The sequence below is a fragment of the Bombina bombina genome, chromosome 5, assembly GCF_027579735.1.
Source record: "Bombina bombina isolate aBomBom1 chromosome 5, aBomBom1.pri, whole genome shotgun sequence".
Classification (NCBI taxonomy): Eukaryota; Metazoa; Chordata; class Amphibia; order Anura; family Bombinatoridae; genus Bombina; species Bombina bombina.
The window spans coordinates 304,275,373-304,347,461 of record NC_069503.1 but is presented as its reverse complement, the minus strand read 5'-3'; the positions used below and the strand labels follow the sequence as shown (position 1 = coordinate 304,347,461).

At 37.7% G+C, this 72,089-nt stretch overlaps 1 pseudogene; it reads right to left on the bottom strand.

The window, feature by feature from the left end:
- Positions 1 to 13,370: 13,370 nt before the first annotated feature.
- On the bottom strand, positions 13,371 to 41,688 carry LOC128661463 (transcription factor ETV6-like; annotated as a pseudogene).
- Between the last annotated feature and the right edge of the window lie 30,401 nt (positions 41,689 to 72,089).

Genomic DNA, 72,089 nt, shown 5'->3' with positions numbered 1-72,089 from the left:
TTTTCACCAAACCTAGTATATATAACCACTATACTCTTGACTGTTACTTTATCCCTCATTTTAATCATTAATAATGATACCTATACAATAAGTATACTTGGCCAGCCGTCAAATTAAAATGGAATCCCTTGTTGCTTAAAATATTCTTTCACTTCTTTCAATTCCCTCAACACCATCTGACCATTTTCTAGAAAAATTTTAAGTGTTGCCGGGTATATAATTGTAGCCTTCATACCTAGATTAATTAATTTAGTGCAATAGGGTACCATTTCTTTTCGCTTTATGGACGTTTCACTAGAGAAATCTTGGAATATTAAAATTTTATTGTCGCCCATAGAAAACGGGATTCTCTGTTTATAATACTGTAGGAGTCTGGCCTTGTCCTGAAAATTCAAGAATTTGGCTATCACTGGCCTGTTTTTAGTACTGCCATTGGGTAAGGTTTTTGCTGGGCCTATACGATGTACCCTCTCCACTACCAATGGTAGTAAGCTCCCTTCAACCCCTAGGGACTGCGGAAGTAGGACTGAAACATAATTAGATAATTCTAGCTGTGTAACAGATTCAGGTACGCCTAACAATCTTAAATTATTCCTCCTTGCTCGGTCTTCAATCTCATTTATTTTCTGTTGCATATCAGTGATATCTTTTGTGTGTTGCGTGATAATTTCCTTCTGAAAAGAGTTTGCATCCTCTATATCAGAGACTCTTTGCTCTACTTCATTCAATCTATGTGTAAATTGCATAACCTCAGCAGAAAGATTCATTATATCAGTTTTTATCAATTCAAATTGTGGCATCATACACTCTGTAATTTGCTTAACTATTTCATGTTGTTCTGGTATCGCTATCTCTAATTGTTTACTATTGGAAGAAAAGCCAGTAAGACTATCTGTACTCAGTCTACTTTTCTTATCTCTGCTTTTAGGCGGCATAATTGGTGTAGCTTTGTGACAGGTAATGAATTTATCCATAAAGTGGATTATGTGTAACACTGTGAACCGTGTATATTTATGTATATATATACATATGTGTAAATATAGGTATTTTTAGGGAAGAGAGAAAAAAAAAAAAACCGTGCAAAAAACAGGGAGTGGGTACGGGCGGGTGAAAGGAAAAAAAAAAGCAAAAAAGAAAATACAGTGATTCTGAGTAGAAAAAAAGAGAGAGAGAAAAAAAAAAAAAAGTTTTTAGACCCACACAGGGTCTGTGATTGCTTAATTTGTGAATAAGTGTTATATATCTGACTTACAGTTCGACTGAGTAGCTAAAAGCAGGAGAACATTACATCCCAAAAAAAGAAAAAGAATTTTGTTTACTCCCTTTTCTCTTTTTCTTCCTTTATAACAATAGCATTAACATTTAAGCTAAGATTCTACAGAGGGACCCTCTTAACCTTCTATTTTCTCTTCCTCCTCTTTGAGTACACACTTGTATTTTTTTGCAGGCAATATTTGTAATAATTTTTGAAATCACTTATATTTATACACTTATATCTATGCACCTATACTATTAGACAATTCTAAGCCCAACCAATGGCTAATTGCTTATAGTAACTAGCTCAGAGAAAAGAAAAGCCATAAGTCAAGGAGAAATACAAGAAGAGTCCTTCCATATTAGGTTGATAAGTCTGTGTTAAGTGTGCTTAAAGCAGCCTGTAAAGACAAATGTTAACTTGGTATTAAATGTCCCCAGTGCGTTGATACCATGTAGCAGTTGTTATAATCCTTTAGCCCAATCTTTGCTCCAACACTAACAGACTTTCTTTAGTACCACTTTAGTGATCCTACCCACAGAGGGTTATGGGAACTGTTGTGCTTTGCTCCAACACTAGCAGACTTTCTTTAGCACCACTTTGGTGTTCCTTCCCACAGGGGGTTATGGGAACTGTTGTGCTTTGCTCCAACACTTAACAGGCTTTCTTTAGTACCACTTTGGTGTTCCTACCCACAGAGGGTTATGGGAACTGTTGTGCTTTGCTCCAACACTAACAGGCTTTCTTTTAGTACCACTTTGATGTTCCTACCCACAGAGGGTTATGGGAACTGTTGTGCTTTGCTCCAAAACAAACAGACTTTCTTTAGTATCACTTTGGTAATAATGGTGTAGTTCAAGCGTAGCCTTTGGAGTATGAGACAGCCCCCCACTTTCTTTTTTTTTTTCCCTTAATTGTCGCATACAGGCAAGATAGGACAGGGTAGCCCAGAAAGCTCTATGTAAACGTGTGAATTTATTTTATATATTTCTTTTTGGACTCCTACCCTTTACTGAACACAAATAACAGGGTTATGGGAATCACATAGAGGGTGAAGCAGGCGTTTTGTAGCTTTGTTCCCAGTTGTCCTATTTAGTATGGCTCAGCATAGGACAGTATAGGACATAAAGAGCTCAGTAAAGCTCAAGCCTCACATTTAAGACTTAACGTGGTATACATCAGTCAGTTTTGCTTTCAAGGATCATGTAATACCCCATGGACAAATAAAGTTCACCGGTAAAAGGAAACAGCACACCTAGCTCTTTCTGTAATTCTACAATCTATGGTACGTTACCAGTCTGTTGTCTCCATGCAGTCCTTATGGTATTGCGCCCTTTGTTTCACCGTTATTCAGGGGGCTGCCTCTAGATCTCAAAGCCTCCGTGTTAGGCTGTCACCTTTATTCAATACCGGGCCAGCCACCTGGTATCCTTTAATCCAGACCTGCTTGGTGAAGTAAACCCTTATTATTAATGGTATAGCACAGAACTACACAAATAACTTCACTACTTGTCATCTTAGCACACCATCAGCTTATTGCTCCACTGATATCCAAGATTTTACTGCACATCCCATAGATGTTTATTGTGTGAGGGATTTTGCACATCCACATCAAATAACATGCAGATGTAAGCTTAACTATTGCTCAAGTGATAAAAGAATAGCTTTGCGCTTGTAACATGAGTACAAAAATAAAATTGCCGTTTATTTTACTCGAGTGATGTTAATGCACAGTAGTGTTAATTTTATGCACCACTTGTAATCTAGGCCTTAAAGGGACACTGTACCCAAAAAATTTGTTTTGTAATTCAGAAAGAGCATGCAATTTTAAGCAAGTTTCTAATTTACTCCTATTATCAATTTTTCTTCGTTCTCTTGCTATCATTATTTGAAAAAGAAGGCATCTAAGCTTTTTTGGTTTCAGTACTCTGGACAGCACTTTTTTATTGGTGGATAAATTTATCCACCAATCAGCAAGGACAACCCAGGTTCTTCACCAAAAATGGGCCGGCATCTAAACTTACATTCTTGCATTTCAAATAAAGATACCAAGAAAAAGAAGATAATTCGATAATAGGAGTAAATTAGAAAGTTGCTTAAAATTGCATGCTTAATCTGAATCACAAAAGAAAATTTTTGGGTACAGTGTCCCTTTAATGGGCGATTTTTGAGTTTAAAGAGACATTAAACCTAAAATGTTTCTTTCATGATTAAGGTAGAACATACCATTTTAAACAACTCTCCAGTTTACTTCTATTACCAAATTTATTTCATTCTCTTGGTATCATTTGTTAAATGAGCAGCAATGCACTACTGGTGAACTGAACACATGGGTGAGCCAATGACATTCAGTATATATATATATATATATATATATATATATATATATATATATATATATACAGTTACCTATCAGCAGCTAGAACCTTGGTTCTTTGCAGCTCCTGAGGTTACCTAGATAAACATTTCAGCAAAGTATAATTGGAAAGTTGCTTAAAATTGTATTCACTGTCTAAATTATGAATGTGTAATTATGACTTTAGTGTCCCTTTAATTTCCCTTAAATATTACTTTATATGTTCTTTATACAATTTTTTTTTCTCTTAGGGTCCCATGATCTAAAGCAAGTGAGATAAGTCAATAAGACTTGTCAGTACTGTAAGGTCACTTAACTCATTTTAGCCTCTATACAAGGTTCTGGATGTGACGGATAGACACCTAAATGTTCCATAAAAGCCCCAGAAGATTTTGTGTGATTTAATCTGGCCCTTAGTGAGTTATAGAACATAAGCAGTGGTGGTTCTAGGGCACCCCTATTTATTATTATAGTACCCCAAACCTAAAAGTGCCACCTGCGCTAAATATGCAAGGCAATACTCTTATGTGTCCAGTGTTCTATCCACGTCAAGAGCAGGGCTCAAGGAGGGAGAAGGAAGCTTTTAAAAAACAAAACCGAAATAACTAGTGCAGTTTTCCACCATTAGTACCTGCTTCTACCTATTATATGTATTGTGAAGGCACCACCAGTTTTTATGATCTAGAACCCCTTGTGAAGATAGTCAACTGACAACTGACAATATCATTCTGAAACTACTAAATGACAAAATAATAGGACAATAGAAAACTATATGGGCATTGCAGTAAAGTCCTTATATGGAAAGTGTCTGTAATTTAATAGAAATCTATTATGGTGAAAAGGGATGTGAATAATGTGAAATTTAATTTAAAACTAACAGAAAAAAAATCAGCATATTTCAAGTATCTTTATACTTACAATTTACTATTTTACAATAATTTTGCATAATTATGAATTTAAAGCATTGTATCACTACCATTGTTTGGGTTCAAAAATACATCCATCAATGCAGAATATGGCTGCAAGCCACAGGTATGCGCATCAGGATAGCACGTGCACAGTAGGTCTCCAGTAATGTCACTCTCATTGTTAACAAGTGGCTAGCTGAACACAGAACACATGGTAAGTGCTACCCTAGACTTGGCAATGCAAATGTCTGCCCACCTGTGTTCATAAGGCTGGTCTCCTGTGTAATTAAACATACATGTATGGAATTTTACAGTATAGGGAACACATTCCTCTCACAGTTGTCCGTGCATACTCCTGCTGCAAACTCTATCGCCTAGATTACGAGTTTTTGTCGGTAAGGCTTGCGTTGCTAATGAGACTTTTTTTCCCACCACTCCCTTAAGACAACGCTGGTATTACAGGTTTTTTTAAACCTGGCGTTGGCCGCAAAAAGGTGAGCGTAGAGCAGAATTTAGCTCCACATCTCACCTCAATACCAACGCTGCTTACGTCAGCGGTGAGCTGGCTAAACGTGTTCGTGCACGATTTCCCCATAGGAAACAATGGGGCTGAGCTGGCTGAAAAAAAACCTAACACCTGCAAAAAAGCAGTGATCAGCTCCTAACGCAGCCCCATTGTTTCCTATGGTACATAATATATGTATAATACATTTTATGTCTACACCTAACACCCTAACACGAACCCCGAGTCTAAACACCCCTAATATTACACTTATTAACCCCTAATCTGCCCCCCCAATGTCGCAGCAACTATATTAAATTTATTAACCCCTAATCTGCCGCCGCCAACGTCGCCGCCACTATTATAAATTTATTAACCCCTGAACCTAAGTCTAACCCTAACACCCCCTAACTTTAATATAATTTAAAATAATCTAAATAAAATTACTACAATTAAATAAATTAATCCTATTTAAAATGAAATACTTACCTATAAAATAAACCCTAAGCTAGCTACAATATAACTAATAGTTACATTGTATCTAGCTTAGGGTTTATATTTATTTTACAGGCAACTTTGTATTTATTTTAACTAGGTACAATAGTTATGAAATAGTTATTAACTATTTATTAACTATTGTACCTAATTAAAATAAATACAAAGTTGCCTGTAAAATAAATAGAAACCCTAAGATAGTTACAATGTAACTATTAGTTATATTGTAGCTAGTTTAGGGTTTATTTTATAGGTAAGTATTTCATTTTAAATAGGATTAATTTATTTAATTGTAGTAATTTTATTTAGATTATTTTAAATTATATTTAAGTTAGGGGGTTTAGGGTTAGGTTTAGACTTAGGTTTAGAGGTTAATACCTTTAATATAGTAGCAGCGACGTTGGGGGTAGCAGATTAGGGGTTAATAAATGCAAGTAGGTGTCGGCGATGTTAGGGAGGGCAAATTAGGGGTTAATAAAATTTAACTAGTGTTTGCCAGGCGGGAGTGTGGCGGTTTAGGGGTTAATATATTTATTAAAGTGGCGGCGATGTCTGGTCGGCAGATTAGGGGTTAGTATATTTATTAAAGTGTTTCTGATGTGGGGGGGGGTCAGTTTAGGGGTTAATAGGTAGTTTATGTGTGTTAGTGTACTTTTTAGCACTTTAGTTAAGAGTTGTATGCTACGCGTTAGCCCATAAAACTCTTAACTACTGACTTTTAAATGCGTTAGAAGTCTTGACAGGAGAGGGTCTACCGCTCACTTCTTCCAAGACTCTTAATACCAGCGTTAGGCAAATCCCATTGAAAAGATAGGATACGCAATTGATGAAGGGGATTTGCGGTATGCTCGAGTCGCAGAATAAAAGTGAGCGGTACACCTGTACCTGCCAGACTCGTAATACCAGCGGGCGTTAAAAAGCAGCGTTGGGACCACTCAACGCTGCTTTTTAACCCTAACGCAAGACTCATAATCTAGCAGTATAGCTTTCCTTTAAATAGAAGGGATTCAAACCGTGGGTCAGTGTGTCCTGGCTGCTCACAGTGCTTTTAGTTTACACTAGTGATCCTTTCACCAGCAGTTAGTGATTTGTTCCCGGTGCACTAGCAACTGTGTGTGCCCATATGACTGTAATAAAAAGTCATGAATCCTTCAGACTGCTTCTGCTAGACTACTTTTTACACTAACACATGATTAGCGGCACATATATACATTTTTAAAAGGAGGAATAAAATGTGTTCCTTTAATTATACCCTTGAATTACAAAGTATGCTTTATTATGAACTATCCTGTAAAATTGCTTGAGCTATCTAACTGTATATAGGAGTTAAAGATTATTTATTAAAATGTAATTGTATAAATTGTAAAATATTAAATATCAGTATTTTCAAATTGTTAGTAGGTATTTGAAGAATTGATTAATGTTTGATCTGACTACCAAACAAATAATATTCATATTGACAAACTAATAAGATATTATTTATAGTTGTTAAGGCTAGTATAGCATTATTAGTCATTGGACAGTCTAGTCATCTAAAATAGTGCATTTCTACATATATCATAGTTTTTTTGTTTTCAAAATTCCTCAGCATGTCCTGCATAACCCCTCCCAGGTGGGTCACACCCAATAAACTGAAACACAAACACCATTATTGGTAGAAAGTCTGGCCACAGCATTTTATTTATTAAACATAAATAACCATAAAATTCTGAAATTACCAAAAGCAGTGATGCTAGTCTGACTTCATCCACCCATCAACCACTTGACAAAGCCATACTTTATAATTAGCATGAGCATAGCAACGAATTAAGTCCTCTCACATCTCTCTTCACCACCACTCCCTGGAACTCTATGACCGAAGAGAAATTTCAATGCTCTCCCACCCCATGAGGAGGCTAACTCAACACAACAGCTGGCTATGAACAAAATATTTGATCAGGAGGACTAGCACCAATGCCCCAAAAGCTGTGGCAACAACCACAACCTCCAGGAAAATATGGTAGGGAACTTCAGGCTACGTCATCTAAAATGGTATGTAGCCACTTCTTCCTCCCCTGGGTCAAATGTACACTCCCCCTACCTGTCTTTCCGTGTACAGGTGCTCACTTTTTCTTGTAAGACTTAGAGACATGTACTTCTCAACTAACAGAGCCAATGGGTATTAGCAGGAAGTATACAACTAATACTACCATATTAGTTTAAGTTTAAACAGTTTTTACGTCACTTTTTTTTAGACAAAAAAAAATTACACCTCCACCATTTTTTAATGCTGCTTTTTCGTATGCATGATAAAACCATTTTGAGTATAATATTCCTTTAAATGAGAACAGTCAATTCTTTTATCATAGTAACTAAATTAATAATAAAAAGCAAGGTCTTGTGGGTGGATGGATAGAACACTGTAACACCTTTGCAGCAATTTATTATTCAAAATAAATGAAAAATATAATCAGGACTTTTATATGGCAGCTATTTAGTTTGACACCTGAATTCCTAATCACGCCATTAGTTCTATCGGTTTCACCTGAAGGAATACATCCAATTCATCTCTCTAAACTGCAAACTCTAATGTTAATTGACAGCAGAAAGAAAGACAAAAAATCCCACTTTGTAGAAAGGCCAAGCGTACAGTCACAGTGCTAGTGATGTGTACACATTCATACCTACAGAGACTGCCTTCCCTGGGATTGACAAGATAACGAGTCTGTATGCTCAATTAAATCTGCTTTTTTCTAAAGTACTTCAGACCGTGCCAAATTATGCAATCATATTCTGATGCACTTTGCCTAGATTTTAAGTACAGCATTGAGTGCTTGGTAAAACCAACTTTGGAAGCAATACTCTTTAAAATATAAATAAGAAAAATACTCTTTGCACTTTCCAAACGTAATAAAGTCAACAGAAACATTTTCTAAGAAAGTACTTGAAAAAAGGGCTTTTAAAGCTCTCTTAGCTGAAATAATTATTGAAGATAATTTAACTAGGCTGTTTCAGTTCTAAAATAATGTAATCAACATTTCTGTGCATTTTGTTCAGAAACACAATTGTAAAATGGGATGCAAATCTTCAATTTGCGAATAAATGTTTTATTTTTTTAAAGGAATACTGCCAGATAAAAAGTTAATCTATCATACAAATTAATTATGATTTGGGACTAATAAAACTCACCTTGTATGTTGTTAAATGGATAATAATGTAATGTATACATACACATAGCATATATCACAAAGCAAGCACTTCATATTACAAGGTTATGCAAATCAAAAGCAGTTCATGGATAAACCCTTTGAACAGCTTTTGGAAATAGTTTTCCTGGACTCTTTTACTATGGCCAATTAGCTACAAAGGTAAATACGCTTGTGTTCTGAGCTATTAAATCATTCTGTATAGAATGTTGCAAGCATTGGGCAAATGTTACCATAGTTAAAGGGATAGTCTGCTCAATTTTTTTTAATTGTTTAAAAAGATATGTAACAGCTTTATCTACCTTATTCCCCAGCTTTGCACAATCAACATTGTTATCGTAATATACTTTATAACCTCTGCTTGTTTCTAAGCCCCTGCAGGCTGCCTCTTATCTCAGTGCTTTTTATTAGATTTTTACAGCCAGGCAGTGCTAGTTCATGTGTGCCATATAGATAACATTGTGCTCACTACCATGGAGAATGATAATGGTTATGCAGGAATCAGCATTGATTGGCTAAATGCAAGATTCTAACAGCACTGAGATAAGGGGCAGTCTGCAGAGGCTTAGATGTAGGTATTCATAGAGGTAAAAAGTATATTAATATAGCAGTGTTATCTATCTTTTTAAACCATACAAATTTTCAAGTAGACTGTCTCTTTAAAAGTACATTAAACAGCTCCTGCTTTTGTAAATAAAAATTAAAAAATAAAAGGGCTTGTCCTATGCTTTCTATAGAAGCCAAAAAGCAAATTCTTTAACCTGCAAATCAAGTGCAGAACGCTGTTATAGTCCCTGCAGCCATTGGCTGCACACTTTAGTGACCTATTTATAACTGTCTCAAATTGGCCACAGCAGGTACAACATGGCAGCTCCCATTGTTTTATAGACACTAAAACTTTACACTTATTTTGTCAATATGTAAACAGCTAATTAAACTTTAAAAAATACATCCTTTAATGCCCCTGGCCCTTTAATGCCCCTTCAAGTATGACACTCCGGTAGAGTAAGTGGGACAAGCAGAATGTTAGAGGTAGTTTACAGTAAAAGCAGGCAAAATAAATAATTAACTTATACTGAGGTTTTTTTTGTTTTTTGTCAGGAAAGAGACAATTCCCATTTTTCCGGTACTATCTGAAAGGTAACTTTCACAATATACTGTAGGAAAGAGCTTGCTTTTTGCTGTATTGCATAAAGCAATTTTTATGCAGGAGTTGTCTACATCAGCCAGTGAGTAGTGGGACTCAGTTATACATAATCATTCACGTCCTGTTTGCTTCACCTTAAAGGGATATTCCAGCAAAAATTAGAAACCAGATGGGTGCATTTCGGTATTGAACAGAAGCATTTTTGTAATATACATGTATTAGCAAAAATGCTTCTAATAAAAAATATAGCTGTTTCAAAAGTGTATTTAAAGGGCCACTAAACCCAAAATCTTTCTTTCATGATTAAGATAGGGAATAAAAATTTAAACATTACAATTTACTTCCATTATTTATTTTGCTTCATTTTTTAAATATCCTTAGTTGAAGAAAAAGCAATGCACATGGTGAGCCAATCACATGAAGCTTCTATGTGCACCAACCAATCAGCAGCTAGTGAGCATATCTAGATATGCTTTTCATCAAAGAATATCAAGAGAATAAAACAAATTAGATAATATAAGTAAATTAGAAAGATGTTTAAAATTGCATTCTCTTTCTAAATCAAAAAAGAAAAAAATGTGGGTGGCATGTCCCTTTAAGTATGCACCGTGCACCAGCATTTTAAACACAACACTTGTTCGGAGAGCCTAAGGTGCTTGTACCATCTGGTAATGACTCAATTTGTTAATTGCTGACATGATACAAGCCCCACTGATGATCTGAGCAGCTGTATTATTTAAAATGTGGGTGCACTGAGAATATCTAGCTATGCTTCACATGCACGTGCAGAGAAAAATGTTAACACTAAAACAGTGATAACTCTTAATAGAAGCATTTTTCCAATACATGTATATTACAAATATGTTTCTATTCAAAGATGCAATCAATCTATGTGCATTTATATTTTGACTGGAATGTCCCTTTAAACTTACACAGTTTTTACATAACACATTTACCTGTTGCTCTTTCATATACATGATAGAAAACTTGTTCCTTGAATTAATCATTTTATGATTCACTTAGATAATATAATTTACTTCTATTATCAAATTTGCTTCATTCTCTTGTTATTCTTTGTTGAAGAGATACCTAGGTAGGTAGCATGAACATGCCTGAAGCAATACATGACAGGAAATAGTGCTGCCATCTAGTGCTCTTGCTAATGTATAACATTGTTGCAAAACTGCTGCCATATAGTGCTGCAGGCTTGTGCACACTCCTGAACTTACATCCTTGCTTTTACACCAAGGATAACAAGAAAATAAAGAAAAAGTTGTTTATAATTGAATGCTCTGGGGCCTATTTATCATTGCATAAATCTCGACGCATTTGATGGAGTCAATACACTCGCTAGACATCACTGCCACAAATCTACATACGACGACCTTATTTATGAAAAAATACTTAGAAGATCCCAGAAGATAGCCAGAAATGAAGGAATCTGAAATGAATAGTGTAGTTAAGGAGCGCTAATGAAAGCTAAGATATCTATATATTGTCCCCCAAGATATCTTAGCTTTCATTAGCTATAAGTCACAAAAAAGAAGCAGCACCAACAAGTAATCTTCAACAGATTTATTAGTGCAAACTGCCCAGTATCAAAGCCAGACCAACAAACAGCAACGTTTCGGACTTAGTCCTTAATCATGCATAGTTACACCTGCAGATCATGCAGCTTAAATACACCTAAACACCACACCCACCACACATCATACCTGTAGCACATCTACTATGATGCCCTCTAGTGGTCATTAACAGAAAGTACAGTAAAGGCTATCAATGTCAGTTTAAACACATATAGCTCTTGATAAAACAGCAAATTTAAACATAATTTTCAAAGAGCACAGAATAATTATATGGTACAGAGCCCCAAAATTCCCCACTAATAATATGGCATCACTCCTTAAAGGCATAGAGACAAATCCAGCTCCCTATTCACCCCCTTAGGGTACATTGTGTCATCTACTAATCCAAAAGACTTCCCTTATTTTTAGCCTCTTGGTTCTATCACCACCCCGCCTGAGGTGTCCTACCTGTTCTAATATTTGAAACCTTAACTGAGTTAAATTATGACCTGCAGATAAAAAATGATTGGCAACTGGGGCATCTAATTTTTTTGTTCTTATACTGCTTTTATGTTGAGTTATCCGTTCACGGACTGCGCGGGTGGTCTCCCCAACATACCCCAAACCACATGGGCATTTGGTGTAATAGACAGCAAAATCAGTGTTGCAAGTGTAGTGTCCCCTAATTTCAATTTTTTTACCTGTACTAGAATAGCTAAATGTAGGGCCCTTAATAATGTTATTGCAATTGGAGCAACCCAGGCATGGAAAACTGCCAGAGTTCTTATTGCCAATATAGCCCTGCACTAATGCCTTCGACTGGCCAATATCTGCATGTACCAATAAAGCTTTCATTAGCGCTACTTAACTACACTATTCATTTCAGATTATTTATTAAAAAGTCTGTCAAAAACATAAGCGTCAAGTACAGAGCGATGAGCATCAGACTGTTGATAAAAAAAGAGTTATCAATGTCGCGGATATTCAGTTTTTTCCAACTTTATTTATACCATTTCATTTCTGTCCATGAACAAGCACATTTCTCTAAATCTTATCTTTTATTTTTCATCTGTTAATGTCCAAGAAATAGCTAGATTTATACCTGAACAAACAATAATATCTCATAGAAAGTTATTTTCTATGTATTTATTATGCAAAAAACTGATATATATTTCACATAAATTAATGAATATTTGTATTTCTAGAATTTTTTTTATTTTTTTTTATTTTTTTTTACAGAATAAATCTGCAGAGACTCATCCTTTAGTGGCACAGTGAATTAAAGATATTATTGTTTACAGAAGATCAACTGTTAAAAACAAAAAAACTTGTGACTAAAATAAATTAATGAAACAAGTGTCCCTTCGTTGTCAGATAGTTCACTCCACCAAAACATCTAAGTTATTTTATTAAAAGTTCTCTTTGAGAAAATAAAAAGTTTTTTTTTTGTTTGTTTAATAATGGCAATTTAGGATGAGCCAAAGATCAAAAAATTTCATTGAGTATAACAGTTCCCGCTGAACTACATGACAGTAGATTTGGTATGACAATGTGAGCTCACAAGAGATATAGAAACCAATGATTTAGATGATAAAACAGGAAATGGCATCAAAGGCTGAAGATGTGTCAAAAGGCTAAACGTGATGTCTCAAGGTGAAGATTTAACGTCTCTAGTGCAAATACAGCATCTTGATGAGGTGACGAAAAATAATAATATTAAAAAAAAAAAAAAACAATGTCTAGCCCTGGAATAGATAACATGGAACAAATAAGGGTTGTCCAACTGTAAATTGTTATCAGTTGCTGAAGGGACACATTTCCAATTTCCAATTATTGATATATGTCGTCTTATTGCTCAACCAGTACATTCCACACAGCCCAAATCATGTCCCCAATATCCTAGTGCAAGGCAGACTTCCAGTGTGGAGGACAATATTCACCCACAAGATAGGTCCTCTCTTTGCCTCTTCTTGTACAGCACAGCATCTGTACCCTCCTGTAGTTAATGCACAGTGGGAGATTACTATCAGCACTCATCCTCTTGATATATCTGTTCATCCAGCTCCTGAGATTCCAGGTGTTCCAAACGGTCTGTCCTCCCACTCATAATCTCATCTGGCATCTTCATGAACCTGAATAGCAGCCTCTGACCAGGTTCTTTGCAAATTATGTTAAATTTGTAGTAGTGGCGAAGGGCACGGGACATCTTTTTGTACATCATGTTTGTTCTGTTCTTGTGTTAGCCCGTTGGGGTCAATGATTCTAAAAACCATCAATTCTTTATCCTCCCAGCGGATGAAGTTCTAAAATCGGCTATCGGACAATAGCTGGTACACATAATCCCATAGCAGCTGGCAGTCAGCTATCCTGCCTATTGGCATGGCTTGTTCTTCGGGAGATGACACAGACACCATAATATGATTTATATATTCTATATCCTCACGGTGAGATAGATTCATAGGCTTTCCCTCCCTTAGTTGTCCTTCTTCTGCTGTCAGCCGTGGTTGCTTGAACTCCACAGGATGTCTTGTATTGAGTAATAACGGGTGCATGATGGGACTAGGAATTAGCTGGATGACCCTTGGAGTCTCCTGTCTTGGGCTGTCTGGTTTGGGAAGGGGCTCAGCTGGGCAGTGATTAGCTTCAGCAGGAGAAACAGACAATGGGTAAGGATCTTGAGTATGATGGTTGTTGTCAATTTGCAGGCGATGTAAGCGTTCAGCGGGGAAGGGTCGTCTGAGGTTGTTGTCCAAAGAGGAACGCAGTGGTCGAGGTTCTGGGTCAGGGGAAGCATGATGGTTAGAAGAGATGGGTGACCAGGAGCAGTGCAGCAATTCTATGGTAGGGGTATTCTGTAGTGGGACATCAGAAGGTGTTCTTGGAGGTCTGTGTAGAAGGTGATCTACATGTTGATTGTGGGATATTAAGGCCTCAGACTGACTATGGAGCGAGTTTCCAGTGTGATAAAATGATGAGTGGATAAGACAGGATTTCCTTTTCTTCAGTGCATGCTGCAGTACATACAATACATCACCTGAGTGATATTTCTAGAAATTATGATATTCCTCTAATGTTTTTTAATTTTTTAAATTGCTAGAATTACTTACATACTTGTGTGTATGTATATATATATATATATATATATATATATATATATATATATATATACAGTATATGTGTGTGTTATGTCAGAAAGTTTTTGCAAGCATATTTTCATGTCCCTAAATTCCCTTTTTTGTTCTAAACAATGTTTTCTTTCATATTTCTGTGTTTATTTATACCACTATATGTATATAGTGTAAATATAATTATTCTGAGCAGTAATAATTGTGAATATAGCATGTAATCAAGGTATCATATGTATTTATTTGCAATCAAAGAATATTTTTAGAGCTGGGCCAGTTTTCTCTCTGCACCTTTGTAACCCCTCCTGATTGCAGTCTAGTTTTAAACACCACCCCTACACAGGTGTAAAAAAATGGTCTGGCATATAAGATAATATTTCTTAATGAAAATGAAATTAAAGAGAAGAAAGAAAAACACTGAAAATAGCATGACAGTAAAGAGGTGATTTTAATTTCTGTTGTATCTGATCCATGACAGTTTAATCTTAGGTAGATTATCCCTTTGATCTATCATTTTAAGATTATATTGAATCAAACTTTATTCAAATTTTAAAATCATTGTCTAAAATATTACCCTGTGTGTCCTAATGTCATTATCAATTTTTAACTTTAATACTAATTTCACATATACATACTTTCAAAGTATAATACACAATGTAACAAATTGTACTTACAAGTTCTGATGAGTGATCAATTACACAAGTATAGAGCAATTTGATTCGTTAGTGATAGCAGAAAATGTATATTTAAATCAGATTGGCTGATGTCATAAATCATGTGATTATGCATTTCCCAATGAAAGTGGTGGAAAATTTCACTAGTTTGTGGATTGTTTTAGAGTATTGCATCAAATTTGGTGTGAAAAGTGTTTCGTCAAATTTGGTGCGAAGTGGAGAGTGTGACTTGTATTACATGCCTTTAACATGGTGCAAATAGATTTAGCAAAAAAAATAAAAATGAAGTTAGCTATATTATGTTATATATTTATTTAATTTTGATATCTATATCTACTAGTGCACCAAATTTGGAGCAATAATATTGTCCCCTTGCTTTGTAATGAGAGCCAAAGATGTAGCATAATCCATAAGTAGTAATGTATTTATTTAATTTTTATCCCTATATCTACTAGTGCACCAAATTTGGAGCAATAATATTGTTTGATTTAGAAAGAGTAAACAATTTTAATAAAGTTTCTAATTTACTTTTATTATCTAATATGCTTCATTCTCTTGCAGTATCGAACATAAGCTTTCTGTGTTTTCAGACTCTCATTGATTTCTATGGCATTTGCGACCTCAAGGGTGGCGGTTTGAACGATCGGTACACTGCGTCGGAATTGACACGAGCCTACCTGTTGAATGTTTGATGAATTGGCAAGAGGGTCAAATGGAGTCGAATGTGACGGCGAATGATCAATTTTCCCTCTCGAATAACACAAGCATTGATCTGCGTCGGATTGATATCACGGGAGCGTATATTACATCACACATTTCAACATTTGATGATCTTGACACTTGTTAACTATAGCGGATCAAATTTGCGTCAAATTTGACACGTACTTCCAGCGCATTATCAGTTGAAGCTTTGATAAATCGGCCCCTCTGTCTCAATATTGAAAGACATTTTTTGGATTTTATGTCCCATTAAATGCCAGTCCATCTAAATACTTTTTAAACTATGACACATTTTTTAAAATGTATCCATAGCTGAGTAGGTTAATGTTTTAAAGATTTTAATCTGCTGCAATATACTCTACACTTTTTTAAAATATTGCCTTTTAATATTATTTTTCTGCTTTTATATACAAAGGTACAGATACATTTACATATGGGAGATTTTTAGTCGTTAATCAAGCAATAGAGTTAGACAAAACTAATGTAGCCTTGTTATGATGGTAATCTACTGTAATTTGTGAAAGTTGTAGTTTAAGGGTTGGACCAGGTGCAGTTAGTGTATATTGAGTTGGTGTTGTGTTGTGTGAATGAATGATTTATTGTAGTGGGGTTTTACTAGCAGTGGAGTATCATTTATGGTTATTTTCTTTGCATTGAGTTGAAGCTCCCTAGTGGCTTGTGTAAGATTTACAGCTCTTTACAGTTGTAGAGAAAATGTTACTAAGTAACCAATTGCAAATTGCGGTAACAGACAGAAGACAACATCACTACTCTGGTGCAGTGACGCCTGTAGAAAAACAATAAACGTGACTCTGTTGTGAAGTAACACATTGCTTCTGCAATCTCAGTATGACTTTCAAATTAAAAAAAATAATAATTTGACACTAAATAATCATCTCTTCAAGAGACATGAAACCCACATTTTTCGTTCATAATTTAAAAAGACCATGCAATTTTAAACAACATTATAATTTACTTTCATTATCTAATTTACTTAATTCTCCTGATATCCTTTGCTGAAAAGCTTATCTAAATAGGCTCAGTATCTACTGCTTGGTGGCTGCACATAGATGCCTCGTGTGATTGGCTCACCCATGTGCATTGCTTTTTGTTCGACAAAGGATATCTAAAGAATGAGGCAAATTTGGCAATAGAAGTAAATTGGAATGTTGCTTAAAATTGTATTCTCTATCTGAATCATGAAAGAAGTATTTTGGGTTTCATATCCCTTTAATTGGCTTTTATAAGGACTTGGAGTAAGTGCTAATGTTATGCTAAAAATCTATTTAATTAAATTTACTGTATTGAGAAACCATTTATTGTGAAAAACTTACTATATTCCTTAATCATCTTGGAGAATTTCAAAATGTGTTTCCTGCATTCCTTTAAATTATGATTTGAGAAAAAGAGTTTTATTTTTTTAAAAAAGCTTCTGTAAAGCAATAGTGACATTATAAAATAAGAATCCAAAAGAAATTTTACATTTTGTGACATTTTCCTTTGACCTTTAATGCTGGGCTTAAGAGTGAAGTGAAATTGAATGTTTACAAATAAAAAGTTGACATATTCTGAGTTCTGACTATAAATATAAAAAAATCAGTGGAAACCCAAACTTTCATGTAGCATTTTACAAGACAGGTAAGGTAAATTACAGAGTGTTATTTATTTCTCCATTGTTAGCACTATGTGAAATGACTAAGGCCTAGATTTGGAGATTGGCGTTAGCCGTGAAATCCAGCGTTAGAGGCTCCTAACGCTGGTTTTAGGCTACCTCCGGTATTTGGAGTCACTCAAAAAAGGGTCTAACGCTCACTTTTCAGCCGCAACTTTTCCATACCGCAGATCCCCTTACGTCAATTGCGTATCCTATCTTTTCAATGGGATCTTTCTAATTCCGGTATTTAGAGTCGTGTCTGAAGTGAGCGTTAGAAATCTAACGACAAAACTCCAGCCGCAGGAAAAAAGTCAGTAGTTAAGAGCTTTCTGGGCTAACGCCGGTTTATAAAGCTCTTAACTACTGTACTCTAAAGTACACTAACACCCATAAACTACCTATGTACCCCTAAACCGAGGTCCCCCCACATCGCCGCAACTCGATTAATTTTTTTTAACCCCTAATCTGCCGACCGCCAACTACGTTATCCTTATGTACCCCTAATCTGCTGCCCCTAGCACCACCGACCCCTATATTATATTTATTAACCCCTAATCTGCCCCCCACAACGTCGCCGCCAGCTACCTACACTTATTAACCCCTAATCTGCCGACCGCAAAGCACCGCCACCTACGTTATCCTTATGTACCCCTAATCTGCTGCCCCTAACACCGCCGACCCCTATATTATATTTATTAACCCCTAATCTGCCCCCCTCAACGTCGCCTCCACCTGCCTACACTTATTAACCCCTAATCTGCCGAGCGGACCGCACCGCTACTATAATAAAGTTATTAACCCCTAATCCGCCTCACTAACCCTATAATAAATAGTATTAACCCCTAATCTGCCCTCCCTAACATCGCCGACACCTAACTTCAATTATTAACCCCTAATCTGCCGACCGGAGCTCACCGCTATTCTAATAAATGTATTAACCTCTAAAGCTAAGTCTAACCCTAACACTAACACCCCCCTAAATTAAATATAATTTTAATCTAACGAAATTAATTAACTCTTATTAAATAAATTATTCCTATTTAAAGCTAAATACTGATCGGAACAGCCAATAGAATGCGAGCTCAATCTGATTGGCTGATTGGATCAGCCAATCGGATTGAACTTGATTCTGATTGGCTGATTCCATCAGCCAATCAGAATATTCCTACCTTAATTCTGATTGGCTGATAGAATCCTATCAGACAATCGGAATTCGAGGGAAGCCATCTTGGATGACGTCATTTAAAGGAACCGTCATTCGTCGTTCAGTCGTCGGCCAGGATGGATGTTCCGCGTCGGAGGTCTTCAGGATGCTGCCGCTCCGCTCCAGATGGATGTCGATAGAAGATGCCGCCTGGATGAAGACTTCAATCGGATGGAAGACCTCTTCTGCCCCGCTTGGATGAAGACTTCAATCGGATGGAAGACCTCTTCTGCCCCGCTTGGATGAAGACTTCTACCGGATCATGGACATCTTCAGCCCCCCGTTTGGGCTTGGATCAGGACATCGGAGGAGCTCTTCAGGACGGATCGGTGAACCTGGTATGGTGAAGATAAGGTAGGAAGATCTTCAGGGGCTTAGTGTTAGGTTTATTTAAGGGGGGTTTGGGTTAGATTAGGGGTATGTGGGTGGTGGGTTGTAATGTTGGGGGGGTATTGTATGTTTTTTTTACAGGCAAAAGAGCTGAACTTCTTGGGGCATGCCCCGCAAAGGGCCCTGTTCAGGGCTGGTAAGGTAAAAGAGCTTTTAACTTTAGTAATTTAGAATAGGGTAGGGCATTTTTTATTTTGGGGGGCTTTGTTGTTTTATTAGGGGGTTAGAGTAGGTGTAATTAGTTTAAAATTGTTGTAATATTTTTCTTATGTTTGTAGATATTTTTTTATTTTTTGCAACTTAGTTCTTTTTTATTTCATTGTAGTTATGTGTAGATATTGTATTTAATTAATGTATTGATAGTGTAGTCTTAGGTTTAATTGTAGGTAATTGTAGGTATTTTATTTAATTAATTTAATGATAGTATAGTGTTAGGTTTAATTGTAACTTAGGTTAGGATTTATTTTACAGGTAATTTTGTATTTATTTTAACTAGGTAACTATTAAATAGTTCTTAACTATTTAATAGCTATTGTACCTGGTTAAAATAATTACAAAGTTGCCTGTAAAATAAATATTAATCCTAAAATAGCTACAATGTAATTATAATTTATATTGTAGCTATATTAGGATTTATTTTACAGGTAAGTATTTAGCTTTAAATAGGAATAATTTATTTAATAAGAGTTAATTAATTTCGTTAGATTAAAATTATATTTAACTTAGGGGGGTGTTAGTGTTAGGGTTAGACTTAGCTTTAGGGGTTAATACATTTATTAGAATAGCGGTGAGCTCCGGTCGGCAGATTAGGGGTTAATAATTGAAGTTAGGTGTCAGCGATGTTAGGGAGGGCAGATTAGGGGTTAATACTATTTATTATAGGGTTAGTGAGGCGGATTAGGGGTTAATAACTTTATTATAGTAGCGCTCAGGTCCGCTCGGCAGATTAGGGGTTAATAAGTGTAGGCAGGTGGAGGCGATGTTGTGGGGGGCAGATTAGGGGTTAATAAATATAATATAGGGGTCGGCGATGTTAGGGCAGCAGATTAGGGGTACATAGGGATAATGTAAGTAGCGGCGGTTTACGGAGCAGCAGATTAGGGGTTAATAATAATATGCAGGGGTCAGCGATAGCGGGGGCAGCAGATTAGGGGTTAATAAGTGTAAGGTTAGGGGTGTTTAGACTCGGGGTACATGTTAGAGTGTTAGGTGCAGACGTAGGAAGTGTTTCCGCATAGCAAACAATGGGGCTGCGTTAGGAGCTAAACGCGGCTTTTTTGCAGGTGTTAGGTTTTTTTTCAGCTCAAACAGCCCCATTGTTTTCTATGGGGGAATCGTGCACGAGCACGTTTTTGAGGCTGGCCGCTTGCGTAAGCAACTCTGGTATCGAGAGTTGAAGCTGCGTTAAAAATGCTCTACGCTCCTTTTTTGGAGCCTAACGCAGCCTTTATGTGGACTCTCAATACCAGAGTTATTTTTATGGTGCGGCCAGAAAAAAGCCGGCGTTAGCTACACGGGTCCTTACCGACAAAACTCTAAATCTAGCCGTAATAATGGGAAAATATATAATTTTTTTGTCAAATTATTTACATAGTTACACAGTTATTAAATCTTACATCCAGTAACTAATAACACCAACCACTTCAACAAGGATTTGTTCCATGCAGCCTCTACTTAAGCTATTAAGCAGTATCCATTATCACTTGAATTTTTAAACCTTTCTATGCCATTTATATGACCATTATATATCTGTATCCCAGAAAGGTTATATGATAATTCAAATATTACCCATCCACTTAGCATTCTGTAACTAAACCACCCATTTGGATTGTTCAGAATGATTTAGCACAAACAAAATTGTCCTCAGGTTTTAAAGCAACAATAAACAGAATATACCATTAGCATTCCCTTTCCTTATAGAACACATCATCACATACTGCAGTTTCCTATAGTTTACCTACAACATTTTACCCAGTGATTCTTTAGATCAGTGTAAGAGTTGTTGTTTTTTTCTGGATCTAACTGGCTATCCAAAACAAGAGGCTTTTAATGGATTACTTCTGGTATCTAAACCCTACACATTTTAGTAACTGAAGGATACATTCTTATACAACATTTCTTTTTATGCAATATAATGTAATGCACATGAAAAACAAAAACAAAAAACTATTAAGCATTCTTGAATGTGTATATCTAACTTTTTCTATGAGGGGACTGTCTCCTAACAAATATGTAGACTCCATGCTCACCATGAATAAAGAAAACTGTTTTAATAAAATACAATATCGTAGTATTTTGGAGTTGCACTGAAGGAGTTGATAATGTAATATGAATATGCTAGAGGAGATTTGGCACAAGTGTTATAAAGGACATTTTAATTGGATGGCCACCATCCCAAGGAACAAGCTGTATTTAGTTTTTAATCATTTATCTTGAACACATTTTTTTACCCAAATACAAGTGACCTTCGAATAGCTTAAAAAAACACATACTTATGTAGTAAGTTTCAATAGCAATTGAAACACAATATATGGGTGATCTTCCCATTGGTTAATTGTACAAATTATCTTTATCATCACTTTTTAAAAACAAACAACAATATTTTCTAAACAACTGCCCTTGAATATAATTTGTCAGGTAAATAACGATAGAAACATAAACTTTGATGGTAGATAAGAACTAAAAAGGCCCATCAAGTCTTCCCATATTAGATGTTATTTTTTCTTAGAATAACCTTATGCATGTTTCAGACTTTTTTAAATTCCTTTACAGTCTTTATGTTTACCATCTCAATTAGAAGTTTATTTCATGAATCCACCACCCTCTCTGTAAACAAATGCTTTTTCACTTTTTTCCTGAATCTGCTACCCTCTAACTTAAGATTGTGACCCCTTTTTCTGGCATTAGTTTTTTTGTGGAAAATGCTTTCAGCTTCTACTTTATTAAAGTGAATGTAAACTTTCATGAACCAGTGCCCAGTTTTTAAAAATACTATTAAAAACAGGGGCACTTTCATTCATGAAAGTTTAGATTGCAACGTTTTTTTTTTTTTTTTTAAATACCTACCTTTTTCTGCAGCCAAACCAGACCAGCGTTCCGCCACCCGCAGCTCCTCTGTACTTACTTCATCAATGACGAATCCGGCTTCCTCCAATCATGGTGTGCACCCCAGAGCAAACATTTCCTGAGGCCACGTCATGAGTGGAGGAAGCTGGTTTCGTCATTGCTGTGCTAAGTACAGCATGAGAAGCGGGCGGGGGATCGATGGTCCGGTTTGGCTGCAGAAAAAGGTAGGTTTTTAAAAAAATATGCTGCAATGTAAACTTTCATGAATGAAAGTGCCCCTATTTTTTATAGTATTTTTAAAAACCGGCACTGATTCATCAAAGTTTACATTCACTTTAAGGGGTATATTTATCATAGTGCGAGCGGACATGATACGATGGAGCTTGGTAAATAGGCCCCTATTTAAGGGTATCTATCATGTCAGCTCTTTCCCTTCTATCCTCTAAACTATACACATTTATGTCATAGGGGCCCATTTATCAAGCTCCGGATGGAGCTTGAGGGCCCGTGTTTCTGGCGAGCCTGCAGGTTTGCCAGAAACACCAGTTATGAAGCAGCGGTCTAAAGACCGCTGCTCCATAACCTGTCTGAGCAGGCAGACAGACATCGTTGATTGACATCCCCCTGATTGGCCGCGAATCTGCAGGGGGTGGCGTTGCACCAGCAGATCACAAGAGCTGCTGGTGTAATGCTGAATACGGAGAGCATATTGCTCTCTGCATTCAGCGAGGTCTGTTGGACCTTATCCGCACTGTCGGTTCAGGTCCGACAGACCTTTGTTAAATAGGCCCCATAGAGTCTTTCTTTGTACGTTTTATATTTTAGACCGTGTACCATTTTAGTAGCCCTCCTTTGGACAGCTTCTAGTTTAATTATAACTTTCTGAAGCTATGGTCTCCAGAACTGTACACAGTATTCCAGATGTGGTCTAACGAATAATCTGTAAAGTGGCATAAGAACCTTGCTATTTCTGCTACTAATACCTCTCCCAGTGCAACCAAGCATTTGTCTGGCCTTACTGACTGCACTGCTGCATTGTGTACCAACATTTAAATCATCTGAAATTATAATTCCCAAGTCCCATTCCTCTTTAGTTACAGTCAGTAATGTATCATTGAGACTATAATTGGTCTTTGGGTTCTTGGATCCTATAAGCATAATTTTGCTCTTAGTAATATATTTCATTGGTTGTGTCATCTTTTAAGTTTCAAGTGATCTCTTTTTTAGAATATACTTAAAGGGACACTAAACCCAAATTTTTTCTTTAGTGATTCAGATAGAGCATGCAATTTTAAGCAACTTTCTAATTTAATCATATTATTAATTTTTCTTCATTCTCTTGCTATCTTTTATTTAAAAAAGAAGGCATCTAAGCTATTTGTTTGTTCATTGGTGGATACATTTATCCACCAATCAGCAAGAACAACCCAGGTTGTTCACCAACAATGGGCTGGCATCTAAACTTACATTCTTGCATTTCAAATAAAGATACCAAGAGAATGAAGACAATTTGATAATATGAGTACATTAGAAAGTTGCTTAAAATTGCATGCTCTGTATGAATCACAAAAGAAAAAATTGGGTTCAGTGTTCCTTTAAGAGAATAAAATTACTTTCACCTTGCTCTCAATGTCTGTTTTTGTCCCTTATTTTTTAATTAACATCCTTTCATAACAATAAACTTAATTTATTTGTTTCTTTGTAACCTATACTCTGTATGTATATATTTTATTTTTACAAGCAAAATATTCTTATTATTCTTTCTAGTTTTTCAGTTTTCTTTCTACTAAATAAATAATGTGTAGGACCTGCATATATCTATTTATACAGTTGATTTGGGAAACAGAGCTATTGTGAGTTATGAGTGGGTTATTCCATTAAGCAGCCATTTTGTTACCAGCCTATAGGGACTAAAGAAAGTTTCCTGACCTGGGTTAAATACAGTTTAAACTAAATTGATAGAGCTGATTAAAAATCTTGTAACAGTTGCCATAATAGTGCAGGACGTTTTGCATAACCAATACTGTTATATTCATACACTTTTTACCTCAGTGATTACCTTGTATCTAAGCCTCTGTAGACTTCCCCCTTATCTGAGTGCTATTTGCAAACTTGTATTTTAGCCTATCGGTGATGACTCCTGCATGACTCCACGGGAGTGAGCACAATGTTATCTATATAGAACACACTTACTAGCACTGTCTAACTGTGAATTCACTGCAATAAGAGGTGGCATTCTAGGTTTAGCTTTAAACAAATAATACCAAGAGGACAAAGCAAATTTTATGATAAAAGTAAATTGGAAAGTTGTTTAAAATTGCATGCCCTATCTGAATCATAAAAGTTTAATTTTGACTTTAATGACCCTTTAAGTAGATAATCATTGCTGACAGAAGTTTCAGGTAAAAGGCATATGCAGCAGCAAAGGCCCTGCCATGAACATTGCATTTGGAGTCTAAGGATCATTACTATTACTGGTAACATCTACTTACTTCCATTATCACATTTTGCACAGTCTTTATATATTCACACTTTCTGGGGAACAAGATCGTACTGAGCAATTGCACAAGCTCACAGGGTACACAAATACTAGTCTGTGATTGGCTGATGCCTGTCACATGATACAGGGGCCAGGAAATGGGAGAGAAAATAAATTTGTCATAAAAAAAAATCTACTGCTTATTTGAAATTCAGAGGAGTAGGTGTTATTGCATTGTCTTTTTATTATATACTTGGTAATTATGTAATTCTACTGCATTGAGTGGTCCTTTATAAAGCACTTTCTGCCATCATTTTAGGATTACATTTACACTTATATAACAACTAATTCCACAGGAATCAAGCAAAAGCTGTCACCAAATGCCTTATATATAAACAATATCAGATTATAGTAAACTTCCTTCAGTTCAGCCTGAAATATAACAATGTATGATCCTGTGAGGAAAATAATGACCAAATAAAATTGTCTTCAGTTAAGAAATGTGTTCTTCCTAACACCACCTATGTAAAAAAAACAACATTAACTGAGCCCAAGATAAATAACAAAACTGAGAAAATATAGATGAACACAATAGTGCACTAGCTTAAAGGGACACTCAAGTAAAAAATAAACTTTCATTATTCAAATAGAGCATGTAATTTTAAACAACTTTCCAATTTACATCCATTAAAAAAAGTGCAAAGTCTTTCTATATTTAAACTTTTTGAGTCACCAGCTCCTACTGAGCATGTGCCAGAATTCACTGAATAAGCGTATATGCATTTGTGATTGGCTGAGGGCTGTCACATGGTACGTGTATTCATTTGTGATTGGCTGATGGCTGTCACATGATACAGGGGGGGTGAAAATAGACAATAAAATTGTCAGAATAAAAATCTACTATTCATTTGAAGTTCAGACTAAGAGGCCTACTTATCAAGCCGTCAACTGTGCTGCATTCGACGGCACCAATACGCTCGCCTGACATCGCCTAACATCGAGGCCATGGACCTGAATACGCTCTCCATATTTATATAACAATCTGTCAAAAGCCAAGTACGGGGCGATGAGCAGCGGACTGTTGTTAACTAACAGTCATTGATCTCGCTGTTATTTGGCTTTTTCACAGCTTTATTTGTACCCTGTCACTAAACACAGCCACTACTGTATGCTAAGCTGTTTAACCCGTATCCCGCCGCTCCCGGACCCTTAATTCCGATTGGCTTCGTAAGAAGAGGATGCTCCGCATCGGATGTCTTAAAGATGGAGCCGCTCCGCGCCGGATGGATGAAGATAGAAGATGTTGTCTGGGTGAAGACTTCTGCAGGCTTGGATGAAGACTTTGGCCGCTTGGATGAAGACTTCTGCCGGCTTCTTGGAGGATGGATGTCGGATCTTCAAAACTGTAAGTGGATCTTCAGGCGTTAGTGTTAGGTTTTTAAAGGGTTTATTGGGTGGGTTTTAGTTTTAGATTAGGGTTTGGGCTGCAATAGAGCTAAATGACCTTTTAAGGGCAATGCCCATCCAAATGCACTTTTCAGGGCAATGGGGAACTTAGGTTTTTTTTAGTTAGGTTTTTATTTGGGGGAGTTGGTTGTGTGGGTGGTGGGTTTTACTGTTGGGGGGTTGTTTGTATTTTTTATTTACAGGTAAAAGAGCTGATTTATTTGGGGCAATGCCCCGCAAAAGGCCCTTTTAAGGGCTATTTGTAGTTTATTGTAGGTTAGGGTTTTTTTTTATTTTGGGGGCTTTTTATTTTCATAGGGCTCTTAGATTAGGTGTAATTAGTTTAAATTTTTGATAATTTCTTTTTTATTTTGTGTAACTTAGTGTTTATTTTTTTGAAATTTAGTGTTTGATATTTTTTGTAACTTAGTTGTTAGTTTTTTGTAATTTAGTAATTTTTAATTGTAGAATTAAATTATTTGAGTAGGGTTATGTTAGGTGTTTAAATATATAATATAGTTAATTTAATTTGTAGTTTAATGTAGTTTTAGTATAACAGTTAGGGTAGATTAATTATTAGTTTAATATAGTTTAATGTAATTTTAGTATCACAGTTAGTGTAGATTAATTATTAGTTTAATATAGTTTAATGTAATTTTAGTATAACAGTTAGGGTAGATTAATTATTAGTTTAATATAGTTTAATGTAATTTTAGTATAACAGTTAGGGTAGATTAATTATTAGTTTAATATAGTTTAATGTAATTTTAGTATAGTAGTTAGGGTAGGTTAATTATTAGTTTAATATAGTTTAATTTAAATGTAAAGGTAAGTTTAAATGTATTATAAGATAGGGATGAGTTAATATTTAATATAAAGTTAGAGGGTTGTTAGGTTTAGGGGTTAATAGTTTAATTTAGTTTATGGCGATGTGGGGGGCTGGCGGTTTAGGGGTTAATAGTTTTAGTAAGTGCTAGTGATGTGGGAGGCCAGGGGTTTAGGGGTTAATAATTTTATTTAGTTGCGGTGGGCTCCGGGAGTGGCGGGATAGGGGTTAATAACTTTATGTAGGTGGCGGCGGTGTAGGGAGCGGCAGATTAGGGGTGTTTAGACTCAGGGTACATGTTAGGGTGTTAGGTGTAAACGTAATTTGTTTTCTACAATAGGAATCAATGCGGTATCGGGTAGCAGTGAACATAAGCTTTCGCTGCTTTCAGACTCCCATTGATTCCTATGGCATCCGCGGCCTCCAGGGCGGTGGATTTTAAACCAGGTACGCTGGGCCGGAATAGTGGCGAGCGTACCTGGTAGATATTTGTTAACTAGCAAAAGTAGTCAGATAGCGCTGAATTTGCATTCGGAACATCTGTAGTGACCTAAGCATCGATCTGTGTTGGACTGAGACTGTCGGATCGTATGTTACGTCACAAATTTCAACTGTTGCCGGTCTGTAGCCTTTGATAACTAAGGGGAATCAAGCTCTCCACAATTACACTGCGGAATTCCAGCGTATTTTCGGTTGACAGCTTGATAAATATCCCTCTAAGTGCTACTGCATTGTCTTTTAATCTTGCATTTGTTGATTATTCAAATCTGTGTTAACTGGTCCTTTAACAAACCGTTACTTATTTGACAAATACTGCAGATACAGAACCACAAGGCATGAAATAGACTAAACTAACTGCTCTCTTCATTGTAGCTTATCTAGAAGATACGCTAAAGAGTCACTGCAAAATAAATATACAACCATTAATCCTCTAAAAAATAATTGTACTAGCTTTAAATAAACAGCAATAAAATGTTATAACATTCCTATAGAGCACAATGTGCTTATTATGATGACATAATTACAAGCAATAATAATGTTCCGCTTAGCAGAGGCTCAAATCAATACAAAGAAACACAAGAGCCACTGTCAGTAAAACAAAGCCTTGGTCCTCACACTTTGGGAATCCTGACATAATTTGTGTTTGAGTGAGATGGGCAAGATATGACTCTTGTGGCTTAAACTACAGCATGGTTTATGATTAGGGCAATATGTATACTGGCGTTAAATGCACAATGTATGTTAATGGTCAGGTATAGTAAATATCATACTACAAATTCAGCTACTACAAATTCAGCAGGGAATGGGCTCTGCGTATGGAGCTCTGTCTAATTGTAGTTACTGAGCTGAGGAAAAGTAGCAGCCATTTGGGTTTCAGTAGCTGCAGAAACTTTTGGTCTCTATGTTAAACAGAGGCTAAAACCCACATATTATTGAGTAATATACCCCTATCCGTTTTTTTTTGTTTTTTTTTCTTAATTCTGTATTTTTTTAGAAAAATATTTTTTGTCAGTAAAAGACTGAAGTGCTGGTGCAATGCCGCCCCCTGCAGATTTGTGCTAGCAGGGGGTGTCAATTAACCCGATCGTATTCGTTCGGGATGATTTCTGTCCGCGTCCTCAGAGCAGGCGGACAAGTTGTGGAGCAGTGGTCTTTAGACCGCTGGTTCATAACTTCTGGTTCCGGCAAGCCTGTAGGCTCGCCGGAAACACAGGGCATCAAACTCCATACGGAGCTTGATAAATATGCCCCTAAATCTTAATGTGCATCGGTGCATTTTAATTTTGCACTAAATAATTTTTACAATATACTATTCTAGTAAAAGCTGTGACTTTTTTAGTGGCATATGCACATACTCTACTCACCTGCTCACAGAAGGCTAGATTACAAGTGGAGCGCTATATATTGCTTTCATGAAAGCTATATTAGCGCTCCACTTTGTAATACCAGCGCACGATAAGATAAGATTGCCACAATGCAAACGCGAGCTCGCGTTCACATTGCTAGGAAGCATTGCACTTGTATGGGAGCCTCGTTCTAATGCCATCAGAGATGGCAACAGAAGTTCTGCGCCAGTGAATGGGGTAAGTAGCGCAGAGATGGCAGCTAACATAAATATATACGTATATGCTTATATACATATGTATGTAGTCATATACATATATATTTACTGGCAACACACAGTTCCCATTGCTCGCAATGAAAAGGCACTTTTCAGTGCCATTTTTTTTTCTAACACCCCACTCACACCAACTTTAATCTCAAAATACTTCCTAGTGCAGTAATTTTATTAAAAAATAAAGATGCTGCCATCTTTTATTAATAAACTACACTAGACAGTATCTTGGGGGCATTTGGGGCAGATTTATAAAATTAACCAGAGATCCGGTTATTGCCATATTTAGTGCTCCACTTGTAATCTAGGTGAGAGTTGGCAGTGGCTTGTTTGGAACTCTGTAGTGAGTGATTCAACAGGCGGTTTTTATGTGCTATGCACTTCAGCACTCAGCAGTCCTACTCTGTGAGTTTGCGTTGTCTACAATTTTGTTACTTGGCTATTTTTGCTCCTAGACATTAAAGGGATATTCCCACTAAAATTGGAATTCACATAAGTGCATTTCAATTTTGAATAGAAGCATTTTTGTAATATACATACTGTATATTAGCAAAAGTGATTCTAATAAAAGTTTTAGCTGTTTCAAAAGTGTATTTAAGTATGCACCATGCCCCCACCTTTTAAACACAGCACTTGCTCAAGGAGCCTAGGATGCTTGTGCCATCTGGTAATGACTTAATTGTTCATTTCTGACATGATATAAGTGCTACTGGCCCTCTAAACGGCTGCAGTATTTAAAAAGCTGGCGCACTGAGAATTTCTAGCTATGCTTCACATGGACGTGCACTAAAACAGTGATAAGTTCTACTAGAAGCATTTTTACCAATACAAATATTTTTCTATTCAAAGATGTAATTCATCTATGTGCATTTAAATTTTGACCAGAATGTCCCTTTAGCATTTCCCAATAATAGCACTTACCGTTGACCAAGGCAGATATAGTAGGGCAGAACTTACACAAACTGACTTGTGGCAAAGGTGGCATCCTATGATATTATATCATATATATGATGAGATTTCATGGCTATGTGCTGGACTCTATGGATCTGTTAGCAATGGGTGTGACTGAAACACGTAAACTTACTAATTAGTAGGGGGTATCAACATACTTATGGCCATATCTTGTACATTGTACAAATGCATCCATTTTAAACTGATATGCACTTGTGCACGTTAAGATTGCTATGTCCTTTTATTGCAATTCAAATAAACATTATAATTCTCACATGCCAACTTGAGTACAAGTTTCAGCATTCAAAAGATTATTTATTAAAGCAAAAACAATATGATATATGAACATGTGAACTGAGCACATGCAAAAATAGGCTAAAATAGGTGTTCTAGATGTCAAGGCTGCAGAATTAGAAAAGACTAATATTCCTGTGAATAACTGCCAGAAAACTGTTTTCTAACAGACTGGAATGCTGTTGTTAAACTGTGGGTGTTACTGTGCCATAAAAGCATTTAACCCCTTTACAAAGGCTGCTGTACCCTGTTCTGCTGAGACATGCAGAAAAAAGCGTGATCTTGCCGCTGTCTTTGAGACCCATACTCCTACAGCTGTGCAAGAGCTTGTGACAGATGACGTACAGGGTAGCGAAGGGATTAAAAGGACTTAAAACTGCAACAAGAAAATGCTCTAATTTGTTCTGGCATTTTATTATTGCTTGCATATAATTATGTGTTTAACCCCTGCAAAGTCATTCCAGAACAGCAATGCTCTACTGGGCCAGTGGAACTATAACAATGGTCATATTCAGCTCTGGAGCAGAATTACATTGCTACTCTAGAACTGACTTAGCAAGGGTTAAACACATATTAGTGTGCAAGCCACAGTGCAATAATAAAATACTCTGTTACATTAGAGCAAGTTCTTTTTTTATGTACCTTTTTAAAAGCTTTGGGTTATTGCTTGGTTTTCAAATAGATTGGAATGGCTTTAAATCTGAAAGTCCAGTGAAGAGCTATCCTAGGTACTTTACATGGCGATTATGATGGAATAGTATGATGGCAACAAAGAGAATAGACAGGGAGCTATAACAGAATTGCAAAATAGACTGTAGTATAAAAAATTAATTTTAGTTTTCAACAATGAAATTTCAATTTTACAACAGTGCTATAGTATAGACAATTCTGAAGTACTTAAACAATATAAATTCACTCACTAGAAAACATAAAGAGAAGAGTTTAGCATAAATTAGTAAGTTAAAACACTGTTATTGGCAATATTGTAATAACCTATAATTATACTTAATTATATCAGTAAATCACTAGTTATTATATAGCCCCTTTCATAATGTTTTATATTTGAAACATTTAGGATATGTTTCTCTCCATTTAAGAGCCATTTCCCAAATATTTAGCAACACCTACACAGCTATAATTTTTCCTCTAGAGAAAATAGCCCCTAGAGACTAAAACAACTTGTTTCCTATAAAGATAAATGCAATTTCTAGACTTTCTGAAAAGTTCATGGATAAAAAAAATATAAACAAATAATTCTACATCTAGTAAAGCATAACAGATTTAAGTAAAAGCAAGAAAGAGAAATGGATTGAATAATGCATGTGTAAGGCAATATATGCTATTGTACTTAATAAAAAGAGTGATTTTTTGACAGGATATGACTAAGAGTATACAAATGACTATTTTTTTTTTTTTTAGCGGGAACGTTGCTAGCTATAGCAATCTGAAAGAAAGAAGGTCTCAGTGGATTTATTCCTAAAAATAAATCTACTGTTACATAAGGGCCAGCTTGAACAAAATAGATCTACTATACTATATATAGTATGTTAAATCTTAGTTTCAGTATACTGACTTTTTAAATTAATCAACATAGGCAACTGCCTAGGGGACTTTGTAATTATTGCTTTAAAATAGATGGGGAAGTTGGCCCAATGAATATACAGTATGTATAATGTAGAAACAGCAAAATATCAGATGGTATCATTCTTCTGTTACTAAAACCACAGTTATATTGTAAAAGTATCCCTTAGACTTTATTTTTTATTCTGCCAAATATCAGTTTTTTCCACTATATATCTCTTAAACATCAGGACTGACAAGGGGATGATAGGTATCTTGACAGTCATGGTATTCCAATTATCTACTCACAAACCCACTAAACTGATCTTGTTGAAGACACAATCACTGTCAGATATTACATAATAATCAAGCTGAACAATTTGTGTTTGTGAGTGCTTGTATATGTGTGCTTGTGTGTATGTATGTGTGTAAAAGTGTATATATGGGTGTATATGTGTGTGTGTATGTATTTATGTGTGTGTGTGTATGTATTTATGTGTGTGTGTGCTTGTATATGTGTGTTTGTGTGTATGTATGTGTGTAAAAGTGTATATATGGGTGTATATGTGTGTGTATATGTATTTATGTGCGTGTGTGTATGTATTTATGTGTGTGTGTATGTGTGTGCTTGTATATGTGTGTTTTTGTGTATGTTTGTGTGTAAAAGTGTATATATGGGTGTATATGTGTGTGTGTGTATGTATTTATGTGCGTGTGTGTATGTATTTATGTGTGTGTGTGTATGTGTGTGCTTGTATATGTGTGTTTGTGTGTATGTATGTGTGTAAAAGTGTATATATGGGTGTATATGTGTGTGTGTGTATTTATGTGTGTGTGTGTATGTATTTGTGTGTGTGTGTATGTGTTGTGCTTGTATATGTGTGTTTGTGTGTATGTATGTGTGTAAAAGTGTATATATGGCTGTATATGTGTGTGTGTATGTATTTATGTGTGTGTGTATGTATTTATGTGTGTGCGTGTGTGAGTGCTTGTATATGTGTGTTTGTGTGTATGTATGTGTGTAAAAGTATATATATATGGGCGTATAAGTGTTTGTGTATGTATTTATGTGCGTGTGTGTATGTATTTATGTGTGTGTGTATTTGAGTGTGTATATTTGAGTGTGTGTATGTGTGTAAAAGTGTAGGTATGCGTGTGTGTATGCATTTATGTGTGTATGTATGAGTGTATATGTGTATGTATGTAATTGTGTGTGTGTATATGTATGAGTGTATATGTAATTATGTGTGTGTGTATGTAATTATGTATGTGTGTGTGTGTTTGTATGTATGCATCTACATTTGTGTGTGTATATGTGTGTAAAAGTGTTTGTGTATGTATTTATGTGTGTGTATAGGTGTATATGTTTGTGTGTGTGTAATTCTGTGTGTTTGTATGCCCCTCTTTATTTATGTATAATATCATAAGCTGTAAGGGTTTGATCTAACTGTAATTATTGGCCATACACCCCATACAACACATTGGTTTCTACAGATGAAGCTATAGCTAAAATTCTTAATTATGTGTGTGTGTGTGTGTATATGTATGAGTGTGTGTGTGTGTGTATGTAATTATATGTGTATATGTATGAGTGTATATGTGTGTGTATGTAACTATGTGTGTATGTGTATATGTATGAGTGTATATGTGTGTATGTAATTATATGTGTGTATATGTATGAGTGTATATGTGTGTGTATGTAACTATGTGTGTATGTGTATATGTATGAGTGTATATGTGTGTGTATGTAATTATATGTGTGTATATGTATGAGTGTATATGTGTGTGTATGTAACTATGTGTGTATGTGTATATGTATTAGTGTATATGTGTGTGTATGTAATTATATGTGTGTATATGTATGAGTGTATATGTGTGTGTATGTAACTATGTGTGTATGTGTATATGTATGAGTGTATATGTGTGTGTATGTAATTATATGTGTGTATATGTATGAGTGTATATGTGTGTGTATGTAACTATTTGTGTATGTGTATTGTGTATATGTATGAGTGTATATGTGTGTGTATGTAATTATGTGTGTGTATGTATGCATCTACATTTGTGTGTGTATATGTGTGTAAAAGTGTATGTGTGCGTGTATGTATGGGTGTGTTTGTGTATCTATTTATGTGTGTGTATATGGGTGTATATGTGTGTGTATGTAATTATTGGCCATACACCCCATACACACATTGGTTTCTACAGATTAAGCTATACCTACAATTCTTAAATGGACATAAAACACCTCTTGTTTTTGTGTAAAAAACAAATAAAAAACTGAGCTTGTCACACGCTCCCTAAAGAATCTTCCAAAAGTTAGAAATCTCCTAATCCAGCTGATTACAGAATTAGCTTTTGGCCCTATATAAGGAGCGTGGGGCATGCAATATTTTTACACAAAAGCAAGGGCTGTTTATTGACCCTTTAATGTTACCTGCTATTGTTTGGGGGTATAATCTGCCATACATATTGCAAGCAGAAAGTATTCCAGTTTAACACAGTTAGCGAAACAGCCATAAGATAAATGACCTGCAGTGCATTTACCACCCTTGGCTCTATGATGAAAGTGGAAGGGCGTGGATATGCTTATAAGTAAAACTGGAACGACTTGTATAGTAAGATGCTTGTGTTACTAAGTAACATATTGTCTTTAAGTTACCCCCGGTAGTCTATGTCTGTGCTAGGTTATTTGGTGCCCACCCACATAAAAAGTCTTTGCACTTGTGGTGAGTCTGCTCCTCCACATTCTAATTCAATTGTTGGGAAAAAAAACCTACATGTGGTTTGCTGCATTACATTTTCTCAAATGCTGGCATCACTAGGAGTGTCTAAATTAAACATTTTGTGAAAACAAATAGACAACAGCATATTGAACAATACTGCATTATTGGTTTGTTTGTGACTAGAACACAGAATTAATTTTAAGTATGGTCAACAATGTAAAACAAATATATTTAGTAAAAGGTTGAACTTGATAGTTAAATTACTTTTTCCATCCACTAAACAACGATATAAATATAAGTCTCAGTTTGAAATATACAAAAGCTGAAGAGAACATTTTCAACAAAGAACAATTTACTCAAATTGCCTGTAATTTTATGCCCCTTGTAAACTCTTTGCTATTATCAAGAAGATATTTATCTGCGAAACATTTATCTGCATCTTCTTTGAAAGCTGTGAAAGCATTCATTATACAATCCATTATGTTCATGAAGGTGCATTTGTTAGCAATACTGAGGTATCACTAAAGGACAATAAATTACAGCCAACAAGCCTGACTATCTCTGCAACATAGTGAAGCAAGATATATATCATTAACTATACAAATGTATCATTTTATGCATAAAATAGTGATTAATAATAAAACATATTGGATATGTGTATATATATATATATATATATATATATACACAAATGCACACACAGGCAAAGACACACATTCAAACACATGCTCACATAAACACACACACGTACACGCGCACACATAAACACACACACGTACACATGCACACACGCACACATAAACACACACACGTACACGCGCACACATAAACACACACACGTACACATGCACACACGTACACATAAACACACACGCACACATAAACACACACACGTACACAAACACAAACACTCATCTAAAAAAAAATTAAAATACTGTACATACCTATTTTGTAAAAAATAAAGGGACATTAAAGCTAATTTTTCATTTATGCGTTAGAAATAATTCACTTAATTGGAAAAGATGTGCGTGCACATTAAGGGCCAGATTATGAGTGGAGTGCAAACATTTGCACACAAGCAATAAGGGGTTTATCACAGGGGTTTATGCTTGTTAGGCTTATCGCTTGTATTATGGTGCTAGAGGACATGATCCTATATAACGGATCATGTCCGCTGCACATCGATAAATGCCGACAGCATACGCTGTCTGCATTTATCATTGCACTAGCAGTTCTTTTGAACTGCTGGTGCAATGCAGCCCCCTGCAGATTCGCGGCCAATCGGCCGCTAGCAGGGGTTGTCAATCAACCGGATCATATTCGGTTGATTTTGTCCGCCGCCTCAGAGCAGGCAGACAGGTTATGGTTCATAACTTCTGTTTCCGACGAGCCTTCAGGGAACATCAAGGGGCAACAAGCTCCATACAGAGCTTGATAAATATGCCCCAATGAGTTGAAAGTAAACTTGATCAATTGAGCGCAATCGCGATTTACTCTAGAATGATTACCGCAACTTCAGAGCTCTGGTTAATTGTTTCGCAAAACAAAAAAAAGGAGTCAAAACACATAATAAAATACATTACAAATTATAGTTACACTCATAGGGGCCTATTTATGAAAGGTCTTGCGGACCTGATCCGACAGTGCGGATCAGGTCCGCAAGACCTCGCTGAATGCGGAGAGCAATGCCAATCGGCCGCCAGCAGGGAGGTGCTAATCAACCTGATCGTACTCGATAGGGTTGATTTCCGGCGATTTCTGTCCGCCTCATCAGAGCAGGCGGACAGAGTTATGGAGCAGCGGTCTTTAGACCGCTGCTTCATAACTGCTGTTTCTGGAGAGTCTGAAGACTCGCCAGAAACACGGGCCCACAAGCTCCATTCGGAGCTTGATAAATGGGCCCCATAATGTAAGAATATATAACCATAATGATGCCATTTTGTCTCTAATAATTCATTTTGTGTAAACATACCATTTTAAGATGAGTTCATTATATTTCATTATAAGGTAGTTTTTATGCTGTGAGAAAAATATGAAGCTGAATACTTTATCTGAATAATTTGTCCGATGGCTTTGTTATGTCTTTGGCGATGTGCCCAGGTATACTTTTATCTAACACTCCTCACTAAAAATACTCCTTTTTATTCCTTATTTTTAATGAAGTTCTTTGCTCCAAGCATACTGTGTAAGATGGTGTGGCTATGATCACTTCATTGTTTAACCCCATTTACTGTAACCATTGTCTATAAAAGTATGTGATGCCTTATAATAAACAGAACAGGGATTAGACTTTACTTGCTGCCTGTCTAAATGCTGTTTCCCAAACTCTCGCCAAGTAACCCATTCATATCCAGGTGAAGGTGTAGAATACTGCTAAGTGTCAAGTGATACCCCCGGTTATAAAATAACGCCTAACACATAATAACACCACAGTGGCTCTTTGGTGGTTCCTGTAAGTGCCTGGGGAAAAAAGTTTAGAGAAAATAACTCATATTTCACCCCATAGGTAATTCATCTTTATAGAATGCCTCTATGGTTTTAATAAAATATAAAATATACAATCTATTTCCTATGTCATATTGATTCTATTTCCTATGTCCTGTTAATTTTATTATGAATTTATTTTTTTATTAAAAATCTCTTTATAATTGTAACATCAAATAATGTTATTAACTCTACAAAATGTTTTACCCAGATTGCTTTCGTAAAGCTTGATTGCTACAAAACACGATAAATACTTTATGATGAAAACATAAATATTGGAAGAAACCATCTTTGTTACACACAAACCATTAAAACATGCTCAGATATCGTATTACATTTATGAGCTGAGAGATACCAAGTTAACTGTGCAGGTTACTAAGAGACACTATTTGAAGGAGAGGAATTTTCGAGCGGACCACTCAATGAAATTAGAGTCATGGCTACTTAAGGAAGGACACAACCTACACACCACATCTTGATAAAGCCAGAGCACCTAGTGAAACGCGTTTATGTTTTGACAGTGTGTAGTTCCAACACCCTGAGGACAAAGACAAGTGTTTCAGAAAGAAAGGAAGAAACATTCCCTATCTGAATCAGGAATAATCTCTACCCAGAAAAGGAATCAAAGGTCTGAAGGGAAGAACTGTCTCCTGCGTACAGAAGTACTAAAGTGCAGGACACAGTAGACTTCAGGATCCACTAACTAACTTGTGCAAGTTACGAAAAAAAAAGACCCTGTAAAATTGTGACGTCATCATTAGACAACCCTACCGCCAGGGTGTATGTGAGTGATCTGAGAAATCGAGAGACACTGCAGCGGGTAAGGTAACCTATGAGGCAGACACTTTTTTCACCAGGCACTTACAGGAACCACCAAAGAGCCACTGTGGGGTTAAGGAAGGAATATTCTGAAAGCCACAGAGGCCACACAAAAGCGATACTCAAAATACGGTAAGGACACCTGATAACCGGTGGGATACCTCCTTCTCCAATAGGATAAAACATTTAAAGGTTAGAAACCGACTTCAAGATTGAAAGTAACACTTTAACCCCTTAATGACCACAGCACTTTTTCATTTTCTGTCCGTTTGGGACCAAGGCTATTTTTACATTTTTGAGGTGTTTGTGTTTAGCTGTAATTTTCCTCTTACTCATTTACTGTACCCACACATATTATATACCATTTTTCTCACCATTAAATGGGCTTTCTAAAGATACCATTATTTTCATCATATCTTATAATTTACTATAATGTTTTTATAAAATATGGGGAAAAATGGAAAAATAACACACTTTTTCTAACTTTGACCCCCAATATCTGTTACATATCTACAACCACCAAAAAACACCCATGCTAAATAGTTTCTAAATTTTGTCCTGAGTTTAGAAATACCCAATGTTTACATGTTCTTTGCTTTTTTGTAAGTTATAGGGCCATAAATACAAGTAGCACTTTGCTATTTCCAAACCATTTTTTTTTCAAAATTAGCGCTAGTTACATTAGAACACTGATATCTTTCAGGAATCCCTGAATATCCCTTGACATGTATATATATATTTTTTTTAGAAGACAACCCAAAGTATTGATCTAGGCCCATTTTGGTATATTTCATGCCACCATTTTACCGCCAAATGCAATCAAATACAAAAAATTGTTCACTTTTTCACAAATTTTTTCACAAACTTTTGGTTTCTAACTTAAATTATTTACAAACAGCTTGTGCAATTATGGCATACATGGTTGTAAATTCTTCTCTGGGATCCCCTTTGTTCAGAAATAGCAGACATATATGACTTTGGCGTTGCTTTTTGGTAATTAGAAGGCCACTAAATGAAACTGCGCACCACACGTGTATTATGCCCAGCAGTTAATGGGTTAATTAGGGAGCATGTAGGGAGCTTTTTGGGGTAGTTTTAGCTTTAGTGTAGTAGACAACCCCAAGTATTGATCTAGGCCAATTTTGGTATATTTCATGCCACCATTTCACCGCCAAATGCGATCAAATTAAAAAAAACGTTACATTTTTCTAAATTTTTGGTTTCTCACTGAAATCATTTACAAACAGCTTGTGCAATTATGGCACAAATAGTTGTAAATGCTTCTCTGGGATCCCCTTTGTTCATAAATAGCAGACATATATGACTTTGGCTTTGCTTTTTGGTAATTAGAAGGCCGCTAAATGCCGCTGCGCACCACACATGTATTATGCCCAGCAGTGCAGGGGTTAATTAGGGAGCTTGTAGGGTTAATTTTAGCTTTAGTTGCGTGTAGTAGACAACCCAAAGTATTGATCTAGGCCCATTTTGGTATATTTCATGCCACCATTTCACCGCCAAATGCGATCAAATAAAAAAAAACGTTCCCTTTTTCAAAAACTTTTTCACAAACTTTAGGTTTCTCACTGAAATTATTTACAAACAGCTTGTGCAATTATGGCACAAATGGTTGTAAATGCTTTTCTGGGATCCCCTTTGTTCAGAAATAGCAGACATATATGGCTTTGGCATTGCTTTTTGGTAATTAGAAGGCCGCTAAATGCTGATGCGCATCACACGTGTATTATGGCTAGCAGTGAAGGGGTTAATTATGTAGCTTGTAGGGAGCTTGCAGGGTTAATTTTAGCTTTAGTGTAGAGCTCAGCCAACCACCTGAAACATCAGACCCCCTGATCCCTCCCAAACAGCTCTCTTCCCTCCCCCACCCCACAATTGTCCCCGCCATCTTAAGTACTGGCAGAAACTCTGCCAGTACTAAAATAAAAGGTATTTGGCCTTTTTTGGTTGTTTTTTTATAGCATATTTACATATGCTGATGTGTAGGATCCCCCTTAGCCCCCAACCTCACTGATCCCCCACCAAACAGCTCTCTAACCCTTCCCCTCTGCCTTAATGGGTGCCATCTTGGGTACTGGCAGCTGTCTGCCAGTACCCAGTTTAGTAAAAAATGTGCCTTTTTAAAAAAAAAAAAAAAAATGCCCTTTCCTGTAGTGTAGCTTTCCCCCCTTCCCAAGACCAACCCCCCACCCCTTCCAGATCCCTTAGATGCAATTTTTATTACTTACAAAATTATTATTTTTTTTACTTTTAACTTCATTTTTTTCTGTAGTGTAGCGGTTCCCACCCGCTCCCGCCCCGTGCACGCGCCCGCCCGCCGCCCCCCGTGCACGCGCGTGTGCCCGTAGGTCCCGCCCACGATCCCGCCCCCCTCCACTCCACACAGAGCATCGATGGCAGCCCACCCGCCTCCCACATAAGCTCCCACCCACCAACGATACCGGCCATCGATGTCCGGTGCAGAGAGGGCCACAGAGTGGCTCTCTCTGCATCGGATGGCCAAGGGGGGTTATTGCAGGATGGATTGCAGGATGCCTCCATATCGAGGCATCACTGCAATAACCAGAAAGCAGCTGGAAGCGAGCAGGATTGCTTCCAGCTGCTTTCCAGACCAAGGACGTACGCCATACGTCCTCGGTCATTAACTGTATTTTTTTTAGGACGTATGGCGTACGTCCTTGGTCGTTAAGGGGTTAAGAAAACCCAATTACATGACGCTGCTTATTACGGGAGTGGAGTGTAAATAAGCACTGATCATTTTAGGATATAGACACAAGCTTATGTATTGAAAAGAGACACTGTTACAATACAAATACAATTACACTCTCAGAAATACAATTACACTCTCAGTATTTGGATACAAACTTATGTATTGAACAGAGACATTGTTACAATAGGATTAAACTTTTTTTACCATCAATGGTTACGATTCAAATAATGAAGCTGTGATTCTGATGAACAAATATCTTGATTATCAATACGCTCATAGTAGCGCTTCTTAGATGGTTTCAACTTTATTATTAATGTCAAACTTTCTAACCAGCATTCTGTGTTGAAATTTAAATTTTTATAATTATTTTTTGTGGCTTTTTACGCTGTTTTGTTTTTTAAAATATTCCTTTTTTCTAAACAGCCTTTTTAGTGTTGCAACACTGGTTTTTAAGATTATTTGAGAGATTTTATACTATATGGTTTAATAAACTGGTCATTACATCTTACTATTTTTGTATTTTTGATTATTTTCTTAAATGTATTTATATATTCTGAATTTGATTGTTTTTGGCTAAAGGGTAATATTTCCGCTTTGTGTTAGATATTAGTAATGTATATATAAATTATTTTGTACATTGCATACTCTCATGTATAGGTAGAAATATATTCTGCCCTCTAAATTCATTGACACCGCCATTGATTTTTAACCCCTAGTGCTTTTTGTTAGCGCTTTGCTTTCCCTCACAACTTTGTTATCATTTTAATAATTCTATCTAGGAAGGAGATAGTTTGAAGAGAGGCATAGGAGTTTTTTTTTAAATACTTTATTTATACCAGTGTGGCTTACAGTGGCAAATCAACAAATAACAAGATACAGAAAAACATTGAAATACAATATGTAAACATGACTCGTCCCCTCCACCACAATGGATTTTACTTTTTCAATCCCCTCTCCACAACCTCCATATCGTCACTCGAACCTTTCCTGTTCCACTCTCCCTCATCTTCCACCATGTAAGTTATATTTACACTGAGTAACATCTGGATACTATTCTGTCAGCTCTCCCCCGGGTGCCGCCCAAAGGAACCTCCCTCTCAGAGCTGGGCCCTATGTCAACTGCTCTCCCCCTCCCTGGTCAAAGATATTCCATTGTCCCCTCATTTGTGCATTTAGTATATAGTCTGAGTCTTTGAACGGGTAAATGATTTGTCTCTGGTGGTGAATGTCTAGTGATCTAATGAATGGTTCCCATTTAGTCATAAACTTCTTCGTTCTCCGTATTATGTCTCCCTGAGTGTCAATTTGTTCATAAGTCATCTGTCGTCTTAAGGCTTCTTTGAGTTGTGCTAAATGCGGGGGGGTCTGGGCCAGCCACTGTTGTAGAATAAGTCTCCTAGCATGCAGTATGACGTTGTATATGTAGGCCCCGTGTTTTTTATGTACTGTCTGTGTATATAAGAATATCACCATTTCGGGTGTAAATCTGATTCTTTCCCCAGTATGTCTCTCCAACCACCTTTGCGTCATGCCCCAGAATTTTGTAAGTTGTGGACATTGCCATATCATATGTATTATGTTTGGGTTGTCATTGGAGCATTTTGGGCACAGGCCTGTTGTGTCATATTTCCACTTGAGGAATAATTTTGCCGTAATATATGCATTGTGGATCAGTTTGGTGTGTGATTCTCTTATCTCATTTGACAGGGTGGCTTCTCTTACTTTTACAAAGCTTTGTTCAATATAGCTGTCCGGGACATCCTGCCCCAGTAGTTCAGTCCATGTTTTCGTAATGTGTGTTAAGTTAGCTTTATTCGGTCGTTTTTGCAAAGTTTTATAGGTGTATGATATAGAGGTCAGTCCCCCCCTTGTCAGAGTTAGTAGTTGATATATGTCACAATTAGTGTCTGGCAGTTCCCCTGATCTTAATAGGGTTTGTACGTAATGCCTCACCTGTAGATATGCAAAATGGTGCTTATTTGGGATACCATACTCTCTTTGTAGTTCTGCAAATGTGCGAACTGCTGTGCCCTCTATTGTGAGAATTTGTTTAATGCTTGTCACTCCCCATGTGTCCCATTGTTTAAAGGGTTTCGTAGTGAATCCTGCTGGGAAATCTGGATTTACCCTCAGTGGTAGGAATACAGTGTGATTTGGTGAGACTTCTAAAGCCCTACAAACCTTTCTCCACGCCTGTATCGGGCCACTGAATAATGTTTCCCCTCCCAGGATAGATTCTACCTGAGTACGAGTCATATGTGGTAACATCTTGAGAGACCACGGTTTGATGTCAGCTGACTCTAGGTTGCCATTTGTGAAGTGTTCCCTATCCGTCAGCCAGTCCATTACATATTTGACACCTGCTGCCCAGTTGTAGAACTCAATATTCGGCAGTCCCAAGCCTCCCATCTCCGGTCTTCCTGTCAATTTCTGGTAGCTTAATCTGTGCTTTTTCCCCCTCCATACAAAATGCATAATGTCTCTATTTAGTATTTTTAGGTCCTGCTTGTGTAGGAGCTCCGGGAGCATCTGTAGGGTGTACAGTAATTTGGGGAACAAAATCATTTTGATTAGCCCTATTCTTCCTGACAGAGTTATTGGTAGTGTATTCCAGTTTATTAGCATTTGTTTCAATTCTTTCAGTAGGGGTTTAAAATTGACCCCATACCATTGAGTTGGGTCTCTAGTTAAGGTGATTCCTAGATATTTAAAGGTGTGTGTGATTACTTTGAAATTGTCCTCTAGGGGTAGATCCGGGTTATTATTAGATAGCCAGAGAAGCTCAGACTTGTCTTTCTTTATCTGATATCCTGAGATTTTACTGAAGTCTGCAATGATCCTGGTTATATTGGGAATGTTTCTCCTAGGATCTCTTGTGTATAGCAGCATATCATCCGCAAAAAGTGATAGATGTTGAGCCTCCCCATTTATCTCTAAGCCCTCTGTTTCCTTTCTTAGTCTAATAGCCAGGGGCTCTAATGCAAGGTCAAAAAGGAGCGGGGAGAGAGGGCATCCCTGCCTTGTGCCCCTCTCAAGGTTAAACATTTTGGAAGGGGATCCATTTACCAAGACTGCCGCTTGGGGATTGCTATAAATTGTTTTGATGGCTTTCATGAAGGCTCCCTGTATCCCAAATCTCTCCATAGTGGTGAATAAATGGTCCCATAAAATTTTATCAAATGCCTTCTCGGCGTCTACTAGAATCAGGCAGGCCTCTTCCCTATCATGCTGTGTTTTTCCCCCTCCCTGTTTCCAGAAGTGTGTAAGTAGTAGCTGAAGTTTCCTCATATTTTTGACCGCTGACCTACCCTTCACGAAACCGGTTTGGTCTTCATGAACTAACAAGGGGATTAGTGTCACTAATCGATTCGCTAGAAGTTTGGTTAAAATTTTGTAGTCCGAATTGAGAAGGGATATCGGCCTATAAGACTGGGTTAGAAGTGGATCTCTATCTGGCTTAGGGAGGACTGTGATGTTGGCTTCCGTGAATCTATTGGATAAATTAGCTCTCCCTTCTAGAATGGCATTGAATAACAAAGCCAGTGTGTCAACCGTTTCTTCTTTAATCATTTTGTAGAACTCCCCGGGCAACCCATCTGGTCCCGAGGCTTTCTCAAGTGGGAGTGTGTCTATCACCCTTGCAATCTCTGAGGGCTGAATCTTGGCATTTAATATCTGCCGGTGTTCCTCTTCTAGTTGTGGGAGTGTCAAGTCACTCCAAAACTTTTCCTTAGCATCTGAATCTATTCTTTGGGAGTTATATAGGTTCGAATAATACAGGGAGTGCAGAATTATTAGGCAAGTTGTATTTTTGAGGATTAATTTTATTATTGAACAACAACCATGTTCTCAATGAACCCAAAAAACTCATTAATATCAAAGCTGAATATTTTTGGAAGTAGTTTTTAGTTTGTTTTTAGTTTTAGCTATTTTAGGGGGATATCTGTGTGTGCAGGTGACTATTACTGTGCATAATTATTAGGCAACTTAACAAAAAACAAATATATACCCATTTCAATTATTTATTTTTACCAGTGAAACCAATATAACATCTCAACATTCACAAATATACATTTCTGACATTCAAAAACAAAACAAAAACAAATCAGTGACCAATATAGCCACCTTTCTTTGCAAGGACACTCAAAAGCCTGCCATCCATGGATTCTGTCAGTGTTTTGATCTGTTCACCATCAACATTGCGTGCAGCAGCAACCACAGCCTCCCAGACACTGTTCAGAGAGGTGTACTGTTTTCACTCCTTGTAAATCTCACATTTGATGATGGACCACAGGTTCTCAATGGGGTTCAGATCAGGTGAACAAGGAGGCCATGTCATTAGATTTTCTTCTTTTATACCCTTTCTTGCCAGCCACGCTGTGGAGTACTTGGACGCGTGTGATGGAGCATTGTCCTGCATGAAAATCATGTTTTTCTTGAAGGATGCAGACTTCTTCCTGTACCACTGCTTGAAGAAGGTGTCTTCCAGAAACTGGCAGTAGGACTGGGAGTTGAGCTTGACTCCATCCTCAACCCGAAAAGGCCCCACAAGCTCATCTTTGATGATACCAGCCCAAACCAGTACTCCACCTTGCTGGCGTCTGAGTCGGACTGGAGCTCTCTGCCCTTTACCAATCCAGCCACGGGCCCATCCATCTGGCCCATCAAGACTCACTCTCATTTCATCAGTTCATAAAACCTTAGAAAAATCAGTCTTGAGATATTTCTTGGCCCAGTCGTGACGTTTCAGCTTGTGTGTCTTGTTCAGTGGTGGTCGTCTTTCAGCCTTTCTTACCTTGGCCATGTCTCTGAGTATTGCACACCTTGTGCTTTTGGGCACTCCAGTGATGTTGCAGCTCTGAAATATGGCCAAACTGGTGGCAAGTGGCATCTTGGCAGCTGCACTTGACTTTTCTCAGTTCATGGGCAGTTATTTTGCGCCTTGGTTTTTCCACACGCTTCTTGCGACCCTGTTGACTATTTTGAATGAAACGCTTGATTGTTCGATGATCACGCTTCAGAAGCTTTGCAATTTTAAGAGTGCTGCATCCCTCTGCAAGATATCTCACTATTTTTGACTTTTCTGAGCCTGTCAAGTCCTTCTTTTGACCCATTTTGCCAAAGGAAAGGAAGTTGCCTAATAATTATGCACACCTGATATAGGGTGTTGATGTCATTAGACCACACCCCTTCTCATTACAGAGATGCACATCACCTAATATGCTTAATTGGTAGTAGGCTTTCGAGCCTATACAGCTTGGAGTAAGACAACATGCATAAAGAGGATGATGTGGTCAAAATACTCATTTGCCTAATAATTCTGCACTCCCTGTAATCCTGGAATGCTCTCTGAATTTCCTCTTCTGATGTAAGTAACCTTTCCTTTCCTTTGATAGCTACAATGGTGTTTGGTTTTCTATCTAATTTGGTAATCCTGGCCAATAGCTTCCCTGTACGATTCCCGTATCTATAATATTTTGCCTGGGAGCGATTCTGAGCTGTGACTGATGTCTGTGTGAGGTATGTGTCTCTAAGGCTTTTTACTTCTCTATATTTGACCCTGTTTTGTTCTGTGGGGCACCGCAAAAACCGATTTCTAGCATTCAGGAGCTGGCGCAATAGCAGTTCCCCTTTGGTTCTTCGAGATTTCTGCAACTTTGCCGTATATGCTGTGATCACCCCCCTCAGGACTGCCTTTGCAGATTCCCAAAACAAAGATATATCAGTGATGTGCTGCGCATTTAATTCCCTATAAGCCAACCACTCCCCAACTAAATATTTTTGCAAGTTAAGATCATGAAAGAGGTGCACTGGGAATCTCCATCTATTTGCCTGCCTGCGAGGTGGGTTAGTTTCTATGTGTAAGTTAACTGGGGCATGGTCAGATATAGTTATCGGGTCTATCTTGATGTCTGTTATGCGTGGACATAGTGAGTTAGAAACTAGGAAGTAGTCTATTCGTGACAGTGTTGTTTTAGCTGGGTGCAGACAAGTGTAATCCTTGGCTTCCGGATTCCTATCCCTCCATACATCTGTTAGGGAGAGTGCATTCCTAAAAACTTTTAGTAAGCGTGTTTCCCCTTTTGAGCCCTGGTCTCGTACTGTGTGTCTTATTGGCTGTTGTGGATTATGGAATCTGTCTGCTGGTGTATATGGTGCAATGTTATAGTCACCTCCCACTACAATGGGGAGATCTGAAAACTGCAGAAGTTTGGTCTGGAGTCCGGTCAAGAATGCTTTCTTTTCCGTATGTGGTCCATATACCCCGCACAGAATCATCTGTGTGCCTCCTATTCTGATGTCCACTATGATATATCTCCCCTCCGTGTCTGTTACAGATTGTAGTACGGAATAGTCCAGGCCCTTTCTGAAAAGTATTGCTACCCCTCTGGCTCTCTTCCCCTCGTACGGGGTAAATAAAACTTCCCCTACCCATCCCTGTTTGAGTTTCTGGTGTTCTTTCTGAGAGAGATGTGTTTCCTCTAGTATGGCAATGTCTGTTCTTTTAATATTCAATTGTCTGAGGATAGTTTTCCTCTTTATTGGGGACGTGATCCCTCCCACATTCCATGTAGTCAGTTTCATCTTAATCTAAGGTATTGCACACCTTGTGCTTTTGGGCACTCCAGTGATGTTGCAGCTCTGAAATATGGCCAAACTGGTGGCAAGTGGCATCTTGGCAGCTGCACGCTTGACTTTTCTCAGTTCATGGGCAGTTATTTTGCGCCTTGGTTTTTCCACACGCTTCTTGCGACCCTGTTGACTATTTTGAATGAAACGCTTGATTGTTCGATGATCACGCTTCAGAAGCTTTGCAATTTTAAGAGTGCTGCATCCCTCTGCAAGATATCTCACTATTTTTGACTTTTCTGAGCCTGTCAAGTCCTTCTTTTGACCCATTTTGCCAAAGGAAAGGAAGTTGCCTAATAATTATGCACACCTGATATAGGGTGTTGATGTCATTAGACCACACCCCTTCTCATTACAGAGATGCACATCACCTAATATGCTTAATTGGTAGTAGGCTTTCGAGCCTATACAGCTTGGAGTAAGACAACATGCATAAAGAGGATGATGTGGTCAAAATACTCATTTGCCTAATAATTCTGCACTCCCTGTAATCCTGGAATGCTCTCTGAATTTCCTCTTCTGATGTAAGTAACCTTTCCTTTCCTTTGATAGCTACAATGGTGTTTGGTTTTCTATCTAATTTGGTAATCCTGGCCAATAGCTTCCCTGTACGATTCCCGTATCTATAATATTTTGCCTGGGAGCGATTCTGAGCTGTGACTGATGTCTGTGTGAGGTATGTGTCTCTAAGGCTTTTTACTTCTCTATATTTGACCCTGTTTTGTTCTGTGGGGCACCGCAAAAACCGATTTCTAGCGTTCAGGAGCTGGCGCAATAGCAGTTCCCCTTTGGTTCTTCGAGATTTCTGCAACTTTGCCGTATATGCTGTGATCACCCCCCTCAGGACTGCCTTTGCAGATTCCCAAAACAAAGATATATCAGTGATGTGCTGCGCATTTAATTCCCTATAAGCCAACCACTCCCCAACTAAATATTTTTGCAAGTTAAGATCATGAAAGAGGTGCACTGGGAATCTCCATCTATTTGCCTGCCTGCGAGGTGGGTTAGTTTCTATGTGTAAGTTAACTGGGGCATGGTCAGATATAGTTATCGGGTCTATCTTGATGTCTGTTATGCGTGGACATAGTGAGTTAGAAACTAGGAAGTAGTCTATTCGTGACAGTGTTGTTTTAGCTGGGTGCAGACAAGTGTAATCCTTGGCTTCCGGATTCCTATCCCTCCATACATCTGTTAGGGAGAGTGCATTCCTAAAAACTTTTAGTAAGCGTGTTTCCCCTTTTGAGCCCTGGTCTCGTACTGTGTGTCTTATTGGCTGTTGTGGATTATGGAATCTGTCTGCTGGTGTATATGGTGCAATGTTATAGTCACCTCCCACTACAATGGGGAGATCTGAAAACTGCAGAAGTTTGGTCTGGAGTCCGGTCAAGAATGCTTTCTTTTCTGTATGTGGTCCATATACCCCGCACAGAATCATCTGTGTGCCTCCTATTCTGATGTCCACTATGATATATCTCCCCTCCGTGTCTGTTACAGATTGTAGTACGGAATAGTCCAGGCCCTTTCTGAAAAGTATTGCTACCCCTCTGGCTCTCTTCCCCTCGTACGTGGTAAATAAAACTTCCCCTACCCATCCCTGTTTGAGTTTCTGGTGTTCTTTCTGAGAGAGATGTGTTTCCTCTAGTATGGCAATGTCTGTTCTTTTAATATTCAATTGTCTGAGGATAGTTTTCCTCTTTATTGGGGACGTGATCCCTCCCACATTCCATGTAGTCAGTTTCATCTTAATCTAAGGTGTCAGAGTGCCCTATAGGTTTAACGTGTGTGTTAGGTGGAAATCCTGGCAGGTGTGTTGTGTGCACGGTACCTTACTGTATAGGTCCCTATGTCCAGGGCTCTCTGACGTTGTAGTTCCGGAGGACTGTAGCTCCCTTCCCCCCCTAGCGGCACCCGGAGGAGAAACGACTCTGCCCTTTTTCTAGCACAAGCAGTGAGTTAATGTGTGAAACAGACAGCAAACAGGGCACAAAAAATTATGCAAACAGGTAACAACAAATAAAGACCTAGACAGTAAACACCTGAACTATAAATTTGTAACTTCTGGTTAATACCTATTCCCTCCCTCCTTTCTTCAACTCTAAGGTACACAGCTAATAGCGTCTAGACTCCTTCAAGCCCTTATAATCCCTGTCTCGCTTGCCTTGCTACCCCTATGCTTTCTATCCCTAGTGCATACAGGTAGTCAATATTTGAAGTAACAGAGCTTAGAAACCTATGAACAAGTAACAAGAAAACAGTCTTACAATGCATATAAACGTTTCAATTTTTAACCTGAAAACTTTAAACTGTCTCCCACTTTAGGATTTAAGTGGGTAATACTGTGCAAACCTTTATTTAGTAATAATCCCCCCCCCCTCACTTTGTAAGGATACAAGTGTCTATGGTTATATCTGCAGACAACCATGACTTCTGGCATGCTCGACCCTAACCGAGTCTCTGGTTCATGGTACTGCTTCCTCTTCATTTATTCTGCGTTGCTTTTCTCTTTCTCTTTGAAGATGTATTTTGAGTTGAGTTGGCGACTCAAAGAACAATGGGCCTTTCTCTGTATGTAGTCTCAATCTAGCTGGAAACAATAAGGCCGCAGTTCTGCCCTTCTCATTGAGTTGCTTGCAAAATGGTGTGAATTCTCTTCTTTTAGCTGCTACAGTTGCTGAGTAGTCCTGAAATATCAGGATTCTTCTTCCCTCATACTCCAGTGGGATCATCTTTCTGTATGCCTGTAGTATTGTTATTTTATCTCTGAAATTAAGATATTTCACCATCACTTGGCGCGGTGGTTGATTATTATCTCCTTGTCTCCGTTGGTCTCCTATTCTATGGGCTCTTTCTACTGTGCATGGCAGAGATTCTTTAGGGATATTTAACAGGTTGGGAAGGGTGTTTTCTGCAAATTCCACCAGCTGCGAGCCTGGCAGCGACTCCGGGATCCCCACCAATCTAAGGTTATTTCTGCGCGACCTGTTTTCCAGATCATCGATTTTTGCCCACAGCCTTTCATTTTGCTGCTGTAAGAAGTTGACTTGGGATTCTGTTTCTCTGTGTCTTGATTCCCCCTCTGCAATCTTTTGCTCTACCCTTGTCAATCTGCCATTAAAGGTTTTGACTTCCTCTGTGAGGGAGTCCATCCCCGACCGAAGCTGATCAATCTTTGGCAAAAACAGTGCGGAGATTTGTGTGACAATCGGGTGTGTGTCCATCAGCACGCTATGAGATGTATCATCTGCCAGCTCTGTGGCCTGCTGAGCCTCTGCCTGGTTTTTCTTCTTGTCTGCATTTTTTTGCCTACCGGCCATAGCGTCCGTTTTTTTAATGTAATAGTTATAATACTTTTGCATACAGGGCTAAGGTATTGACAGCTGAGGATACCAACTGTATTTGGTTAGTATAAACTTGTTATTGTACCAAGATATGCAGCTTTGGGTTTGCCAGGCCCGGTACAACCAAAACTTTTAAAAGATTCAGAAGTATGATGGGTGAGTGGGGGTATAGGGATCTTTGTGTTTTAGCACTGCATTTTTGTGGCAGTTGTCAGTTTCTCAAATTAGTTCCAAAGTAGTTTCAAAAAGGTCCCATAGAGTGTGTATATAGTTCTCCCCCCTGATGTCGATAAGGGCGTGATACTGTAGTAGTGAGGCCTTTATGTGCCCTCTGCCTCACCTTCGTTCCCCCCACAACTCAAGGGGAAATAGCAGGTTGTTGTTGTCAGATCGAATTACCCATTCGGGTCTATGTGGGGGCGTGATAGTAAGCTTTATGCCCGCTTGTGTATATCCTCTCTGTCAATGGGTATGTGTAGATCTTCTATGCACCTTCCGCAGGTTTATGAATTGAGGGTATATAGTCTTGTATGTGCAGGACCTGCGCTTGGGGGCTGTGCTGCCTAATTCTGCTGTGAGATGTCTGTTTCCCAAACAGTACTCTGTCCCCAGTTCCTTGGCTTTACTGTCTGTGTGGATCGCCGCTATGACGGGCTTCCGCCCCCTGCTGTGTTATAGTGTCTTTGGGGTCTTTCACATGCACTATCCCTTTAATCTTTGGGGCTATCCAGAGTTCTCTGCACTTACGCTGGGTCTCAGTGCGTCACTGTTAGCAAATTAAAATGGCGGTTTCCCACCTTAGACTATCTCACCTTCCAGCGCCGATTCTGCCGACAAGGAACTCACTTCTCCTCTGTCGTGTCGTCCACACTCTGGTAGGCTTTATTTTATGCTTAATCTGTTGCAGCGCTAGCTCGAGTGGTATGGAGAGCGCCCTCGCCTTGGCGGCATCTGCCGCTGCTTTCCTCTTCAACTGTCCGCGTCTTCAACGGTGAGGGAATTTGATGTAAAATTCCTAGCCGATTCAAGTCCGGGCAGCCTCTCTGCTTCTGCCAAGGATATCGGCTGGTAATGGGCTAGTTTTTGATGGTGAGAGGTCAGGTCTCGGAGCGTTGTATCAGGAGCTCCTTTCCTTGCGTCCTCTCACTTCGCCCGCCCACCGGAAGTCCGAGAGGCATAGGAGTTATTAAATCCATCTCCCCAACACTAACATTTACTACACATAATAACACCATCTAAAAAAAATTATTAAAATATTGCAAAAGTTATAAAGACTCAAATATATGAGAGCTCAGGTGTGAAAAGAAGCAGGCAAAAGGCTTTAACATAGAGATACATACATATAGTGTACATCTTTAAAAATGTATATGTATGTACTGTATATATAAATGTTTATATATGTATACATATGTATTTATGTTTATATGTGTATATATATATATATCTTTAAATATAAATATATATATATATATATATATATATATATATATACTGTATATATACACATATAAACATAAATACATATGTATACAAATGTAGACATATATATGTGCTTTGGAGCCCTTTGCAGTTAAGTAGATCAAAACATGTTTATGCAATATTCATTTTTTAAATAGGTTTTAACTATGTATTTACTGTAAATATTTCACATTCCAGTATTCTGTACATAGTAGAATATGTTTGGTGTACTTATAAATAGATATTCCTATATATATATATCTGTATACATCGATACCTATATAAAATATGTATATATAGGTATAAATATATATTGTAACAATAACCATCAGATAAATGTAGAAATATTTATTTATGAATAAATACAACATATTATGTTATGTGAAGAACATTGGAATGTGAAATATTCATATTTTCATGTCAGGTTAGCATACTTGAGAATATGCGATCGGGTGTTTTTTTCCACTTTTTTTTGCTTCATTGACTATAATGAAAGTGATATTCTAAGTTTGGCTTTTTTGTGCTCATTGGGTTGGCATGCAAGGGAAAACAGTTTACTTTCAACTCATAATACGTAAACCAACAAGCACAAAAATCTTACTTCTAGCACAGTTAATGCTTTAATATTGTTAATCATATTTACAGTGTCCAGCTAGGAACAGATACAATTGAGCCAATCACTGTGCAGCATGTAGGAATGTCAGAGCTCTGCATTACACACAATGGACCAGATTACAAGTGGCGCATGTTAGCATGCAACTTGATATTACAAGTACATGATAAATCAGTTTTACCTGAGAAGACTTAGCGGCCGGTTCATCAAGCCCCATATTCAACCATATGCAGCTGTTTACGCATGAGCCTTTAGGCTTGCTGGAAACAGGAGTTAAGAAGTAGCAGTCTTAAGATGCTGTCTGCATTTATCGGATCATGTCTGCCCGCACATTGTTAAATCGGCCCCTATGTATGGACGGTATCACTCTAGCGGACCTAATACTTTCAATGAATATTGCAACCATGCTGATATTATGATTGTATGGGTTGTGTTTGAGTGAGAGCCCCAATAGATACACGCACACATATATATATATATATATATATATATATACAGCATGATTAAGGGTCTGTGTGACCCGAAACATTGCTGTCCTTCTATGATGACACCCCGATAAAGGTTTTCAACTTTTAAAGAAACAGTGCTGGCACCATTTGTCATGTATCTTTTGGATTTATATGTAAGAGGTGACACAGGACCCTCTGGCGGACACGCACTCTGTTACCTATTATGAACTTTAGCTATCCCCACTAGTGATGGATCTATTGCCTTTCTTAAATATATATATATATATATATATATATATATATATATATATATATATATATATACTATATCTATCAGTATCTCACAAAAGTGAGTACACTCCTCACATTTTTGTAAATATTTTATTATATCTTTTTATGTGACAACACTGAAGAAATGACACTTTGCTACAATGTAAAGTAGTGAGTGTACAGCCTGTATAACAGTGTAAATTTTCTGTCCCCTCAAAATAACTCAACACACAGCCATTAATGTCTAAACCGTTGGCAACAAAAGTGAGTACACCCCTAAGTGGAAATGTCCAAATTGGGCCCAATTAGCCATTTTCCCTTCCCGGTTGCATTTGATTTGTTAGTGTTACAAGGTCTCAAGTGTGAATGGGAAGCAGGTGTGTTAAATTTGGTGTTATCACTCTCACACTCTCTCATACTGGTCATTGGAAGTTCAACATGGCACCTCATGGCAAAAAACTCTCTGAGGATCTAAAAAAAAGAATTGTTGCTCTACATAAAGATGACCTAGGCTATAAGAATATTACCAAGACCCTGAAACTGAGCTGCAGCATGGTGGGCAAGACCATACAGTGGTTTCACAGAACAGGTTCCACTCAGAACATGCCTCGCCATGGTCGACCAAAGAACTTGAGTGCACGTGCTTAGCGTCATATACAGAGGTTGTCTTGTTTTCGAAATAGACATATGAGTGCTGCCAGCATTGCTTTAGAGGGGTGGGGTGTCAGCCTGTCAGCGCTCAGTTCATACACCGCAAACTGCATCAAATTGGTCTGTATGGCTGTCGTCCCAGAAGGAAGCCTCTTTTAAAGCTGATGCACAAGAAAGCCCTCAAACAGTTTGCGGAAGACAAGCAGACTAAGAACATGGATTACTGGAACCATGTCCTGTGGTCCGATGAGACCAAGATAAACTTATTTGGTTCAGATGGTGTCAAGCGTGTGTGACGGCAACTATGTGAGGAGTACAAAGACAAGTTTGTCTTGCCTACAGTCAAGCGTAGTGGTGGGAGTGTCATGGTCTGGGCCTGCATGAGTGCTGCCGGCACTGGGGAGCTATAGTTCATTGAGGGAACCATGAATGCCAACATGTACTGTGACATACTGAAGCAGAGCATGATCTCCTCCCTTCGGCGACTGGGCCGCATGGCCGTATTCCAACATGATTACGACCCCAAACACACTTCCAAGACGACCACTGCCTTGCTAAAGAAGCTGAGGGTAAAGTTGATGAACTGGCCAAGCATGTCTTCAGACCTAAACCCTATTGAGCATCTGTGGGGCATCCTCAAATGGAAGGTGTGGGAGCGCTCTGTGATGTTGTTATGGAGGAGTAGAAGAGGACTCCAGTGGCAACCTGTGAAGCTGTGGTGAACTCCATGCCCAAGATGGTTAAGGCAGTGCTGGAAAATAATGGTGGCCACACAAAATATTTACACTTTGGGCCCAACTTGGACATTTCCATGTAGGGGTGTACTCACTTTTGTTGCCAATGGTTTTGACATTAATGGCTGTGTGTTGAGTTATTTTGAGGGGACAGCAAATTGACACTGTTATACAGGCTGTACACACACTACTTTACATTGTAGCAAAGTGTCATCACTTCAGTGTTGTCACATGAAAAGATATAATAAAATATTTACAGAAAAGTGAGGGGTGTACTCACTTTTGTGAGATACTGTATGTATATATATATATATATATATATATATATATCATACCTTGACATATGCAATAGGCAATACCATAATATCATTTTTAAACTGTTTTAATGTTGCTGTTTTTAAATAGAAATACTTCACATTCCTATTTTTAAAATATATATACTCACATTCTCTAGAGCTTCAAAATCAAGCTCTAGATATAAAGGCACAGGAAGACTCCAAATGGAGACCTGGAAATAGGTTCAAACTCCGAATGGAGTAGTAGATATATATTCAAACTCCGAATGGAAACTCAGAAATGGGTAAAAGTTAACCATTTTATTGAATAATAACAAGTGAAGTCACCAGGCAAAATACATGAGAATGCGCCAACGCAAAAACCACCGCAATTACAGACCGTATGGTCACAATATCTGTTCAGTGCGGTTACTTGGTTCAGAGTTTCTCGAAAAAGCTAAGCTGTCATTGGCGAAACGTACGTCAAAATGTTATTATTTACAGGACTTCACTATATACAGTATATCTTTTCCCTTTTCCTGGGGTATCCTCTGGATCCTACAGCAATATCAGCTACATCTGGGACTTAAATATATCCCTTTGTGCATCACATTGTTTTTTTGTTTTTATCATTTATTTGATTGGGATTTAACAAGTTTATATATTGTTTTGCTTTGTTTAAAAATAATAAAAAAAAATATATATATATATGTATATTGTCATATAGATATATAGGTATAAATATATATTTTACAAAAATACATACATAACATATAAAAATAATATTTTCTGCTAAGTAAAGAATATAGGAATGCACCTTTGGCTTTAGTGCAGTTTATCTAGAACAGTTTCAGGTTTGTTGGTGAGTGATAAAAGAAAAAGGCTTTCTTTAGCGTGCCCCATAGAAGTCTATAAGGAAAGGTGGTTGGCATGGTCACAATATTCAAAGTCCCTGAAGTTAGCATTCCTGAGTATATTAACCTGACAGTGCTAACTTTTTACCTTGAGAGCGGTTAGTGTTCACGAGCAATAAAAAATTAGCTTGCCACTTGTAATATGGTCCATTGCATTCCAGCCTCTCTAGGGGGATTGGAAACACTACAAATTTCAAAGTTCAATTACAGGAAAAAAAGGCAAAACAAATCATAGAAGTGCATTGCAAAGTAATTTAATCATGCATAAATAAGCATTTTTGGCTAGGGGAGTACAAATATATAAGCATTATTGTGCAAAACATCTCACAAGTGTAATGAATAGCTCTTCTATTTTTGCGCTCATATTAAGTCCAAAGTTATTTTTTATCGCTCGAGCAATAGTCTAGTGCACACTAACATCTGCCTATCAGATATCGCAGTTGCTCAAATCTTTCACATAATAGATTTCTGTAGGGGCAGTTAAACTGCCTACCATGGATTCCCAAGCAAGGGGGCAAAGTGAATGCTTGACAACTTGTGACAAAATACTTATATAGAAGGTTATATTATCTCTTCTTGTTTAAGGGACAATCTGCTCCAGAATTTTTATTGTTTAAAAAGATAGATAGGGGCCTATTTATCAAGCTGTCAACCACAAATACACTGGAATTCCACAGCGTAATTGTGGAGAGCTTGATTCGCCTTATTTATCAAAGGCTATAGACCGGCAAAAGTAGAATTTTGTGATGTAACATACGATCCGCCGGTCTCAGTCCGACACAAATCGATGCTTACGTCACTACAGATGTTCCGAATACAAATTCGGCACTAACTGGCTACTTTTGCTAGTTATCAAAAATCTACTAGATACGCTTGCCACTATTCCGGCCCAGCGTACCTGGTTTTTAATCCGCCACCCTGTAGGCCGCAGATGCCATAGGAATCAATGGGAGTCTGAAAGCAGCGAAAGCTTATGTTCATTGCTGCCCGATATCCCATTGATTCCCATGGTATAATAAAAGTAACGTTTACACCTAACACCCTAACATAAGCCCTGAGTCTAAACACCCCTAATCTGCCACCCCTACACCGCCGCCACCTACATTATACTTATCAACCCCTAATCTGCCGCCCCGACACCGCCGCCACCTAAATAAAAGTTATTAACCCCTAATCTGCCGCCCGACACCGCCGCCACCTAAATAAAAGTTATTAAAGGGACACTGTACCCACATTTTTTTTTCTTCATGATTCAGATAGAGCATGCAATTTTAAGCAACTTTCTAATTTACTCCTATTATCAAATTTTCTTCATTCTCTTGGTATCTTTATTTGAAATGCAAGAATGTAAGTTTAGATGCCGGCCCATTTTTTGTGAACAACCTGGGTTGTCCTTGTTGATTGGTGGATAAATTCATCCACCAATAAAAAAGTCCTGTCCAGAGTTCTGAATAAAAAAAAAGCTTAGATGCCTTATTTTTCAAATAAATATAGCAAGAGAACAAAGAACATTTGATAATAGGAGTAAATTAGAAAGTTGCTTAAAATTGCATGCTCTATCCGAATCAATAATGATAAAAATTGGGTTCAGTGTCCCTTTAACCCCTAATCTGCCGCCACCTACATAAAGTTATTAACCCTTATCCCGCCGCTCCCGGAGCCCACCGCAACTAAATAAAGTTATTAACCCCTAAACCCCTGGCCTCCCACATCACTACCACTTACTAAACCTATTAACCCCTAAACCACCAGCCCCCCACATCGCCATAAACTAAATTAAACTATTAACCCCTAAACCTAACAACCCGCTAACCTTACATTAAATATTAAGTCATCCCTATCTTATAATAAATTTAAACTTAACTTTAGATTTAAATTAATCTATATTAAACTAATAATCTACCCTAACTGTTATATTAAAATTATATTAAACTATATTAAACTAATTAATTTAATCTACCCTATCTGTTATACTAAAATTACATTAAACTACAAATTAAATTAAATATATTATATATTTAAACACCCAACCCTACTCAAGTAATTTAAATCTACACTAAAAAAATACAAAGTTACAAAAAACTAAGTTATACGAAAAAATAAACACTAACGGCTAGATTTAGAGTTCTGCGGCCAAAGGGGTGTGTTAGCTACGCATGCTTTCCCCCCCCCCCCCGCACCTTTTAAATACCGCTGGTATTTAGAGTTCACAGAAGCGCTGCGTTAGGCTCCAAAAAAGGAGCGTATAGCATATTTACCGCAACTGCAACTCTCAATACCAGCGGTGCTTACGGACGGGGCCAGCTTCAAAAACGTGCTCGTGCACGATTCCCCCATAGGAAACAATGGGGCAGTTTGAGCTGAAAAAAAACCTAACACCTGCAAAAAAGCAGCGTTCAGCTCCTAACGCAGCCCCATTGTTTCCTATGGGGAAACACTCTCTAAGTCTGCACCTAACACCCTAACATGTACCCGAGTCTAAACACCCCTAACCTTACACTTATTAACCCCTATTCTGCCGCCGCCGCTATCGCTGACCCCTGCATATTATTATTAACCCCTAATCTGCCGCTCCGTACACCGCCGCAACCTACATTATACCTATGTACCCCTAATCTGCTGCCCCTAACACCGCCGACCCCTATATTATATTTATTAACCCCTAATCTGCCCCCCACAACGTCGCCGCCAGCTACCTACAATAATTAACCCCTAATCTGCCGACCGGATCTCACCGCTACTCTAATAAATTGATTAACCCCTAAAGCTAAGTCTAACCCTAACACCCCCCTAAGTTAAATATAATTTAAATCTAACGAAATAAATTAACTCTTATTAAATAAATTATTCCTATTTAAAGCTAAATACTTACCTGTAAAAGAAACCCTAATATAGCTACAATATAAATTATAATTATATTGTAGCTATTTTAGGATTAATATTTATTTTACAGGCAACTTTGTAATTATTGTAACCAGGTACAATAGCTATTAAATAGTTAAGAACTATTTAATAGCTAAAATAGTTAAAATAATTACAAAATTACCTGTAAAATAAATCCTAACCTAAGTTACAATTAAACCTAACACTACACTATCAATAAATTAATTAAATACAATACCTACAAATAACTACAATTAAATAAACTAACTAAAGTACAAAAAATAAAAAAGAACTAAGTTACAAAAAATAAAAAAATATTTACAAACATTAGAAAAATATTACAACAATTTTAAACTAATTACACCTACTCTAAGCCCCCTAATAAAATAACAAAGACCCCCAAAATAAAAAAATGCCCTACCCTATTCTAAATTAAAAAAGTTCAAAGCTCTTTTACCTTACCAGCCCTGAAAAGGGCCATTTGCGGGGCATGCCCCAAATAATTCAGCTCTTTTGCCTGTAAAAAAAAACATACAATACCCCCCCAACATTACAACCCACCACCCACATACCCCTAATCTAACCCAAACCCCCCTTAAATAAACCTAAAACTAAGCCCCTGAAGATCTTCCTACCTTATCTTCACCATGCCAGGTTCACCGATCCGTCCTCCGAAGTCTTCATCCAAGCCTCCGAAGTCTTCATCCAAGCCCAAGCGGGGGCTGGCGATCCATAATCCGGCTGAAGTCTTCTATCAAGCGGCGGCTGAAGAGGTCCAGAAAAGGCTCCAAAGTCTTCATCCTATCCAGGAAGAAGAGGAGATCCCGACCGGCAACCATCTTGATCCAAGCGGCATCTTCTATCTTCATCCAATGACGAACGGCTCCATCTTGAAGACCTCCAGCGCGGATCCATCTTCTTCTTCCGACGTCCAACTGAAGAGTGAAGGTTCCTTTAAGGGACGTCATCCAAGATGGCGTCCCTCGAATTCTGATTGGCTGATAGGATTCTATCAGCCAATCGGAATTAAGGTAGGAAAATTCTGATTGGCTGATGGAATCAGCCAATCAGATTCAAGTTCAATCCGATTGGCTGATCGGAACAGCCAATAGAATGCGAGCTCAATCTGATTGGCTGATCCAATCAGCCAATCGGATTGAACTGGAATCTGATTGGCTGATTCCATCAGCCAATCAGAATTTTCCTACCTTAATTCCGATTGGCTGATAGAATCCTATCAGCCAATCGGAATTCGAGGGACGCCATCTTGGATGACGTCCCTTAAAGGAACCTTCATTCTTCAGTTGGACGTCGAAGAAGAAGATGGATCCGCGCTGGAGGTCTTCAAGATGGAGCCGTTCGTCATCGGAGGAAGATAGAAGATGCCGCTTGGATCAACATGGTTGCCGGTCCGGATCTCCTCTTCTTCCCGGATAGGATGAAGACTTTGGAGCCTCTTCTGGACCTCTTCAGCCGCCGCTTGATAGAAGACTTCAGCCGGATTATGGATCGCCAGCCCCCGCTTGGGCTTGGATGAAGACTTCGGAGGACGGATCGGTGAACCTGGCATGGTGAAGATAAGGTAGGAAGATCTTCAGGGGCTTAGTGTTAGGTTTATTTAAGGGGGGTTTGGGTTAGATTAGGGGTATGTGGGTGGTGGGTTGTAATGTTGGGGGGGGGGTATTGTATGTTTTTTTTTACAGGCAAAAGAGCTGAATTATTTGGGGCATGCCCCGCAAATGGCCCTTTTCAGGGCTGGTAAGGTAAAAGAGCTTTGAACTTTTTTAATTTAGAATAGGGTAGGGCATTTTTTTATTTTGGGGGTCTTTGTTATTTTATTAGGGGGCTTAGAGTAGGTGTAATTAGTTTAAAATTGTTGTAATATTTTTCTAATGTTTGTAAATATTTTTTATTTTTTGTAACTTACTATTACCTATTTAATAGCTATTATACCTGGTTAAAATAATTACAAAGTTGCCTGTAAAATAAATATTAATCCTAAAATAGCTACAATATAATTATAATTTATATTGTAGCTATATTAGGGTTTCTTTTACAGGTAAGTATTTAGCTTTAAAAAGGAATAATTTATTTAATAAGAGTTAATTTATTTCGTTAGATTTAAATTATATTTAACTTAGGGGGGTGTTAGTGTTAGGGTTAGACTTAGCTTTAGGGGTTAATACATTTATTATAGTAGCAGTGTGGACCGGTCGGCAGATTAGGGGTTAATAATTGTAGGTATGTGGAGGCGACATTGGGGGCGGCAGATTAGGGGTTAATAAATATAATATAGGGGTCGGCTGTGTTAGAGGCAGCAGATTAGGGGTACATAGGTATAATGTAGGTTGCGGCGGTGTACGGAGCGGCAGATTAGGGGTTAAAAAAATATGCAGGTGTCAGCGATATCGGGGGCGGCAGATTAGGGGTTAATTAATATTATGTAGGGGTCGGCGGTATTAGGGGCAGCAGATTAGGGGTACATAGGGATAACGTAGGTGGCGGCGGTGTACGGAGCGGCAGATTAGGGGTTAAAAATCTTTAATAGAGTGGCGGCGATGTGGGGGGACCTCGGTTTAGGGGTACATAGGTAGTTTATGGGTGTTAGTGTACTTTAGAGCAGTTAAGAGCTTTATAAACCGGCGTTAGCCCAGAAAGCTCTTAACTACTGACTTTTTTCTGCGGCTGGAGTTTTGTCGTTAGATTTCTAACTATCACTTCAGCCACGACTCTAAATACCAGCGTTAGAAAGATCCCATTGAAAAGATAGGATACACAAATGGCGTAGGGGGATCTGCGGTATGGAAAAGTCGCGGCTGCAAAGTGAGCATTAGACCCTTTCCTGACTGACTCCAAATACCAGCGGGTGGTAAAAACCAGCGTTAGGAGCCTCTAACGCTGGTTTTGACGGCTACCGCCAAACTCTAAATCTAGGCCTAAATTACAAAAAATAAAAAAGAAATTATCAAAGAGTACTTGGTGCGCGGCTTTTTGTCAGCTTTTTTGTTAAATATGGAGAACGTATTCAGGTCTGCGGCAGCGATATTAGGCAATGTCAGGCGAGCGTATTGGTGCCGGCGAATGCAGCACAGTTGACGGCTTGATAAGTAGGCCCCATAGTCTCTTTATTACCCATTCCCCACTTTTGCATAACCAATATGGTTATATTAATATACTTTTTATCTTTGTGATTACCTTGCATCTAAACCTAAGGTTATCTATATGGCCCACTGCACTAGTGCTGTCTAGCTGTGAAAAACTGTCAAAATGCAGATAAGAAGCGGCCCTTCAAGGACTTAGAAACTAGCATATGAGCCTACCTTGGTTTAGCTTTCAACAAAGAATACCAAGAGAACAAAGTACATTTGATTATAAAAGTAAATTTGAAAGGTGTTTAAAATTGCATTGCATGCCCTATCTATACCATGGAAGGCTAGACTGTCCCTTTAAAACCTAAATACATGTGTGGTTATTTGGTCATTGCAAGGGAAGTCATTGCAAGCTGGAGTTCTGATCATAAAGTAAAATATATTACCCTCTGTTACTCTGTTACCACTTATAGTAAATCTCTGTCAAAATCCTCCTGCATCTTCTTAATGTCAGATATCAAACAGCACATTCACCTTTCTAATAAAATTCTTGTTTGCCTGTTTCAGCCATTTAGTGAACTTCTCTCTACTCTTCTGACTTTCCTCCTTCGAAAGCAATTAAAATGCCTTTGCTAGACTTGTGCACGTTACCAATTGTTCTAAGACAGTGCTTATGAATAGAACTATTAAATATTTATTTTCTATTCACATTTCTTTTACTTATTTCTGGTTTTAATATGCATATTGTTGGTTAAGAAATGCTTTAGTTAATTATAAGGACAAATTTACCATTAGTAAAACACAGGCTTTAACAGAATTTACAGAGGATCATACAATATCTTGTCTTTTGTTCAGAAATCTCTTTATCATCAAATTGATCTCATCAGTGCGTAATATAAAGCTATGGATTAGTTGGATCTTTCAGGAACATTTTGTGACTCAGACCCAAGCTAAAAAAAATGTATACAGCAACTTCACCCAACTTCACATTAATCATTCATTTATCAGATTCCTGTGTAAGCAGCAACATGGCTTTGCTTTTTAGTGAAGTCATGTGTATTTATTTTATAACAAAAAACAGGTGGACATACACACAATATCTTAAAAAATATTTACATATAAACAATGTAACATAAATAATAAAGTAAAAAAATAAAGGGAAAGGAAATAAAGAAATAATAAGTAATAATAAGTAAGTAGGTAATGCACGAGTGCCTATTAAGATTCATGATGAGTAATATATGCAAAAATTAATACAAAAGGGACTAAAAGAGGTAACTCAAAGGGTGTCATCCACACTATTATATACTTACAAAATAAGGAACTGTCAACAGACTAAATAAAAATATTGGGCCTGATAAGCAATACCGCTAGGACTGCACTAACATTAGCTTGCAACTTGATATTACAAGTTCATGGTAAATCCCATTCACCAGATATGGGTTAGCATGGCCGACATTGCTCTAGCGCAACCTATACTTCAAAGATCGTGACCATGCTAAATAGCGATTGTATTACAAGTTGAAAGTTATAGTTTGCACTCGATCGAAGCCAAAACTGCGCTTGAATATTATCTCAATTTGAGACCTGAAGTAAATTGTAAGTGTTTATTGCAAAACACATCAAAAACATATTAAAATAAAGTATTACACTCATACATACACTTTTAGGGAAAAACAAATAATTTTCATATTCATAAAAAAAATGTTTTAAAAATCGTAAAAAAAAGGGATATGGCAAGGTGTTTGACTGGAAAGGGCCCCAATGTACATATATATATATATATATATATATATATATATATATATACAGTCATGGCAAAAATATTGGCACATATATAATAATATCATATAATGCACCACTTCCCCCAGAGAATTGTTGCAATTACAAATATTCTCATGTTTATTTATTTTTGCTCGTATTGGTATGACACAAGAAAAAGTGGAGAAAAAAAAGGCAAATCTGACACATTCCACGCAAAATTCCAAAAATGGACTGGTCAAAATTATTGGCACCTGATCAAAATTGTAAGAAATAATTGTATTCCAAGATGCTCTTGTAATTTGTAATTAAACTCACTTGTATCAATTAACAGGTGCTGACAATATAGAAATCACACGGCAACCAGTTAAAATGGTGAAAATTGGCTCAACCTTTCTGTTGTGTGTCTGTGTGTGCCACACTGAGCATGAAGAAGAGAAAGAGCAGCAAAGAATTGTCTGAGGATTTGAGAACAAAAATTATGGAAAAGGATGGACAATCTCAAGGTTAAAAGTCCATCTCCCCCACTGCTGACAGAGAAACATAAAAAAACCAGATTGGAGTTTGCCAAAACTTACCTGAGGAACCCAAAATCCTTTTGGGAGAATGTGCTGTGGACAGATGAAACAAAATTACAGCTTTTTCGTAAAGCCCATCATTCTACTGTTTTCAGAAAAAGAAATGAGGCTTTGAAAGAAAATAATACAGTCCCTACAGTCAAACATGGTGGAGGTTCACTGATGTTTTGGGGTTGCTTTGCTGCTTCAGCACTGGATGCCTTGACTGTGTGCATGGCATTATGAAATCTGAAGACTACTAAATAATTCTGTGGTGCAATGTAGTGCCCAGTGTCAGAAAGTTGGGTCTCCGTCAGAGGATCTTACAGCAGGACAATTACCCAAAGCACCCGTAAAAAAAAAAAGCACCCAGAAATGGTTTAAGACAAAGCTCTGGAGAGTACTGAATTGGCCAGCAATGAGTCCAGATCTCAATCCCATAGAGCACCTGTGGAGAGATCTCAAAACAGTAGTTGGGAAAAGGAACTCTTCCAATCTGAGAGACCTGGAGCAGTTGGCGAAAGAAGAGTGGTCCAAAATTCCAGTAGAGATGTGTAAAAAACTCACTGATGGTTACAGGAAGCGATTGATTGTAGTTATTTTTTCCAAGGGGTGTGCTACCAAATATTAAATTGAGGGTTCAAATATTTTTTTCCAGTCCTTTTTTGGAGTTTTGTGTGGAATGTGTCACATTTGGCTTTTTTTTCTCCTCTTTTTGTGTCATACCAATACAAACAAAAAAAATAAACATGAGAATGCCTACACATTTGTAATTGCAACAATTTTCTGGGTGAAGTGATGCATTATCTGACAGAAATGCAGGGGTGCCAATATTTTTGGCCATGACTGTACATATATACAGTGGATATAAAAAGTCTACACACCCCTGTTAAAATGTCAGATTTCTGTTAGGTGAAGGGAAGTAAAAATAAAAAAATAAAATAATATGGTTGCATAAGTGTGAACACCCTTAAGCTAATACTTTGTTGAAGCAACTTTTGATTTTATTACAGCACTCAGTCTTTTGGGGTATGAGTCTATCAGCATGGCACATCTTGACTTGGCAAGATTTGCCCTCTCTTCTTTGCAAAAACACTCCAAATCTGTCAGATTGCAAGGGCATCTCCTGTGCACAGCCCTCTTCAGATCACCCCACAGATTTTCAATTGGATTCAGGTCTGGGCTCTGGCTGGGCCATTCCAAAATTTTAATCTTCTTCTGGTGAAGCCATTCCTTTGTTGATTTGGATGTATGCTTTGGGTCGTTGTCATGCTGAAAGATGAAAGTTCCTCTTCATGTTCAAATTTCTAGCAGAAGCCTGAAGGTTTTGTGCCAATATTGACTGGTATTTGGAACTGTTCATAATTCCCTCTACATTGAATAAGGCCCCAGTTCCAGCTGAAGAAAAACAGCCCCAAAGCATGATGCTGCCATCACCATGTTTCACTGTGGGCATGGTGTTCTTTTGGTGATATGCAGTGTTGTTTTTGCGCCAAACATATCTTTTGGAATTATTTCCCAAAAAATTCAACCTTGGTTTCATCAGACCATAACACCTTTTCTTACATGCTTTTTGGACACTTCAGATGTGTTTTTGCTAAATTTAGCTGGGCTTGGATGTTTTTCTTCATTAGAAAAGGCTTCAGTCTTGCCGTCTACCCCAAAGCCCAAGAATATGAAGAATACGGGAGATTGTTGTCACATGTACCACACAGCCAGTACTTGCCAGATATTCCTGCAGCTCCTTTAATGTTGCTGTAGTCCTCTTGGTAGCCCCCCAGACCAGTTTTCTTCTCGTCTTTTCATCAATTTTGGAGGGACATCCAGTTCTTGGTAATGTCATTGTTGTGCCATACGTTCTCCACTTGATGATGACTTTCTTCACTGTGTTCCATGGTATATCTAATGCCTTGGAAATTCTTTTGTGCCCTTCTCCTGACTGATACCTTTTAACAATGAGTTCCCTCTGATGCTTTGGAAGCTCTCTGCGGACCATGGCTTTTGTGTAGGACGCGACTAAGAAAATGTCAGGAAAGACCTACTAGAACAGCTGAACTTTATTCGGGGTTAATCAGAGGCACTTTAAATTATGGCAGGTGTGTGATGACTCTTATTTAGCATGGTTTTGAATGTGATTGCTTAATTCTGAACACAGCTACATCCCCATTATTTTAGTTTTTTTTTGTTTACTTCCCTCCACCTTAAAGATTTCATTTTGTTTTCAATTGAGTTGTGTAATTTATAGGTCACATTAAAGGTGGAAAAAGTTCTGAAATTATTTATCTTTGTATAATTTTTTACATCACAGAAACCTTACATTTTAACAGGGTTGTGCAGACTTTTTATATCCACTGTATATACATATATATATATATATATATATATATATATATATATATATATATATATACACACACACACACACAGTGCTGTGCAAAAGTCTTAGGGCACCCTTAGATTTGTTGTTCTAGCAAAGTTTTAATGACCATCCATATTATTAAGATACAAATTCTGCAGGCAAAAAGCAGTATTTAGTGTGACCTCCCTTGGCACTAAGCTCCTCTTGAACTCTTTTGGGGAGACTGTCCTGAAGTTTTCTGATGTAATCTTCTGGTATATTGTACCAGGCTTCATTTAGCACTTCTCAGAGTTCTTCTTTAGATTTAGGTTTTCATTTCTTTCTTTCTCTGTCCAGGTGATCCCATACTGCCTCTATATATTTTTCAGGTCTGGACTCTGTGGAGGCCAGTCCATGACTGTCAATGTTTTATCAGCTGTTTGTCTCTCCAAATATGATTTCACTGCATTAGCAGTGTGCTTGGGATCGGTATCATGCTGAAAAATAAAACCATTCCCAATCAGGCGCTTGCCAGAAGGAATGGCATAATAAATTAAAACCTGTCTGTACTTTTTAGCATTCATGATCCCCTCAATTCAGACAATATCGCCAACGCCACTGGCAGAAATGCAGCCCCAAACCAGGACAGACCCTCCACCATGTTTCACTGAAGGCCGCAAGCACTCATTCTTCCAGCTCTCTCCAACTATTCTTCTCACATATGTTGACAATTGGACCTAAACATTTCAAACTTGGATTCATCACTCCATAAAACTCTTTTCCACTGATCTTCATTCCAATCTTTGTGAGCTTTCTCAGATGCTACCCTTCCATAAAGACTATTCCTAATCAAGCTTCTTTGGACTATTGAAGGGTCAAATTGGCATCCCGATGAAACTGCCAGATGCTGATCCAGGTCCTTGCTGGACTTCTCTCAAAGAAGAAACTCAAAGAAACTTTTCTTGGCCGTCCAGTCCTTTTTTTGTCCTTGACCTCTCCTGATTTTTTAAATTTCTTTATAACAGCTAGAATACCACATGTTGAGTATCAAGTTTGGTTGCTGATTTCCCTTTGAGAGTGGCCTTGCTGATGCAAAAATATGATTTTATGTCAGTCAGATTCAGTGATATTTTGCATTTTGAATGGAATGATGTGATTAAAAGTTGGTCTTATTAGCTAGCTTCCAATGAATTATACCACGTTCGTATGTAATATTTAAGCATGTCTTGCTCAAACCTGGTGTAATATACCTTTTACACAGCAGTCATTTTGACATGAAATAGTAGGAAAAATACAGGTGTAAGCAATGACATTAATTAGGGTTCCATTAAATTAAGGTTTACAAGAGCCAGATTCCTGCTATTTCTCAAGTGTAAGGGGAGGTCACACTAAATACTTGCTACTTTAGCCCATAGAAGCAGTTTTTTCTGATTTGTTTCTGATTACTGATTACTGCATGCAAATATCCTGTATTTTCTGGTTGTTTCTAAAAAAGAGACTGGGAAATAATTATATATGATCATTATACCATTACTAAAACAACAAATCTAATGGTGGTCTAAGACTTTTGCACAGTACTATATATATATACTTTTTAGTCCTTCCCAGACTTTTGCACAGTACTATATATATATACTTTTTAGTCCTTCCCAGTCAAATACCTTGAAACATGCAATATCATTTTTAATATGTTTTAATGTTTTTTTTTTATAGAATTACATTACATTCCTATGTTCACTTAATTTTTTTTTCTTTTTATTCATATACTGTATATATACACAATTTCCATGATTTTCATTTATAAATAATTGAGTGTTTGGATCAGCAATTTCATTTTGATCTATCAAATAACTGAAGGACACAGTAATATTTCAGTAGTGAAATGAGGTTTATTAGATTAACAGAAAATGTGCAATATGCATCAAAACAAAATTAGACAGGTGCATAAATTTCGGCACCCCAACAGAAATATCACATCAATATTTAGTAGAGCTTCCTTTAGCAGAAATAACAGCCAGGGATAGGCAAGGTGTCCGTTCATGGACACTGGTGTCCATCCATGACTGGCCCTTGCAGTGTCCGCCACCCATTTTACAGGGGGCAGGGAGGAGTAGGACAGATGAATGCTGGTCCCGACTCCTTCTTGGCGCGGGGGGCACCACGTTTTGCGTGGCTGAGGCCGCACCCACGGAACCCCACCTAGTAGTGGGAAAGTGAGTGAGAGAGAGGGAAGAAGCAAGCTGCCTGCAGTGCAGCCTGTGTCAACCACCCGTGACCCATCCCGATTCCTTGATCTGTGTGGCAGCATGGTGCTGGTGTCTGTGTGTAGAAAACCGCCGCCTACTCTGATAAACCTTACCTACCCAATTAGGTAACCAACCATGATAATCATGTGATTACCATCAAGGTGGGTGAGTTTGGTTAGGAGTTGCAGACTCTCAATACAACCAAAAAGAAAAAAGAAAGGTTAGAATTTTGAAAACATTTTATACTAGTATACCACAAGCAGTCTTTATATAAATGTTATTTTAAACTTGTTGATTAGATGACTAATTTGTACCAACAAGCAGCCCATTTGACAGAAAAGTGCCGCTTTCCTGACTTATAGAAACTTAGAATGTGTTGGCAGATAGGAACCTTTCGGCCCATCTAGTCTGCCCAATTTTCTGAATACTTTTATTAGTTCCTGGCCTTATCTTATACCTAGCATAGCCTTATGCCTATCCGATGCATTTTTAAATTTCTTCACTGTCTCTACCACTTCTGCTGGATGGCTTTTCCACCATGCATCTACTACCCTCTCAGTAAAGAGAGTGTTTTTTGATGTTTTTAATTTGAAATGTACCTTGGTGTCCTTCACTAAGGTCTGTACTTTGAAAAATGTCCGCCACAGTCTTGGTCCGTGACTATCCCTGATAACAACCTCTAGACACTTCCTATAACCTGTAATGAGTGTCTGGATTCTGGATGAAGGTATTTTGGAACATTCCTCCTTGCAAAACATCTCCAGTTCAGTTAGGTTTGATGGTTGCCAAGCATGGACAGCCCGCTTCAAATCACCCCACATATTTTGAATGATATTCAGGTCTGGGGACTGGGATGGCCATTCCAGAACGTTGTACTTGTTCCTTTGCATAAATACCAGAGTAGATTTTGAGCAGTGTTTTGGGTAGTTGTCTTGTTGAAATATCCAGCCCCGGCGTAACTTTGTGACTGATTCCTCAACATTATTCTCAAGTATCTGCTGATATCGAGTGGAATCCATGCAACCCTCAGCTTTACCAAGATTCCCAGTACCGGCACTGGCCACACAGCCCCACAGCATGATGGAACATCCACCAAGCTTTACTGTGGGTAGCAATTGTTTGTCTTGGAACGCTGTGTTCTTTTGCCGCCATGCATAACGCCCCTTGTTATGACCAAATAACTCAATATTTGTTTCATCAGTCCACAGCACCTTCTTCCAAAATGAAGCAATGATAGTAAAGGTGTGTGATATTATTATGTGATCTTGACCAAATCGGTTTCTTAACTATCAAATAGTGCATATAAGTATACAATATGTCAACAAGAGACAACTAATATACACTCTACTTAGCACAGTAATAGTCATCTCAACCAATCTATTGATAGGGCACTATTTAGTTTTGGTACAAAATTCACTATATAGAAGTTGACACTGATCTATATTATATATTATATATCATATATGAAGAATACCCATTACCTTACTGTTACACAGAACCAGCCCAGGTGTTAATTAATTACACCTATATCTGTGCTATATTTAGGCTTTGTCCTAATATTACTTTTACAATCTTAATACAACCTTATATGCTGTTGTCCTTACTGTATCTCACAACATATAGATTTAGGTCCTCTAGGTTATAATACCTATAACCTTGCATCAGTGTACTATTACTTTTAGGCATCAAAGATTTCTACCCATATAGGAGACGTTTGATTGGATTAAGATTATCTATAGGATTGATTAAGACCACTTGTTGTTTTTAAGTGTTTGTCCCTATTTTAATAATTTTTCCAATATAATTTGATATTTTAACCGCTTGTTTTCCCCTTTGGGAAAGCTTTTTTCCTTGTGACCTCCCCCTTTTCTTTCTTAAATGGACATATATTTTCTATTTGGCTAGTATAGAGAAGCTGAGTGCTTTTTTGGTTACACAATCTTCTGTTGGTTTCGACCTTCTTTACAGTATCCTCTCTAGTGTACAGCACCTACTCCACCAATAATACTATTAAATATTACAGTGGAACTTCTCTATCCAAGTAGTGCCATTCTCCTTTTCCCACATTTTTTTCTTTCCACTTCCTATAACCTGTAATGAGTGTCTGGATTCTGGATGAAGGTATTTTGGACCATTCCTCCTTGCAAAGCATCTCCAGTTCAGTTAGGTTTGATGGTTGCTGAGCATGGACAGCCCGCTTCAAATCACCCCACATATTTTGAATGATATTCAGGTCTGGGGACTGGGATGGCCATTCCAGAACATTGTACTTGTTCCTTTGCATAAATGCCAGAGTAGATTTTGAGCAGTGTTTTGGGTAGTTGTCTTGTTGAAATATCCAGCCCCGGCGTAACTTCAACTTTGTGACTGATTCCTCAACATTATTCTCAAGTATCTGCTGATAATGAGTGGAATCCATGCGACCCTCAGCTTTAACAAGATTCCCAGTCCCGGCACTGGCCACACAGCCCCACAGCATGATGGAACATCCACCAAGCTTTACTGTGGGTAGCAAGTGTATGTCTTGGAACGCTGTGTTCTTTTGCCGTCATGCATAACGCCCCTTGTTATGACCAAATAACTCAATATTTGTTTCATCAGTCCACAGAACCTTCTTCCAAAATGAAGCTGGCTTGTCCAAATGTGCGTTTGCATACCTCAAGCGACTCTGTTTGTGGCATGTGTGCAGAAAATGCTTCTTCCGCATCACTCTCCCATACAGCTTCTCCTTGTGCAAAGTGTGCTTAATTGTTGAACGATGCACAGTGACACCATCTGCAGCAAGATGATGTTGTAGGTCTTTAGAGGTGGTCTGTGAGCTGTTTATGACTGTTCTCACCATCCTTTGCCTTGCCTCTTCGATATTTTACTTGGCCTGCCACTTCTGGCCTTAATAAGAACTGTGCCTGTGGTCTTCCATATCCTCACTATGTTCCTCACAGTGGACACTGACAGCTTAAATCTTTGCGATAGCTTTTTTTAGCTTTCCCCTAAACCATAAGGTTGAACAATCTTTGTTTTCAGGTCATTTGAGAGTTGTTTTGGGCTCACCAAACCAATTGTGTGTTCCAATGAATCAGTGCTAGGTAGTTACAGGTATTCAAATCAACAAAATGACAAAGGTGCCCAAATGTATGCACCTGTCTAATTTTGTTTTGATGCATATTGCACATTTTCTGTTAATCCAATAAAACTCAGTTCACTACTGAAA